Below are 60,948 nucleotides of genomic sequence, written 5' to 3'. Positions count from 1 at the left end.
TGAGGTCATTTTATTCTCTTCTAGATCTCAGATTTACACCAGGAAAAGATAAATATTGATAAATGAGACCAATACCCGCACCCGTTACCAAGTTCACCCGTGGAAGTGGAGGGCTGACGTAAAGAACAGGAAGCCACACGCTGTGGGAGGGACTGTGACTGATGTGGGTTTATCCTAATCATCCACATAAACCCATAATAGATTTCCATTTAAAAAAAAGCCTGACAGCTGGTTTGTGTAAAATGAATATAAAAGAATCACCCCAGATTAGACCCTTACACTTCCTGTCATAAAGCACAAGAGTTAAAAATATGACCCAACTTGAACTGCGTCACTTCATTGGAGTGGAAAGCCAAAATAAAATATCAGTTAATTTAGAGGAGACATAGAGTACGGAGACTTATGACAAAAGTTTGAAACAAGCACTCGTGTGAACTTTCCCAGTCACAAGGGGGCAGTGAAGTCTTTAGAAGCTGCAGCTGGTCACTTGGCACTGACCCGAAGAGTTAAAATTACATCTGAAGTGTTGTTTCATTATCGCAGAGTGATACTTACATTTTTTTCTCTTTTAATCACTTCTTTCCGTCCGTATGCCCTCCATCCGCTCGCTCCCAAATATAGAGCTGAGCATCAAGCGTGACAAGTGTGATAATATTAGTCAGTGAAGAGAATAACTGGAGTGAAGCCACTGTGATTGGCTGGTAGATGCTCTGAAACGTCCAAACACTATAAATAGAGCAGCCACAGAGGTGCCGTGTTCAAGATAACTCTATTTTTTATGGCATATTGACAATTATTTGCTCATTTAGTCATAACATCACATGAAAAACAACTGTACTTGTTCTACAACTTCACTAGTAATTGATTAACATAGTGTAGATGTGCTGTAGGCGTTCCAGGATGCTCCTAAGCCCCTCGCTGTTACCTGCTGCCCCTGGAGGTCCCCACCAGAGAACCTCAGGCTCAGGTCTAGGGGTGGAACAGAGATGAGAAAATTAGCCGGAAAAAGCAGGGACAGTTGGAAATGCTTGTGGATCAAAACGAGGGAATACGAGAAGATAGGAAAATATGGAGAAAAACAGAGGAGATGGTCTCGTCTACTTGATTTTTAATTAAAAGATATCAGTACAGAATTTGATGGAGGAAAGAGGCACAACATATCTTAAATGTAGCAGTTCAGAGAGTGTGTTGTTTTTAAATCTTTCTTTCTTTAAACCTTTTGACATACATGATGTAATGGACTTAAAAGTCACATGCAGTAGTAAAGTCCTCACCCTTGTGTCCTTTAAGCTCTTAATGGAGGCAGAACATTGATTTCAGTCATTTGGTTTCCTTGCGTTGTTTTCCCAGTGTGGCCGCACTGACGTCCTCCGAGTCCGCAGAAGTGATTAAGGCCTAAACAAACAAAGCACACTTGACCCGCGAAGAAATTAAATGTCACAATTTGAGACCTGGGTGCCGTCGGACCTCGCCGAAGGATTCTGAGCTCTCTCATCTGGAGAAGCCTGCATTTGTTTTGAATAGATAAGCGCTAAAGGATTGATATGAAATTCCCCCAAGAAACAGAGGGCTAAGAAGATTAATGGCAGTTTCACGGTATTTAGATTTGTACATTTTGACATTAACCAAACTTTGGAAAGTGACAAACACAGCTATTTGTAGTCGAAGTCTTGGTGGTTTGGAAGAAGCGTCTCTGCACACTGGTCGTCTTTACAATATATGTAATGTTAATGTCTCTTGGTTAGATTATAGGACAGGGATGGTTCTAGATGTACACAATGTTGTGACTTCAATTCAACATGATATGGACAAATCTGTGAGATCAGAACAGAACGGATGATTTGTACAGAGCGATGTTTGTATTTACTGTGTTTCCATATCAGGGTGAGTCAGTGCAATGGCGAATAATGCCAAAAAAAACAGCATACTTAGACTAAGAGTTTCTTTATTTATACGTGTTGCTTGTGTGTAATTGCAAATAAATGTGTCTGGGCCTAATTTATAACTGTGATACCTCGAGTTGTCACTTTCAATAGAAACCCCAACAAAAACGACTTGAGCTATAAAAGTCGTGACAATATTTGTCTGTGGGAGAGGCGGGGAGAGATTTATGACAGGAAAGTCAATTTGCAGCAAGAAAGCAGCAAAATAAAAGTTCATCCTTCGCTGCGGAGAGACAATTTGTGAGCAACATAAATGGTGAAGTCTTTGTTAGCCTTGAGTGCAACTGGGCAGCTTGATCATAACAGTGACGCAATGAATAGTGCCTTTGAAATTTTATCACACAGAGGCTCCAAAACATCTGAACACCAACTGACCAGCGACACAGGAAAGGAAAGGAAAGGACGCACATTGTTCTTGTAACCTTGTCCCCCTTATGTACTTATGTTGTCATGTACTGTTCCCCCCATTGTATGTACTTCGTACCCCCTTATTGTGTAATTATTATCTACTTGCATTCTTGCACTTTTCATTATTGCACTAATTGGGTGATTTCTGATTTCTGGTTCTTGTTTTTTTCATGCTGTACTGTAATTGTTGCACAATAATTTCCCTTGGGATAATAAAATTTCATCTTATCTTATCTTATCTTTTCTTATCTCATCTTATCTTTTCGAAAAAGCACCGGAAAACATTGAGCAAATTTACAGTGTAAGTGTGAAAAGTTACAGATGAGCTCCCAGAACGGAGGACTACTTACTAAAATAATTACTAAACTAATGTAAATATTACTCGCTTTTACCCATTTAATTGTGACTAATTTGCCACAGGAACAGAATTTTGGGGCATCAGGAAGAAGCTCCAAATAGAAATACATGATGCACAGGGAGACTGACACACACACACACACACACACACACACACACACACACACACACACACACACACACACACACACACACACACACACACACACACACACACACACACACACACACACACAAACGCTCATTGTGACTTAATGTAACTCTCTCCAAATGGATTTGTCCCCACATAAAGGCTCAGGTGATGGCGAGGCAGACTTTCCCTCAAAGGTCAAATTTAGCCCCAATTTGATTTGAGCGGGCCTGCCAAGTGTCTGCTCTGTGTGTGTGTGTGTGTGTGTGTGTGTGTGTACTCCTGCCAAATTCTCCCAGAGTGCATGTTAGGGAGATCAGTTTTGCTCCAGTAAAATGTGTGGGCCTAAAATAGGGCTGATCGAAGAATAGTGCTTCATATTACACGGCACAGGAGAGCCGAGCCTCAGTGTGCAGCTGAAGCACTCGCTGGCTCAGAGTTTGTCTAAATAACACACAGGACACCGCTCAAGGTGACATTATCAACACACACTTTGTAATGGGACAGACAAACGTCCTAAAACTAGAAAAAGGACTCCGTATTATCTAGTACATTATCACATACACCTATACAACCTTATCTAGACAAAGCTAAGATCCTGTGATGCATGGTGGTGGATCAAGAGAGGAATAGGAAAGATGGTAAAAGAATGAATATGATACAGATATGACAATACAAGTAGATGGATGAAAGATGATGAAAACATATCTGTAAAATTACGATGGAAAACAAAGAAAAAAGTTGGAGAAAGCAGACAACATCAAGAAGACTCAGCTGTTTCCCAGCAAATAAAGAACTCAACTCTGAGCTGGAAAACCTGAGGGTCCGGCGGGAAGGTGAGAGGAAAGCTGAGGGCGGGGTAGGGTCAGCAGGAAAAGATGGATGGATCAAGAAGGCAATACAAAGAGAGTGAACATGAGAAAAAGAGATGATGGAAACCAGAGAGAATGTGTCAAAGCTGGGAAAAAGCAAGAAGACAACAGACAAGCTTTGTCCCAGGAGCAGAAGGTGGAAAAGTCGAGAATTGACACACGAACACAAGAAAGAAGATGTAACTGTCTATAGGCTCAAGTTCAAAGGAAGTCACATCAGTGGTGTCAAAGTCAGATTACGTGATGTTAAAGTCGCTACAAGCAGAGTCGTCAGAAAGAAAACAAAAAGGAATGAAGCTTCATCATGGCACAAGCCCTCACTCCCAGAGGACTCGAGGTTTGGTTTACTCCTGTGAAGCTCGCAGAGTTTAAAGGGGAATTGAACCCTCATCCTGCTGTAATGATCCTGGAGTCCCGCCAGAGAAGCAGAGCAGCGAGTCAGCGCTGTTGCTCTGCAGCTCAGTGAGCCGGAGAGCAGAGACTCCGATAGAGTCCTAAGTGGACCATGATCGGTCTGCATGCTGCCTCACTGCATGGAATAGAAAGCAGAAAGAACTGAACATTCTGTGAGCTAAAATAAATCTATTAATGGGGCAGACAAATATGTTTTTAGAGTAGAATAACTACTAATAATAGTAACTTAAGTGTTTGACTCACTCATGGTCATCCTGGCTATTTTTTTTTTATTCTGTTGCTATGACAACACCTCACTGCACTCCTCTGTCCCTCGATTGTGTAGAAAACGAACAAGAAGACAGAGGGAAAATGTCAACGGCGGACACAAATGAACACTGGCTGACCCTCTGTGTCCACGGCGTCCAGGGGGTCACTGCCAGTTATCAGTCTGCTGTTTGTAGTCATGGAACAAAAATGAGTTGGCCCCATCTCGTCTCACACTCATGAAAGCAGTCAGAAGGAGAGGGTGGAAGTGATGGTTAAGGGTTGATTCATGCAGATCAGTGCAGGAAAGATGCTGCCTGACAACTTGTTCAAATCAATAACGGGAACACAAGTTGCTGAAGTGAAAATAGTTTCAACAAACCCAAACCCAAATGCTTTTACACATTTAATGAAGATCAGAAGAGGGAAAAATAGAGGTAAATAAGGTACTGTTAGTGTTTTCCCCCCACAATGTTACTAACAAAAGGCAACATTTCACTCCACACTGGATCATCATCAGGCTGACTGATCTGATCCTAATGTGACCCAAACATTACCCAACATTAGCAAACATTATTATTATTTTGAAAAGCAGTTGCACAGATAAATGGTCAAACAGTTTGGAGCAATTATATTTTTTGAATATCATTATTGTCTTTGAAAATATGCCGCCTCATTCCTGTTTTCCTGTCCGATAGAATCTGGAGATGAAACGAAACCACAGAGCTGAAAAACTCAAATCAGGGTTGGGTGGTTGTTTGTGCAGCACTTTGAAGCTGAGCTCTTCAAGCCGAGTCTGCACCGAGAACTGAAGCAGCTGTGAGCAGAGGTCGAAGCACCAAGGTCACATGACCGCAGAGCATCTGCATGACACACGCACACTTTGTACTTCTCAGCTTCTCCACACCAGAAACCCTGGAACCTTTTGACTGCTGTATGATGAACCTGCACTACCCAGCATGGATGAGGTCTAAACCTCTCATTAATTAATCAATCACATGAATTTATTGATTCAAATTTTAGTTTTACTTAGTTTTAATATAATTGTTTTATATTGTATCTATCTTTCATCTTATCTTTTATTTCTATGTATATTTTATTTTTATTTTGATATTTATAGATAATATTTTATCTTAGTTTTATTTTAATTTTATTTCATTTTAAATGTTTCAATATTTTATTTTATTTTTCTGACGTGGTCTTTTCATGTCTTTTGTTTTATCATTTCCTGTTTTTTGTGGCAATAAAATGCAATTAGACACATGGAAATTCATTTACTGATTGAAATTTAATTTTCCAGAAATGAAGGACAAAGCAATATTTCTTCTAAAATAAAAGTAGACAACATTCAATCCAACATGAAGCTAAAGTAGCTACATGCATCATACATGACCAAACCAATATAATATAACCAAGGAGCTCTTTGTCCTGAAGTGTCTGAAGCAACGATTACACATCAAGCACCAACACAAGCCTCTCTGCCAGCTGTTTAGCTCCCCATGGCAAACTGAATTAGATCCGTGAAAGTCATGTAGTTCCACTTTAAATTCCGCACTTGATTGTCGTGCCGTTCATTTTACAAGTCCTTCACACTGAAATGAGACCTTGAGAAAGGCTTTATGATGTTTATCCTGGACATTTCAGGCGGATAACACAATAAAGCCTTTACCTTCTCATGCGGCGAGTTGTTGGTAATCGTGGTCACACTACATTCTGCAGGTGGTGTACCGGTTGTTCTATGACATCTGCATGAGTGGAAGAGCAGAATGTCCTTCATGTTTGGGCCTGAACTAATTCATTTAACAATTGCATTACTCAAACATAAAAGAGAGGGCCTGTATTAAAATTCCACTCGGTGTGGTCATTTAATAAGACCGTCTCCCTGTCAGAGCAGAATATTAGGACTCTCGTCTGACCACCTGCTCCCACCCAGAGCTTGGCACACACCGAGAAACTCCAGAGCACCTGCAGTCATACACAGGTGCCCCACAGCAGCACACACACCAGTGAAGTGAAACATGTTTGATTACAAGAGCAAGATTCCTCTTTTTAACACTATTAACACCCAATCAGAGTGAGTGAAGCACTGGCCAGATGCTTCTATGCCAGGCTTAGAACTAATCAATCAAGCCTTAAATACATGTTAGACTTCAGTTAGCTTCAATTTGTCCTTTAGCAACAAGAAAGTATTTGTTCCTGTTCACATGGCAGTTGGTTCTTGACGCATGATGTAAATAAGAGGATCTCTTTATAAGGATAGTTATATATATATATATATATATATATATATATATATATATATATATATATATATATATTAACTCAAAATGCATTTCCTGAATAAAATGTGCTGTGATTGAAGTGTTTAGCCGAATGCTGAAGAGCCTGAAAGATCTTTCAATGGATTCTGTACCTGAATGATTAAGTCAGTCTGAAAAGATGGCTGAATACCACATGTGGAACAACTGGCTCTCCCACAAACACTGTAACTGTATTCTGAAAACTAGTTGAACTGTGAGAAGCAGGAGAACTTGCTAAACATAGGAATGTATTATGGTCCAATAAGGTCAGAAAATAAAGAAGAACCAGGGAGTTGAAAAGGTCAAATTACATATTCTGAAAGAGGACAACGATTCCTTTGTTTCTATGTAGACGTTGTTTGCGAGGTATCAGATTTGTGGACGTTATTAAGAGTTGAACAGGTTTTGGAAGTTGTCATTTCCAGCAGCTGATTTCAGAGTACGAGGCCCTCAGCCAATCAGCTTCAACTCGCCTCCACTCTAACAACTCTAAGAATACACAATACATTGGATTGATTGCTGGGAGCAAGCAACAGCAATAAAGCAGCAGTGTTTCACTTGAAATAAACGTCCAAGTATTCTCCTTGGGGAGCGCAAACTATTCATAGGCAACTCTGAGCAAAAACTTTGACGACAGCCGTCATAAATAAAAGAGGCCTTCCATGGATGAGATGATCGTACATCAGAGAGTAAGAGTGAGATCTGGGAGGTGACAGATGGTCGGACCTCCATTCACTGATCATAATTTTAGATAAAAGGGTTTCTCTAAAAATAAACTGCCTAGTAGTTTTTTTTGGTAAACCCGCGCTTGTCAAGGTTCTTTCACTATCTTGTCTTGTGTAAATGACATTTAAACAAAAAGAAGGTGGCATTTACCTGCAGCTAAACACTGGAAATGTCCGAGTACTTGTTGCTACTTAGACGCAGGAATATTGATGATTCTAGTTTCTTCCATTTTTACGCTTCCATGCTGTATCTATGATTAGACTCGGATCCATCAGTCCATCTTTTTACAGCTTGTTCAGGCCTGCAGGTGACGGAGGCAGCGGGCTGAGCAAAGGAGCCCAGTATGAAAGTGGTCAGACAGAACACAGCTGGAATAAAAATGGCTCTAATCAAACAAACCCACAGCGTTTGAATGTAACGCTATACATTTTTTGATGTGCCTCACCAAAGTATACATAATGTTCATCATCAAACCAGTGTTCTTGTGTTTCTGGATTTGGGCAGCACAGAACTATGACATACAGCCATCACACTAACAGTCCAGGCAAAGTAACTCATTTTGGAGCCAAAAATAGAACTAATTGTAAAAGAATTTCTTTCAGCATAGATCATTCGAGATGTGTGCCAATAAGGCCAGGAAACAATACACCCCAGTGGGGCTATTTTTTTCCTTTACTCCTATCAAAATTAAACTTTACACAATGAAAGTACCCATGAAAAGTAACATTTTTTGTATTACAAGTTTCTTTGAAAATGAATTTTAATATGCACATGAGCTCCACGCTTACTGAATATGTCCTAATTTGCATAGGCAGAAACACCATTCGTATGTATGACAAATACATCGGCCCAGTCTTCATCCAATCATTGTACTGCCAATGGGTGATGGCAATGCTTGCTTTTAGACCAATAATGACCGATCAGCCTGCGGCACCACCAGAAATACTAGATGTAGTCCGCTGTAGTTGCAGGAAAGACTGCAGCACAAAGAGCTCACATGCAAAAAACATGGACTCCCTTGCACTGCCATTTGTGGAGAATGTCGTGGTACTAGCTGTACAAACTCACAGTTGCCTGATTTATCAGATGAGTATGACCCAGAGGGGAACAACTCAGCAAAGAACAAACCAGGAAGTGATATAGGGGGTGCCAGAACGAAGAGCCACAGAGAAGGGTTGAGGATCCAGGCTGGATTTGAAAAAAAGAAAACATTAGAAAAAACTTTAAAAAGAAAAAATAAAATAAAATAACAAACACAAAAAAAAAACCTCCCCTGTTGTTGCTACCTTGTCGTGGTGGGGAGGCTTGTGTGCCTCCATGACCCTGAAGACTATACCGGCGGGGGTTATACCCCTGGCAGGTACTACCAAGCCAGGCAGTTTTCAGGTTAGAGGCCAGTCTAAAAGCAAGCATTGCCATCACCCATTGGCAGTACAATGATTGGATGAAGACTGGGCCGATGTATTTGTCATACATACGAATGGCGTTTCTGCCTATGCAAATTAGGACATATTCAGTAAGTGTGGAGCTCATGTGCATATTCAAATTAATTTCAAAAGAAACTTGTAATACAAAAAAAGTTTATTTTCATGTATACTTTTACTATGTCAAGTTGTATTGTGGTAGGAGTAAAGGAAACAATTAGGCCTATTTGGGTGTATTTTGGGCATATTGGATTAGTGTATAGCTCATTTGCATATTAAAAATCATTTTCAAAGAAACTTGTAATACAAAAAATGTTACCTTTCATGGGTACTTTCATTGTGTAAAGTTTGATTTTGATAGGAGTAAAGGAAAAAAATAGCCCCATTGGGGTGTATTGTTGCCTGGCCTTATTGGCACACATCTCGGATTGATGAGAATTAAACATATTTCCTCAACTAGGATTTCTTAGGACTTTTACATTGTTGTTCTGGACACCTCAGAAATGATCCAAGCTGCAAAAAAATCTTTTACAATTAGTCTGTCGTAAAACGCTACTTTGCCTGGACTATAAAGCCTCACATAAAGGAAGCTGCAATGTTTTCAGAGCAAAATGTCATATTGCTATACTCTGAACTTCAACCAATTGTGAAAATCAAATAGTTGTTTTTCTCACAGGTGGCTGAAAAATGAAGAATATAAATGATTGAACTGCAGGCGAGCATTAGTCATGAAATTACATGGCAATCATTCCATCAGAGCCTAATGTGGATTGTGTATAAGTGGAAGATTCGGCTTAATAGTAGTGCAGCAAAATGATCGATGGTCCATCCTCTGAGGAGCAGAAAGGCTGAGTGCAAATCTGAGGGAAATCTGGAAAAGGATACATAAGATAGAAAACTGCCACATCTGCAACAGTTACTGATGAAGATATGACACAATATAATCCGGAACAAAATCCTAAAATCAAGCCATTCTGACATTTGATACAAAACGTGCTTAAAGCTTAAAAATACCAAACGTGACAGCTGGAGATGTATTTGTTACCTGGTGTGTGTCCGTTTTAGTGTAACTTCCTTTGATTGATTATTTGATAACGTGTATTTAATGACTAAGCATGAGATTACAACATGTGTTGTTCTGTTCTAATAAAGGTGTTATCTCTACCACTGGGTGCAAGCAGCTCTCTCTCTCTCTCTCTCGCTCTCTCTCCCTCCCCCCCCCCCCCCGACTCACTCCCTCACTCACCGGGGTCTGTGCCTGTCTGTGTGTGGGGAGGATCAGGAGCTGGAGGGTCTCAGAGCGCAGCCAGAGGCGTCACACTCCATCACAGTAACAGCCACCATAAGGAGAAAGTACCTCGCTGTCTTTGTTTGGGTGCTTTTTTTTTTGTCTAAACCAAGGAGGGCGTCGTAGAGGAGCGCTTTTACGCTGCTTTTACGCACGGATGTAGCGCCGACTGAAGGCACATTTACGCATGGCTGTGCGGCGTCTCTGTGGAAGATGCGTCTGGGCTTGTGAGCGCTTATCTGGACGGGATACAAAGTGAAGCGACGATGCGGGGCACGGAGCTGCTGCTCGGCTACTTTCTGGTCAAAGTTATGGTGTGTGACGCGGAAGGCGAGCCGGACGAGACCCTGGACGACTTCATGATAGTGACCGAGTCGAACGAGTCAAGGGACGGGGGGAACGGCGTCACGGAGAGCTCGCACACGGAGGACAGGTGCCTCGGCTACTTCGACGTGATGGGCCAGTGGGACCCGGCGTTCGTCTGCCGGACGGGCAGCTACATGTACTGCTGCGGCACCTGTGGCTTCCGGTTCTGCTGCTCGTTTAAGAGCGCCAGGCTGGATCAGACCACCTGTAACAACTACGAGACGCAGCCGTGGATGACGACAGGCAGACCCCCGCCGAAAGTGGACGTGACGCTGGACACCACCAAGGATAAGACCAACCTCATCGTGTATGTCATCTGCGGGGTCGTGGCCATCATGGCACTGGTGGGCATCTTCACCAAGCTGGGGCTGGAGAAGACGCACCGGCCACACAGAGAGAACATGTCCAGGTAAGGCGACATGGAGGGTGATGATGATGCGTTTGGGTGAAGCTGTGGTGGAGTTATTGGAGAAAATATACTATTTTTTATAAAATGCAACAAACAAACAAATAAAACACACACACACACACACACACACACACACACACACACACACACACACACACACACTATGTGCAAAATAGCCCCAGAAATACCTGGTTGGACCATATAACGGCCCTACAGCCACAGGTTGACACACATTTGCTCACTTCAGACTGATGTTGCTATATGGCTCAGTGAGGACCGTTACCCCACAGCTATAGGGTTCAAATCTGTCCTTTCTGTCTGAAATGGGCATGGACGTGGCCCAATGGCACATACCTGAAGTAGGCTGGACGTTTGAACGGTTGCTGTGATTGTTTGCACTTTCCTGCTTCATGGAAAACTGCAACTTTGCTCAGCATCGATGCATGCCAGCTACAAAGACTGTCAGCTATGACAAAGAATCAAAACATAGATCAAAACCTCTCAAAACGCCTCATGCAGCAAAATCCATTCCTCTGCTGTCCATTCATGTGTTCAGCACGTTACGAACACAAAAACAAGGCTCAATACGACACACTCTGATGCATCACGTGGTGTCATGTAATGAAGAATGGCCTCACTCAGTGTTACTTTGTCTTCTCAGGGCTCTCGCACACGTGATTCGCCATCCGGCCTCGGAACACACCGATGACATCGGAATGCAGGGGCAGCACTATGAGAACATACACACCAGAGTAACGGTCAACAGTCTCCGTAAGTGTTTGCCTTGATTTAACTTCAAGGTTTGTTGAGCTGAACGTGTTTGTTGCTTCGGTTTGTCGTTGTGCTGGAAGAGATGTGGAGGACAGGACGCTTTAGTAGATGACCCGACCAGCTGGAGAGGCCATTAGTAATGACATGAGACATACTAGCTTATTGGAGTCGTCACTTATGGTTTCTAATGGCCTCACACCTTATATTCATCTTTCTTACTCATTAATATGAGAGAGAGAGAGGGGGAGAGAGAGAGGGAGAGAGGGAGAGAGGGAGAGAGAGAGAGAGAGAGAGAGAGAGAGAGAGAGAGAGAGAGAGAGAGAGAGAGAGCTTTGCTTTGTATATAAATATGGACTGGCTGCAGGTTTTTGTTCCTACACACACTTTGAGGTCTTTCATTTTTCCCTAACTGTAATTCATCAAAAACCAATAGAACCACATAAAATAACATAACATTCACAGTAAAATGTGAGTTCGACGCCACAAAACCACCCAGCTGGAAACTCTGTTGCATATTGAGTTTTGGAAATGCAAAGCGAGAAAGTAATAGCGGTATTTTAGAGGGCGAGCTCGATTTTCCAAAGTGTGGTTTCAATGCAGGTAAAAATCTCCGCCGCTGCCTAATAAACGAGCTGAGGTGAGACGGCAGCACTGACACGGCGAGCCAACGATTCCCTTTCCTGTCTTATCTTCTCGCTGAATAATTACCACGTAATCATCTTAACGCCGCTCAGAGTACTTCACCTTTAATACAGGGAAACTGACACTTTGACTTATGAAACGCAGCCGAAGGGTTTTATTGACAGTTTTCCAGTTATTACAGAAAATAAGTAGGGTATTTCTCTAACAGTTAAAGGAAGACAATTGTAACCATGGGCTTCTGAATCGACTTGTTCACAAAAAACCCTCCACAGAATTTGATTGTTTTGGGAAATAACAGGTTTTTGAAAGTAGTCCACGTCCAAACTTATGTAACACTCCACCGAAAATGTGTCCTGATTAAATATCCCATTTCCCTGTGCCGTTATTCCCAGGAGGAAATGATTGAAATGTGAGTTAATGTAACATCATCATAAAACAAGTCCAGTCACTCCACTCACTCAAATGTTCTGTCACGTACGGAATAAAAATAACCTTTCATTTGAGCTTGATATTAATTTGGAAGTATTATCACGGGTAAGATGATGAATTTGGTTCCATTTGCCCCGAATAAGTTATTGTACCTACGATCAATCATATTTAATGGTCAGAGGGGAATGATATTGCATCACACCTTTCTCATCCGTGTAGCTATTCTGGACTCCTATTAGACTCTCTGAGGTGTGTATCGGCGGACACGAAGGGAGCCACGGGGCAGGAGGTTTTACTTTAGAATGACGGATTTCTCCCAGGTGATGGGTGGACTGGCTATGTCCTTCAAGGTCAGGTCCATAACACACACACACACACACACACACACACATGCATGCGCACTGCAGATGGATATGTCACCTTACCCAGCACGGTTGCTATGAGACATCTTGGCTTAAGCCCTCTGTCGAATGTGACCAATATGAGTTCTACTTCTGGTCTACTTGGTTGACCTTGAACGCCACATTAGCAGCTCAAGAAAACGCCACTTTAGGGATGCATTAGAGGGATTCTGCAGGTGTTTGCCATGTTGCTCAGTCATGAACTCCTCCCATGTGCTTCCTTGTGGTGGCGAGGAGAGTTTGGTTCCGATCTGTTGCAGGTTAAAGAAAAATGGGCTCCAACCTCCCCGTTCCCTCCCAAGTTGTACAGACTTTGTGCGCCGAGTTACTTTGGCTACTCGGGCTATCATGTCCGTGTCCTGCTGGTCATGCGCCCGCACATGGGGCCACTGTGGACTGTGCGGCCTCCTTCTGCTCCAGGCAGTGAGCCAGAGAGGAGAGTGCCACGTCTCCGCTCACTGCCAACACTCCAATGGTGCATGACAGTCCATTTCCTCACTGCACTGCCGTATAGAAATGTTTCTCAGCTGCATTACCTGTGACAGCAGCTGAGAAATAACGACCAAAAGTAGAGTGTGTGCATGCTTCTATTTTTCACCTGCCATGTGCCCAGGCTTCATATCTTTAAGCAGCTAATTAGGCCGTCAGCTCCAATGTTAGCACGGAGATTTGGTTTGGTTGACTGCACCCTTAATAATGTATGAAAGGACACAAGGTGTATGGCACAGACGGTTTGAGTTAAAGTTGTTTTCATCCATTCATAGCAGGGAAATAATGTTAACAAGTAGAACGCAAAGGAAACTTCTCACCTCACTTCTCTACTGGTGCATTTCCCCCCCCCCCTTCACAGTTTCAGGTAATACATCACCTCAGTTTAAAGTTGGACTCGTGTGAGGATAATTAAATATGTGTCAAATCTCATTATCTCTTCTTATTCAGGGCTTCCTCGCGAACAAATAGGTTCCTACCTCTGAAATGCACCATCTGTTTGAGGAGCCGGTTAATGTCACAAACCGAAGGTCAAGAGAGAAAATTATCTGGAGAGCAATGGCTCACATTTACCTGGAATCAGTCATTTTCACCTCTTTAATTAACATGGAGAATAACAGTAAATCTGGCACTTGACTTGACAAGGAAGGCGAAAAAAGTTGAAGCTACACTATGGCCTCATTTCTTTCTTGCCATGGAACGCTCTCAGTATGCAGACGCATCCCCCAAATAAGGACAAATGCAAGACTAGAAACGCATGCAGCAGGTGGCGAATGCTGAACAAGTGCCTGGTTTCTCTCTGCTCTCTCTCTCTCCTACTAATCGTTTTGGAAAACAAAAACCTTTGAGCTTCTGTAATATGACAATTCACAACAAGGGGGAACCAATGTGTCAACTGTCATCATCAGGTGTCATCAGATTTCACAATTGTTCTACCAATAACTCATATTTTTATTCTTTGATTGATCAGCGTATTGTTTTTTATTTGCATGTTATTGAACCGGGTAAGAAATAATTCCCATGTAGCCTTAAATTAACATCATTAATTAGTGATAATATCCTCACAATCCTATAATATAATGTTGAATGTCAATAGTTTAAGGAAACTGAAGTGGAGACTAAAGAATATTTTCATTGTTAAGTTGAAAGTAGGCTGCCTGTAGATAAGAGCGCCCTTCTCCTTGTACCATTTATTTCTGGGCATTCAGCTCCCAGAATACTCTCTTAAATCTTTGATGAGCTCCAAGGAGGCGTCTGTGTCTGGAGTGTTCACTCACTTATTTCCCGAAACAATCCGTCGAGTGTTTAACCTCACACGTTGACAGAAACAGCCCGCTTTTCTCCGAGCAGCTGACAGAACAGCCACAAACACAAAGGAGCGCTTTTAGACACACACACGGGCACACAATCAACCACTAAAGCCTCCAATTGTTTCACTATTTCAGCCTTGTGTCCAAGTTGGTGGTCTGACCGTGAGATGACACATCACATCCTTCCTTTTGCTGTCACAGCTTTAATGTTTACTTCATTCACTCCACATTGCTATCTCTGGTTGTTTTCCCGGGCGCTGCAAACCTGCAGGTATTTTCAGCTGCTCTGGATGACGAAGACCTTGAGTTTGATGTTGGTCTGAGCTACGGGGGGAGTGTAGGAGGTTCACCAAAACACTACAATAGCTGCAACAACAACATGGGGAAAAGTCAGGGAGATGTCCTTCAAGCATGTCAGGTCTGTGTGTTTACTGTGTGTACTGTAGTGCAGAACCCTGAAGAGGCCTGAGGAGCCAGTGTCTGTGAAATCACCTGTGTGGGCGTCCCTGTGGGTGTGCAGGGCTTTAAAGAAGTGTCTCATAAGTATGTGACCTACAAAGGCTCAGAAATGAACGCATACAATCTTAAAAATAGTTTAATGGGCTACGACAGCTCCGCCGTATTGTCCGTATCGTCGGTCTGTGTAATAATCTGATCACAAGTGCTCACTCACAACACAATGGAGTCGTCCTAATAGTGCCGATGCACCTGGATCCAGATTCAAGTGCACGCCTAGAAACATGATGCATATAGAAAAGAAACCCATGAATGAACATTACATTTGACCTCAATCAAACCCAACAGTAGTAGTAGTTTGATTAAAAGGAGCCTGTATGTTGATATTTATTTGATTTTAAGTATTCAATCCATTTGATTTTGATCTTAAATGTGGACTAATATATTCAGGGCTTTGCATACATGACCTAGTTAACAATAGGTTTCTAGGGTGAATTGGAAGCAGGTCGACAAGTTTAGCAAAGGAGGTGAAAAGACAATGCAGATGGATCCGATGCAGATACTTTAAGTAAGACGGCGACGGGCCAGCAGCCCCCGCAGCCCCAGCAGCCCCCGCAGCCCCAGCAGCCCCCGCAGCCCCAGCAGCCCCAGTAGCCCCAGCAGCCCCAGCACCATCAAGTAGGACGCTCAGACAAACGGGGGGGAAACTGGTCCCGTTAACTCATTAGAAATATTCAATCCTCTAACATTTGTCAAGAGATCCTAGCTGAGTTACACATTTACTCACCGCAGCTCTGTGACTCATTCTCTGCGGTGGAGTCGATAGATGGATCGCTCCATGTGCATCATGAGACAGCATCGATCATTTTGGTCCTTACCAAATTAATTAGCACAGCGATGATGTTTCTTGCTGACCTATTGGGAATAAGGGCCCAATTAACCCATTTCCTGTATTAATGGTCTGTTTTAATCCTAGGCGTTGTAGAGCAAAGGACTAGATCTTTCCCCAAAATGAAAAGTTTATAAACTATAACCATGAATTATTATTACAGTGACAATACTTTTTGTAATTAAATGCTGGTTGAGACTTTTCTGATTTCATTCATCAAATCATCCTCATCATCCTGAAGTGTCACACAGCTTCCACAACATTGTTTTATTCAACTAAAGGCCCTAAAGGCGCCACGATTCTTCATCAATGAGACACACTAGCAGCAGAAGTGAATTTACTATTGACAGAGGAGGCTTTGACTCACACGAAGGTTTTCTGAATAGAGCTCACACACACACACACGCACGCACGCACTATTGGCAATCACAGTGGTGTTAGCTTGGGCGAAACACACATTTCTCTCCATAAGAGGTCATATAGTGTTGGCATAACAACAAAGAGATACTATACTGGGGCGCCAAGTTGGTCAGCTGCAAGGATCTCAGACAAATGTAAGTATACTCACAGGGAGAGAAAGAGAGAGAGAGAGATCTGACTTACAATCCATAGGTTCTACACTAAGTAGGTTCTACTCTAATACTGGCAACTCCTTTGTTGAGCCACATCTACGATTAACTTGAGTGTACCATTTGCATCGTGACAAATAGCAGAGAACGGCTTCTGACTCACGACCTTGTGACATCTGAAGTGTGACAGGTCAAGATTATCCACAGAAGGAAGCAGCAATGAGCAATTAATGAGCCACCAAGTACGCACATCCAGCATTGAACCATCCTTGCGGTCCGTTAATACCTATGGAAATACAACTAAACACACACACACACGACTGTACATACGAAGGTGCCTGCTCATGTTCCGGGGGCCTGTGACTTGGTACGTTCCACTTACAACCTCCAGTTTAAACAGAAGACGCTCGGAACATCTGTTTGCCCTGTCGTGCCAGCAGGCGGGGGGCCAGTCTATTTGCTGTGCACCCTTTAATTTACCAGATGTCTCCTATAGGATTATAGTGCCCTCTCACAAAGAGCAGTCATGACTCTCCAGCTGGGTCGCCCAGAAAGGCCAGAAAAAAGTGACGTTATCATTCTATATTCAACCAGCAAGTGGATTTATATGGAGTATGTACGGATGCTTTTGGTTTTTCACACTTCAGATCCCTAAGAGGACATCAGGGCCGAAAACAATCATCTGATGGAGGATCTGTGCTCCGTCTCAGTTGAACCAACGTGATCAAACATCGCTGGTTGACAGAGAGCTTTGGCTAATAAGCTCTTTAAGTGGGACCTTCATGCTTTCACTCTTTCTTATGCCACTAATTGGCGATTTGTGTCAACGATCCTATTTGTTCTCCTCCACTCTGTGTGTGTGTGTGTGTGTGTGTGTGTGTGTAGCATTAGCTCCGGCAAACTGTTGCACACGCCAGAGACCAGGCTTGCTTAGTTGTCATACTTGTTGTTTTCTTGGCATTTTGAAGACGAAATGAAGGCTAAATGTATTGGTGACGTATGTTTTGATCCTTTTGAATGCCCTGATTTGATTTTGTCACGTTTAAACAGAACGTCATATTTGTAGTGTATTCCACAAATCAGCTGTGTGTAGTTGTTTCACTTCATGCTGCCTGCGGTCAAACACACTTATAGCATTTACCAAATTTCGCACCCTTTTCTTCCCCCTTTCTTCTTCTTCTCCTCTTTTAGACGGCAGCCAAATGAACAACGCGGCTCAAGGATCCCCGCTGATAACGCAGCCGTATCCCGACGTGGGCCGCACCAGTCCCTACGATCAACAGAAGCCCGTCAAGGACCTCAACAAGTACGCCACCCTCAAGGCCGTGGGTAAGAAAGCCTCTGCATGAGCGGAGTGTATTACCCATCAATAAGTGTTGCACAATGTCAGCGTGTCATATAAGGAAGACGTTGGACATATGAATGAGAAAAGGAAATAAACAAGAAGAGAAAATACGTCAGGAAGTAATAAGTCTGGTGGATGGCAGACAAATTGCATGTTTCACTCGTCTTAATAGAATATTGTGTCAGCTGCAGTTATTAGGCGTTACTTCTTCTGTTTACATAACGGTATAACAATCAAAGGATGACAGAAAGCAAACATGTCTGTGGGACTTTTTCCTTTCATCTCTACCAATTTCTTGACAGCAGGATCCTTGTTTGTTCTACTCAGGCGCTGTAATTAAACAGGTCGTCTTAACACTACCGTTTACTCTCCGTTTTCCTTTTAAGCACGATCCTGCTCGTTTCTACATCAAAACCAGGGGCCGACACAAATTCTTGTCAGTTCAAGTCGTCCATCAGTGTCCACAGAGAGACGGTGAAAAGTTTATTTATAGGAATGCGTTTCCTGCTTCTCTCGTGCTGCTATTTTGGCAGACGAGCAACGAGACGAGCAGCATGCGAGACTGATCTAAACCGTTTTTGTGATAATAGAAACGATGATATCAGAAAATCTAACTGTTTCTTATCTCTGAATGTTATTAAAATACCAAAATCTGGCAGTGATTTATTTTCTCGAATGTCTAACACGAGTGGAGAACAAATAAGCACAATTGGCAGCAAAGATTGGAGTAAAGACAGTCATGGATCTGGACTGGGGTTTGTGAAATGTGACTTTTCATAGTTACCGGTTGTCCGGTCGCTTGAAACCTTCTGTGTTTTTGTGATCCACGGGAGCATCTGAAGCTTCACCGCCACTAATCCACCGAGTGCCATCAAACAAACCGATCATCAGGGAAAATTAAAAAATAGAGCATATCTTAGCTAATGAGACAGGGGACAAGAGATAACCAGGGAGACGATCACAACACAAATGAGTCGGAGCGGGATGCGACCAAACTGTGCACGATGAAGCCTCCATGGTGTTACTGTGTGTGTGCGTGCGCGCGTGCGCGCGTGTGCGCATGTGTGTGTGTGTGTGTGTGTGTGTGTGTACTGAAGCAGCTGATGATCCTCCAGGCTGCATGACTTTGTTTCCACCTTAACGTCAGAGCAGAGACACTTTCAAAGAGTAAAGAAGAGAAGAAATGTGAAATACTGAGAAGAAGAATTGTCCTGTTTTTGATTTCATAAAATCAAAACTACTCACTTTTGCGGTCACAAACTATGAATGTGAAATCTATGGTTATTTAAAGCTTTTAATGTGAGAATTATTTGTGCAGAGGGCGTTGATTAAAGAAAAGTCCAGGAATATTCTTGGTTTATTTTTGAAAAGTATGTTTTTTTCACTTTGATAAAGATGATGAGGTCGTTACTGTTAACTTCAGTCAAACACTTTCTGCTCAGGACACACAACTTTTTGCATCTTGTTGCATGTGGATGATACTTAAATGTTAAACAATTGTGATTAAAGAATGAAATACTTCCCTTTTTCCCTCCAACAGAATGAGCCGTTTCTATATTGGCATGAGGTTGTATGAGGTTAAGGGTCTCTTTCTCATGTGTGTGTTTTCTAGCTGAGAAAGCCAACGACAGCTTCTACATCAACCGGCAGCAGGTGATGGAGATGACGGCCAAAGGCAGCCTCCCCATGGAGCCCGTGGACTTTGAGCCGGAGCCCAGTAACCCTTACAGCCCGCCCAGACAGCACTCCAACCACGAACACAAGCACAAAAACCCCAAGGGCCTCAGCGGCTCCCAGTCTGTGGTGTACGGCTCCAGCTCCAGCCCCGGGGTGCTGAGAGTCTGGGAGGCCAAGGACACGGCGGGGCTGCGGCAGAGCTACGGCCCAAAGAAACTTTGCGTGGTAGACAAGGGGCCGCACGCCGCTCGCTACATGCCTCCGCAGCCCTACTTTGTCACCAACAGTAAGACAGAAGTGACAGTATGAGGGTTTTGTCTCGGCATCACGCTTGGAAAACGAGGGTGGAGTGAAGTCCGGGGGAGTCTGCGTCGGAGAAAACAATACCTGCTGTGTTGTTGACTGTGATATGTGCAGTGAGGTGCGACAGACTCGGTGCTGAGGACGTCCAGGGACACGCAGACTGATGATGAGTGTGTCACAAATAATACTCACATTACCCAACTCCTAAAACAAGAACAAAGCTAGACAGTATAAGTTGTCAGTGCTGAGATCATATCACATTAAAATGGCGTACGAAGTATTATATGGACTAAAACTCCACCCTCTAAAGGAGGAAACAACTCTTTTGGGTCAATTGATGAAATGCGCCGATGTCCTTGTACAGCTTACACGCCGAAGAGGGAAAATTAAGCACAAATGGAGGAAAGTCAAACGTCCCAAAATGACTTTTGTGTCTCACCTGCATCACCTGAACAGTTTTTAGCCTCCAAACCAATGAGTCAAGTCGCATGTTTCCCGTTTGGTTCATTCTGTGAGAATCAGGCCGGTGAAATAAAGAGGGTTAGGAAAATTGGGGCCAGCAGGGAAAAAATGTTTGTGATTAATCTAAGAGTTGTGAGGTCAGTATGATGACAGCGGAGTAATAATAGCAACGATAATAATGACTAATGACTCAGAATTGTGACATTAAACTCAACATTTCTGGGTGGGTTTTTCCCTCCGTTAGTGCGTTCAAATAGAAAACACAGTGACGGCCGGTGACAAATGAGTTTTTTGGGATCTGGTTGTGTAATTTTAGACGTTGTTAAATTGGATCGCGAGCCACGATTGAACTAGTCCATGGTGACGTGCGTATGATCATTCAAAACAAATCTCAGAAGCTCTAAATTGAAGCTAAATCACGTCACATCACAATTAGTCTGTCGGACGGAACTGAGACACAAACTTATTCGTGGTCGTTTCCAGGACGCACACCTCCATTCATTCATTCATTCATTCAAACAGCCATTACAAAAGAATATTAAAAGTTTGTGAAGCAACTTTAAAGTGGCAGAAATCCAAACAATAGACGTCCTATGACATATACTTCTATGACGGATAGGATAAGTGTAGCAGCAGAGTATTGATCCAGTGTTGTATTGGTGTCATATTGCCTCTCGTCAGTACCAGCATGTGCGTGATTATGCTATAAATATCGTAGAAGCCCCAGTATTACAACCATGATGCAGAAAATCACCAACTAAAACCCAGAGCTTGTATCATAGATGGAATTCCTGATTTATGTGGACATCTAAGTTTGGTAGAAGTGTGTTTAACTCCAGGAAGGACCATCGGTGAAATCTGTAAGGAACCTGCTGTGACTCTGATTGATCCTCACAAAATACATCACAATAATACTGACCTGGTTTTTGGTTCAAACCTGCTTTGAGGAATATTTTTGATATTAACATCGAGTTCAAATGTCCCTGTAGCGCTAAAGCAACAAAATATCAGATCATCGTTTTGGTTTTGTGACATTATACTGGATAGTTGACTCTACATAGTTCTTTAGCAATCTTGGATAACATGACTGAATGATACCGAAAAGAGTAAACAAGTGGTTGATGATGAAATTCAAACGTCTCACTTTTAAATAAAGAAAACCAAGATACACTAAAAGACTGAAAAATGGAAAATAAGGGAAACAATGGTGCCTGTAGGCGAAGCTGGAGCAGGGTGCCACGAGCGCGTCTCAGGCTAACAAGGTTTACAATACAAGACTGAGGCCACCTGTTCTACAAAACCAACATGGATGAAAAGAAAATGTGTCCTCCAGATTGACAGAGTCACGAGTTTTTAAGACTTCAAGACGGCTGCGAGACGCCAACTGGTTCACACTAAATGATATTCCTGAATGAATGGATGCAGTCGGGGCAGAAGACTCCTGTTCATTTATGCAAACTATTGGCCAAACATCTATTATTGCCACGACTAGATGACTTTCAAGTATTGCCACACACACACACACACACACACACACACACACAGTCCAGCCAGACGTGGTAAACGATGCCACATGGCGCTAAATGTTTATCATAAACAGAAGTCCCGTCGGTGCAGTTGGTCACTTGTTAGTTATTGCCAACGCAAACGATGCCCACACCTCCCCGCAGGTCTTAGTCATGCCGCCGCCTATTTCAAGCGGCGGAGAACGAGTTTGCACGTATAGCTGATATACAAGTGGGAAGTGGGAAACTGCTAGTGAAGAGCATTGTATTTATGTCTCCTCAAGTCGCCACAAACAATACAAGAGATGAGACGCACGCTGTCGGGTAGTTGTTGGGTTGTCGGGGGACTCCAAAATAACTGTGGGACCTGTTCAGTGTTTCCATAGAAGTGTATGAAATGTGGCATAGTCACCCAATCCAGACTCAACTGTGACATGGATTTGGCACTGAAAGCAGATGTTCCTGATTACGAAGCTACATTTCCACATGATGATCAAACTGTTGTACTGCAAGTTCAAACCGTAACGTCTATAGTGTTTGTTTGAGCTGCAAAGGAACTGAAATCACATTTTAAAAACACAAAAAATGACTCTGGGAGTAACCAGGTTTGCTTCCTACTACAACAACAATGTAACATCTGGCCGGAGTGAAACTTCCACATACGCCGATGGCCGTTAAATCTCTGCATCACTCTTTCCTCAGCACCGGAAAATATGCATCTGAATTGCTATAGTAGATGTTGTTCTATGTCTCTACGTGCAATACAGTCTCAGACGTCTGGTAATACTATATTCATAACCTCTGTGTTAAGACTGTTTCACATTCTGCAGGAAAATTACCGAGCACTTACAAGTTTTCCATGTGCAGTATAAATATAATCCAAAATGTCGCCAACGTCCCGCAGGAAACCACGCATCTCCCAATGTGTGCCCATATCTCATTAAATGGAATTAATGTCAAACCGCTGATTCTGTTTGTTTTAGGTGTTTTCCAAGGTCCGAGGTTTATGAAACATTTTATAAATGTGGAAAACCTCGGCAGCTGTAATTTGATGGAGATACGCGGTTTCTGCAAGATGCTGGACGCTGATGATGTCACCGTATGTTCACGTATTACAGCACTTCTTTTCTTTTGTAAACAAGACAGTCATCGACTAGTAATTTATCAGTGGACTCTATTTAACATTCCAAATAATGGATAAACAGATAATAAAGGCTTTTATTTCACTTATCAATGAAGATAATGGAGCTTTTTGCATTTTGTACTTTGTTGTGTTTTACCTAATTTCTCAGAAAAAATGCTCATGGTTCATTTACAAAGCTAAAGGTCTTATGGACTCACAGTCAAATGAAACATGAACAGCAGAAATACTTGTGGTATAAACTCAACAAGTTAGTTATATGTTATTGTAGCATTTTTGGTGCTTAATAAAACTTGATTTCACTTTTTTTCTGTTTGTGGTTATAGATGTTGCGTTGGCTGCCTCTCCTCAAACTCTCTCTCACACACACACACACACACACACACACACACACACACACACACACACACACACACACACACACACACACACACACACACACACACACACACACACACACACACACACACACACACACACACACACACACACACAAAAGCTCCTTTGGCTGCAAGTGCTCTTCCATGTATTTTATAACGGCATGATCCTGTGTGTGTGTGTGTGTGTGTCACTAGTCATCATATAGTCCACATTAAGACCATTTTGTAATAACTTTCACACATTTTTAACGTCTATATTTGGGTTCAGACGGGCCCGGAGCTCCGCCCTGTCATTTTTAAAGAATGTCCTTGCCTTTTGTACACACAGTATAAACCCTGGATGACACAACTTTGTACACATCATACTGACAATTAACAGTTTCACTTACAAATCTATTTTAAATTCACAGGAAACAAGCTAAAACCACTTAATATAAAGACAAGTATTCTTCACACATACGACACATTAACACAACAACAATATAACCCCCAATTTACACGGATTCTCTGCTATCAGTGGGAGTTTCACACATTGATTTCCTCATTGTTGCCTGCAGATGGATCTGGATCCCCAAAGGGGGGGAGTGGGGGGACTGCCACTCCACTCTCAAGTGAAACGTTCAATGCAAGCTTATCTGCCAAGGTCTGGATAAATAAAGGAGTGGAATCGACCCATCTAATGCGGTGGATTTAGTTTAAAACTCCATGGAGCATCTGATCTTTGGCTCGGGTGGTTGAGTGAACTGCAGGCTTAGAAAGAAATGGAAGAAGGCCAAGAAGAGCAGAAGAAAGAACAGATGGATGAAGGGCTGATTTAAACACACACTGCTCTTACTGCTGGCAGACAAAACCTCGCTTGGTTTGTGTTTGACTCAGAGAGAGACATCGCTCGTCCGTTTGCTAGAAAATCCTAAACATCACCACCAACAAAGGAGAGTAATGGATACCACTTGAATTTGCACTTGAATTGGAACAATTGGAAACAGACACACACACACAGCTAAAGTACTTAATAGTATAACAGCCAGCTCAAACAATCATGAACACACAGTCAGAATACGACCAATGCTCATCAAAATGATGCCCAAACCAAAGCGATGGTTCTGTGTGGCCCAGATCCTGCTGAGCCTCTACAACAAGCCTCCCCATGGCTTTCATTAGACACTCACACTTGCTAAAACATCCAAAGCATTTCTCTCTTGTTACTGCAGATTATTCCTGTTTACAGCCGAGCTTTCTATCAGAACTTGAGTTTTAACAAGCCACTGGGAGCACTTGTCATTTTCTTGAAAATGCCAAGAGACACTCATGTTAATTAGCAAATGATGCTTCCTACTGCCGGGGTGGTTCCCTCTGGAAATTAAATCAGCACAATAACCTGATTCAGTCAGACGGAGGGGGCACGTCTTTGTCCTGGTGTGTGACAAATCTCAATCCCGAAGCGATGACGTGCCGGAATGCTGCATGTTTGTTTGTTGAACGCAAATATTTGAAAGATTTGAACTGCTAGACGGCCAATCTGGAGAAATGAGTCAAGAATTGAGACGAGGTTATTTTGAAGATACAAACTGACAAATGCGCTGGAGTAAAACATTTAAAGTGTGACACAAGTTTTCATTTCAATCCTCATCTTCGTTTCTTGTGCACGCATTCATCATGTTTATGTGAAAGTTTTACTACTGTGGATGAAGTTAATAAAGAACTAATAGTTTTACAGTGATGTGGATTAGTCAGGAAATCCAGTAACTCCGAACACACACGAGAGAAAGAGAGAGACGCAGGCAGACAGAGAGACGGACAGGTGAGCAGAGACGAGTGTCTGGCCCCCTCGTGTCTTCCGCCCTCACGCTGTCCTCGCCGTGGTGGTGTTGGTGGGGAAGTACTCATGCAGTGGTTGCATCTGATGAACGTTCTGCTCCATTTACTCTAGACTCACAGCCGTATGTTTGGCACCGTGTGGCTCCTTGTCATTCTGCTGCTCCTGCTCACTTTCTCAAAGAATTGTAATGTATGTGTACTGTCAACATACATTTCATTTGATCTAAATCAAAGCAACAGCCTGTGTGTGTCTGACAGGAAGCTAGAACTGCAATCCAGCTTCCAGGAACGCAGCACAAACATCATTGTGGTCGATCCAGACGTAGTTTAAACAGGATGAACCAACAAGAAGTTTACTAGCCTTCTAAATGAACTCCTGCTGTAGCTTTCATCGCTGTGTCCTCAAAAGACACTTGTAGTGTTGCACAGAGATAATCAGATAAATGAGCTGTCTAAACATCCACAACCAGTGTGACTGCTGTCAATCACCTGCAACACCACAATGACCATGTGACACAGCAGTGACTAATGAAACTAGATTATGTGGGAAACCTATTGTGGACGTTGGATGTAACCAATATAATCAATTGTTTTGTAACTCCAGGATTAAATAACCAACCTAATCATGTTTTTATGCAAGATCGGTACAGATTGTGCCACCAAATTCAGAGCTGTAAATAAGGAAAAGCCGGAGAATTTAATGGGGTCAAATTGAAGGTAAACAACAAGATGGTTTGCAACAGGAGGGAAATCTGAGTGCTTCTCCATTTTTTATGTAATTTGTTCACTACTGAATTAAAAGCCTATATCTTGGACGAGGAGCTACAAAGGAGCTACAAATTTGCCCCAAAAAAATTTGGGGCAAATCTGAGAATATTGACAAAATTCTGAAAAGGTTGACCCCGCAATCATCGTTTTGTAAAACTAGAGAAAACCTAAAATCTAACAAACCTGTTCAGCAATTTCATGATGCAACTTCCAAAAAATCTTTCGCTCGTACACACACAAGAAACGAGTACGCGGCAACATGTTCTCACAAAAACAAGCCTGGCGGGAAGCTTGGAACGACAAGCTGTGGCCATTTTGGCGTCCCTGACATAAGAAGGAGGATTGTGACAGGTGGTTTGTGCGACGGAGGCATCCTTCCATGCTGCTGCTTAATAAAGGAAGACTAATAACCTGCCTGCTGTGTCGCAGCAGAGGAAAAGAGGACTTTGCAACACACTGGTTAAAAGGACTGTTGTTGCGTTTTGGGATTAAGGCTGCCTGGGAGCAACGGAGACAACTGTGAGTCAAGATGTTGCTCTTTTAGATTGACCCACAGCGCTTCAAACTGTTAAATATCTCATTTTAATTCAGGAGTGATATGGCTCCACATAAAGTACAGTCTCCCTCCATCCTTATACTACAGCACCACTGTCAGACCGGAATTTAAAGATGGTTAAACAGTGAAGTCAAATAGGAAAAGCAATTAGAAAATATTTACGCTGAAGTACAAAAGACAAAGATGATCCCACGTTTATTCAAGTCTGGATTCCAGTCGAGTTACAGTCACGTTCAAAGACTGAGCTTTACGTTTGCTTCTCGTTAAACATCCCTCCAGCCGGGCCGAACAGAAGGTTCGTGGCCCGTAAGAACCATATGTCCAGAATCATTGTGCCAGTACAAAAAGCAAGCTGAAAGGAGGCACACAGAGATAAGGAACATGGAGATCCTCTGCAGACAAGAGACTTCCTCTTACCCGAGGGGGGAACAAGGTCACCGTGTGCTATCTGGGGACAGAACCGCTGTCTGGGGTTAAAAGTCTGTGACCGGCTTACCTGCAAAATCACTGGACTGTCTTAATTTTACAGGGTTTGATCTATAATGGTGGGGAGAGGATCTTACAAACAGCCTTATTAAATAACTCAGTCTGGTATGTCATCACCTTACAACGACCATTCCATTTCCCAAACCTCTTCTGCTATGGGCCTCTGGATCAGACCATCAGACGTGATTAAGCTTCCAATTAAACCAACTGTAGGACTTCATGCTAAGGTTGTGCTGCAGGTCTCTTTCACAGAGTCCCTCGGCGGCTACAAGCTAGGAAATGTAAAGACCTGTGGCGAGCCGGAGCGACCGTGATAGGGCTCCATTAAACATCACTCAGGGCTACTCAGCAGCTGAGGCTGGAGACAGGACAATGAGTCGAATACAAGCGGCAGACAGGTTTGTTCGGCACTTAATGAAGAAACGAGAGAGAGAGAGAGAGAGGGAGAGAGAGAGTGGTATTATGAAGTGTTACGGCTTAATCAGGGGTTGGGAACATTTCAGGTCACAAGAAAACTAAATTGGGTCCAAAAATAATTGTGTAAACCTTCAGGACTTCAAACAAAGTTTTGAGGAGGTGATTTTAACTCCTTAGACAGCACCATGTTGGTGTTTAGCCTTATAAACAGATTGTAGATGGAAATAGAGATTTGAGTGTGATAATAGTAAACAAATGATCCCCATAAACCATCCAGACTGTCTGGGGGAAAAAAAAAATTCTGATTCACATATATTCCTTTTTACTGTGCACAATGAGTGAAAACAGGTTATTTTTTGTACCGTCCCTTTAAGAGCCAAACCTGTAAAGCATTATCTGCTCTGATTGGCCGGTTGCATTAGGCCTGAGTCAATGCATTAGCCCCCCCCCCCCCCCCCCCCCCCCACACACACAACATTACACATCCTAAAATGTGGAAAAAGTTCAATATAAGATTCTTACTCCACATTTCTGCTGTTTTCAAATGTCAAGCCGCCTCTGCTAAATGCTACGTGTCTCTGGAAATAACATTTATTCATAATGATGTCATGCTTCCTTTTAAATGTGATATTTAGACTGAAACCTCATTAAAAGGTGATGAATCTGAGCTCTGAGGCACAATAACACGGCGGCTCAATCTGTTCCTTGTTCAGAGTCAAACCCTTCCAGTCAGGATTCAACCGCTGACGAGTCTGAAACTGGATTGGTTTTGTTCTTAGACATCTACCTGTGCTTTGTTACCTTCTGTTATTGAAAAGCTCCAGTTGCAGTTTTGGCAATTTCAAATCATTATATCAAAAGAAACAGTTAAGCAAAAGTTAAGCATTTAGCAGAATGGCGTATTGCTGTAGGTTAACAAGCCATTTGGGGACATTGGCACTACCACCAAAGTGCAGCTACAACTATGCTCAGCTGTAAGAAAACCGTATTTTCGTTGCCACGGTTACAGACATAGAAGAAACTGAAACCCAGGATGCCACCAAACAATGAACCTGCACGATCAGTCCTTTGACAAATGTGATCAGAGGGTAATGAGAGTCTTCAGCTTGTCGTTGACTTCAACATGTGCTGAGTTGGCTCAGAGGAGGAGATGCTAAAGGGCAAGCAGGGGGAATAACACACACAAAGTTTATAAAGTAGCTGTGAGAAATGACGACTCCGACTTTCGAGACAAAATTAGACGTGTGCTACAATATGTGTCAGAGAAAGGAGAACCATTAACAAAGTATTCCCCTCCTCCCACAGGCACAGTGATCGTTTTTATTGTTGACCTACACTGTTAGCTACATTTATTCACTCCGATAGCCTAAATTTGGAGCAGGAGCCCCGGGCCGCAAATTGATAACACAAAACCACTTCTATGGCCCCGCAAAGACACACAATTTACCTGGAACAAACACTATTAGCAATAAATAACTTCAATCCAATGGTGTGTCCAAGTTATGGAGCCGGACAGAAAACTCCACCCCCACTCCTTCTGAGGATGGAAAACCAGAAATGTATGTCTGCTGCTGTCAAATTCTCCTAAAAATCCTTCTGATGGCATAAAAGATCACCTTTTATTTGGACACAGAGGAAACCAGGGCTTCCAATAAGGCTGATGGCTCCGCTGAGGGATAAAAACATTGCTGCCAAAATGTCTGAAAATCAGACTGCAGGGCGCTTAGCCACTTTGCAAAACTAAAACTCCAAGCTGTTGCCCTAGATAGTCGATGTCCTTCTCCATCAGAAGGAGAGCTCAGTGTTTAGGGTAGATGGGATGGATAGAGGGCAGAGCTGACCTGGATAAAGTTAAGCAGCAAACTGACAGACCAGAATCAGAGTCCTGTGAAGATACGCGTCACGTGTTATATAGTGATGCCTTTTATTCCACCATAGCCTACAACGGCATGTTCAAAGGAAAGAACCACATAATCATATCTATTTTGTCGCTACAGTCATATGTAAACTAAAAACGGATACATGTGCAAACAGGTGCAGCAAACCTATCAGAAGAGTCATGGAGCTGTCAATCAAAGCCAGCCTGAAGCCACCACGGACCTGAGAAAAGGTCTGATCAGCCAATAACACATTGTGTGTGTGTGTGTGAGTGTTGCGTGTGGCTTTAAGATAAATGGGGTCTACGGAACACAGTGGCATCTGATCCACACATAAACAAAATTAGATCAGCCACACAAGACAGCAGGCGTACCTGCAGGATATGAAAAGTGGGCCAAGGCAGTGTTTTGTGTGCGAGTGTGTGTGTGTGTTTGTGTGTGCGTGTGTGTGTGACAGACGGGCCACATTTTTTTATAAAGCCAACATGTAATTAAAAAACTTTCAGATTTAATTTCCTTTGAAGATGCTGATTACATTGTTTGTGTTTATAACTGTTAACTGCTGTTTGTTCCATTTTAATGAATTCTCACCTGCTGCTGCTGCTGGTGTTTGGGAAATGATTGTAGTCATGGTACATAAATGCAGGTGTGGTACTAAAACACTTAGTTCAGCCTAAAGATTGTTCAGCTGTAGTTTGGTGCATCAGATCTGATCACGGGCGGTTTGAGAGCTACATGCTAAATGCTAAGCTAGTCAGCACAGAGTGACACAGCTGCTTACACACTGAAGCACAAAACAAATGGCGCTCTCTGCCTCCAACCTCCAGCGACCAACCGTATGAGTCGACCACAAGAAGCAGGGCTCCATAGTATGGAAAAGTGACTCACCTTTCACCAGCTCCTCTCTGCTTCGTCGGCCATGTTCCTTACAGACTGCTCCAAGCTCCGCCCTCTTCTACCTTCCAGACCGCTCCAAGCTCCGCCCTCTTCTACCTTGCTCAACCAAACACAGACTAAGCTGATTGGCCGATAGAGCTACTACCACCTACCTTCATAAAGATCTTTTTTCTGACCATTATTGTTGTGGACGGCTCTGACACACGGGACATATTACGCTAAATCAGGTGTAGTCTATGTCCACGAGGGCCGAGAGGCATTCTTCATTCGTACTTACATTCCATCTTGAGCTTAAATTATGTCTGCACTGGCTGCATCCTTGCAAATGGACACTTGGGCCTTATGAAAATGAATCATCCAAGTATGAACCATTCATACCGCACCAACTCAACACTCTTATCTGCGTCCATTACATTTACAGCAAGGCCAAGCAGAGGAGCCAACACACATTCACAGTTTACCCAAACAGCCAGGTAAAAAAAAGGCTTCATTCTAACACATTTTAGCCTTGCAGTCAAAAATTGGGCAGCGAAACATCCTGTTTGCCACCCAAACATATTCATGGAAAGAGACTAAAAAGGATTCACCTTCTTCTTTTTGTGGCATTGTGGATGCAGGCTCTTCCCTCGCTCTCACTGCTCTGATAGTAAGTCCAACTTCGATTACGTGCACCTTTTCCAAATTGCTTGGGGGGCTAAAAGTGTGCAAAGAGAGAACAATGCATAACTAAACCATGTGTGCTTAAACTGAAATGTTTGGGTCATATGATGTCGATCTAAAATAAATGTAGAACTCAAATAGGCTGTGGCGTTTCTTCAGGGACACGTCAGCACATCAGCTGCTCTCTCTCCTCTGACTGGGACCTTTTGTCTCCATCATTCAAAGCCTGGCAGCTTGGCCAGACAGACTGTTACTCTGTCTGTCCTCTTTCTGATTACTTAAAGTCAAAAGACTCAGCCAGGGCCGAGGGCGTGCATGAATGTGTGTGTGTGAATCATCAGTCTGCAAAGCTCACGATAATTAAAGTAACAAACACATAAACAAAACGCGCTGTCCCATTGCAATGGCTTTCTGAACTTCTTCATTCTGAATGGAAAACATAAGGTGTAATAATATCGTAAAAATGTAATGTAACAGAATTAAACGTAGCAGTAACAAAACAATGTAAGCATCATTCAGTCAGTGGATGGTAGGAAATCCCGCCATAAAATCTCTGATTGAAAAGCAAATGTGCAGAATACTGAGTGACTAATAGCCAATGTGTCAGTGTTATTGAGTGAGTAAGATGGAAATTAAATATGCGATGCCATGGTGAGACAGCTCGACGGGCTGTCATTCAAGAAGACGTTTTAAAAAATGTAATCAGACTTTCATTTGTCTTTTGCATGCAAACATTCAGTCCGTATGACAAAAAACCTAGAAACTGGTATTTGTATGTTAATGTATGGACATTTAAGAATATAAAATGCATGACTTGGCCCCATTGATGCCTGGATTAAATCTCTACAATGTCTGTTAGGAGCTGAAGAGGATTTGACAGCAGTGCAGCCCCCTCAGCTAACTGGCAGAGCCGCAGGACTTAATTGGGTCATCAGCTGCATTGATTTGCTCTGGTCGGAATGATCACAATCACTAAAGACACAGTGGCTGAGTACCGGCACCTTCCAGATGTCAAGACAAAGCCGCCGCTTTCTCTCCCCTCCTGGAAAGCCGCGAGTTGACTGTGAGCTCAGTGTGGTTATTAATAGCGTCTGCAGGGGTGTAGAGGGTCTTTGGCTGTCAAAGGACTGAGGTGGGGTTCACAGCGGCACAGAAGCGACATCACCTCAGCGGTAGAAAGGACAATCACTGCAAGCATCTGCTGGGATCTGAGCGGCCCTGTCAGAAATCTGGCTCTGTCAAAGATGACACGACCCTCTTAGTTTGCTTTGAAATAACAGAAGAGATCCCAGTCCAGCAGTCAGCCAGTGGATGGCAGTGTTGACCATAAATGACCGAGGTGAATCTACAAACATTAAGTACATGATTGAGCCTTTATGTCCTTATAAATAAAAGTGAAGCTCAGTGAATTCAGATATGAAGAGATTCAAACGCACTTCAGTTCCTACATTGTCTTCACCTTACGCCAGCACAGGCATAAAGATAGTAATTTGGTTCAGATAAGCTCCTACATTGAATAGACAATGGGAGGTGAAGTTCATCCTCTCACCTTCCCCCTGTATTGTGAGTGAGTGCCCACTTAAAGCTACAAAGCAGGGAAAAGAAAGTCATTCTGTTGGCTCTTACAGCTGTGCAACAGAGGAGAGCAACAGGACGATCAGGCATTGTGAATATGCAAAAGCCCTGCAGCAACGTTTCAAGGAATCACTACATTTTTCTGAAGATTATAAAACTTCTCACCTGTACAACGTTTCATCCTGAGCTTTACTTTAATGCGTTCAGTCTCTTGTGTCGCCTTGTGTGTTTATACTACTCGATAGTGCACTGTTTCTCCTCTGTCTTTGTTTGGAAATGTTACAGGGGATACCTTAGTGTGTTTATATGTGCGTGTTTGAGTGTTTGACTGGAAAGTTGCTGTCATGGTCTCAGAGGTAAAGCTAAATAATGTCAGTGTATAAAGGTTCTTTGGCTCACAAACAGCTAATGTCTCACACACATCCCTATTTCTATAAATAGGCCAGCTCAGGAATTTCCTGCATCTTTATTAAAGCAACAATCTTTAAAGTACTTTTTTTTTTTAATAGAGCAACCACATGTCAGAAGAACAGGAGCAAAGTAACACTAATTTGATCTCTACAGGAAACTTCTGTTTTTGCTGATTATGATTTTAAGTAGGTAAACTTGAATCTTGTTGCACATCTTACTTCCTCCATATGACTATAACTGCATATCAACACAATAATTAGAGTAATATAGTATTGCTTTCAGACAGGTATGATGGCTTTTGATTGTATCTGCCTCCTTTGGAAAATCCATCCACATTTTACTCAAAAATACAGCATGGCCTCCACAAAAGTAAAAAAAAAAATCGGATGGATTATTGATCCGAGTAGAGGCTTCTATTTTTGCTTCCCGCATCCCAAAGGGAGGTCAAAGCATCAAAGCATGGACTTGGACACAGATCAGTGCTCCTGTGTTGGTGGAGGATTGTCATGTTAAAGGTTCCTTCAGCCAGTTTGAGAAACTCCAGCTCTATGATGCGGAGCTCCAGTCAAACCCTTGTCTCACTGTTACTACACAGGCAGGAAGAAAGACGGTGTAATGTGTTCTTATTGCTGTGCTCTTGCTCAGTGATCTAAATTATCAGCAATGTTCAGCTTCAGCGTAGAGGGAGATGTGCTGCAACAAGTGACCTCACAGAGAAGCAATGACATAAACACCAGGGCTGCTAACTTGTTCAGATGATGCAGAAATTCTAAAATGTACAATTTATATTTTAAAGGATAGAAATGCATGGTGAGCTTTCTAAAATGTCAAGAGCTCCTCCATACTTTCAGTTTTTTCACAACAGCAGGGATGATAAGCATGCATCTGCCCGGTTTAGAATGACATCTCTTTCTAGCCTGTGCTTCACCGACAAATGTATCCGTCACTTGACAAACTGGAGCTGAGTCAAACACAGCAGCATGCAGGGTCTGCTGCTCAGTATCAACACTCCTCCTGAAGTGTGTATCACTGAGTGCTTGCGAATGGGATAATAAAGGTTTTTGTTTCTGTAAAAAGAATGAAATCGGAATACTGTTTTTCATATTTATATTCTATCAAAGCAACAATAACAAACAAAACAAAAAACAAACTAACATACGTCCCTTTGTGAGTGTACTGTGTGTGATATGGCGTTTTTATGCACTGGACTCGAACGGAGAGAGATGATAGTGAAGTTATCTGCAGTGTAACCTGACCAGATGGAAGGCATGATGTAAGTTCACTCTTGAAAATACAGTATATCAGATCAACCATTCAAATACATCTTCATCCATTTGCAGTAGAAGATTCCCAAGAAGACCAAGGATATATAACAGAGCAACAGCGCTCTCTACTGGCAAGATAACTACTGTACTGTGGTGAGAGAGTGCCCGCCTGAATTACAAAGGTCAAAGTTTTACAGATATAAAACAACCAGTCAATGTAATGAACCTCGACCTAGTAAAAACATTTAAAAGCTGATAAAAGTTGTGAAACAGAACATTTTAAATCAGTAAAATGTTGAATGAAATTCAAAAAACAATCGATGACATTAATGTGCAAGGACACGTTATCTGGATTTGGTTTTGTCCTTTAGACTACATCCAGTTCACAGTTGGCTGAATGAACCCAGATACTGAGAAAAAAGAGTCAACAGAACGTTAGGTTAGTCATTAGGAAATGAACCTCTGGAACTGAAACTATCTCACAAAGGCAAATACACAAATCAAACAGACAAGATGCCGCTGTCATTACAGTTTGCATCAAATCTTTTATAAATACACCTCAGCATGTCTTCGATTTCACTCAAATATACCAAAGAGCATTACGGGCAGTGGGTGCATGATGATTACGCTGAATAAACGTATGAATTGTTTCAAAAAATATGATGTATATACTTCAGAGTTTGTGTTTATGAGTATGATAGACTCCTTAATCATTTAAAAACACAAGTAGAAAGAATAAAGAACAAAATTCAGTCAAGAGTCCAGTGCAATGGGTTCATCTTATCTCTCTGTTACTGAATATCAGTTAAAATCTACAGTAAGTGCACTCAGTGACAGGACCCTGACTTTAGTAAACACCAAAGGCCACTGCAATATAATCAATTACTAGCTTGACAATACACAATATGTAACCTTCATTACATAAGTATAAGTATATACATCCAATTCAACTTATCCAAAGAGCTTACAGGGGCAAAGAGCTGTTCGTTCTCATATTTAATGACCTTGCAACAGTACAATCATGACAGAGATCATGTTATGGACAATTAAAACTTTAAATACCCTAACAACCACTGCCTACTATAACACCACATTTAGAAAGCATTGTCTTTTTGAAAAATAAAGTCATTAAACCTAAATGTAACACAAGCCGTATGGAAATTAATGGGTTAATTGTACGTATCCAGTGTGCCTGACTGGGGGCTTGGCCAGCTGTTCATTCAGCATACAAACAATTGCACAAGGGACAGCATTCAGCACTTCACAGCCTGTCCACCTTAAATGAAGACCTCTCAAATCTAAAGGTAAGCCACATTTTTCTAGACCCTGAAATATCAAAGCATTTGTGACGATTGAAGATGAACAAAAAGCAAGTTGTGTTTTTGTGTTCCAGCTTCACACTTTATCCACAGCTGGGATGAGATCCGTTGTGCTGTTGCTGTGGTGGGTACTGGGGACATCGTTGGTGTTGCCAGACACTGAGACGAGTGGAGAGGGGGTCACTGAGGAGCCCATTCCCTGCTCCAGGGGATGCACATGTCTGCACGATGACTACAGCCTGGAGCTCAACATGTACTGCAGTGCCCGTAACCTCACACAAGTCCCACCCGACATGCCACCATCCACGCATTCCCTTTGGCTGGATGGCAACTTGTTCACCTCGCTCCCAGCAGGCTCTTTTAAGGATCTTACCAGCTTGGACTTTTTGAATTTGCAAAGCGGCCAGTTGTTGCTTCTCGATCCTCATGTATTCAGAGGGCTGCGGGCACTTGCTCACATTCATCTTGAGAGAAACCGACTACGGACATTACCGGGTACGATCTTCCAGAGCACGCCAAACCTCGCCTCACTTAGTCTGCATAACAACCAGCTGGCTCGTATTGAGGAAAGGCTGTTTGCTGGCCTCTCGCACATGTGGCTTCTCAACCTCGGGTGGAACTCAATAGCAGTCTTACCTGAGACAGCTTTCCATGACCTGCATGGTCTGCGGGAGCTGGTGCTGGCAGGGAACAGACTGGCATACCTGCAGCCGCAGCTCTTCCAAAGTCTCACTGAACTAAAAGAGTTGGATCTAACTGGAAATCACATCAAGGTGATCAAAGCTAATGTGTTTATGAAACTTGTAAAACTGCAAAAGCTTTACCTGGCCCAAAACCAGATTGCGATAGTGGTGCCCAGAGCTTTTGTAGGCATGAAATCTCTTAGATGGTTGGATCTCACAAACAACAGGCTCACAACTCTGCATGATGACACCTTCTTGGGTCTCCACAGTCTTCATGTGTTGCGTCTTTCCAACAACTCTATTTCAGGAATCAGGCTAAGGACTTTCCGTGACTTGCATTATTTAGAAGAGCTACGTCTCAGTTATAACAGAATCCGTGCCCTTGGAGAAAGGATCTTTGATGGGCTGGGTCATCTGGAGGTGCTTGAACTGGAACACAACCAGGTGCAGGAGGCACAGGTCGGTAGTTTCACTGGGCTCGCTCATGTGGCTGTCATCAATCTATCAGGAAGTTGCTTTCAAAGTCTGCCAGACCAGGTCTTCAAAGGCCTGCCAAAGCTCCACAGCCTTCACCTTGACAAAGGCTGTCTAACAAGGATCACATCCCAAGCTTTCACTGGGCTCTCTGGTCTGCGGCGTCTTTTCTTGCAGCACAACAACATCTCAGCGGTGGAAGGTCAGAGCTTTGTGGACCTGGTTGGCCTGTTGGGCCTTGACTTAAGTTCCAACAAGTTGGAGGTTCTCACAGCCGACACATTCTCTGGCCTCAAGAATTTAGAGTACTTGCTACTGTCTAACAATGAATGTCGGCAGTTTTTGCAAAATGGCACAAAGCAAATACTTCCGAAACTGCGCTATGTGGACCTCAGAACTAATGCTTTGACGAGCATTGTCACCGATTTCCCAGACAGTCTGGAAAAACTTTTGCTATCTGGAAACCAGTGGAAATGTGACTGCAGTGCTCTTCCACTCAGAAACTACAGTTTGAGGAATCCATCCGTGATTCCTCGGCGTGTTGAGACCCACGCAGAGGGCGAAGAGCCTGACACCACCATCACCATCTATAACAACATTACATGCATCAGCCCACCACGCCTAGCTGGTCATGATCTACGGGACACTGACATTGAAAGCTTTCAAAGCTGCTGAGTGGACACATACAGTATATGGTCAGAGAAATGGGTGATGCATGCAAATGAATGCATTTGAATGATTCAATACTGAATTGTAGTTTAGCATTGTTACTCTGACGTGTCATGTGAAGTTTACGAATGCCAATTACCCTGTATACATTATCTAAATGCTTGCAAAAGGATTTAGGGTGTAATTTCACATTGGCTTTTAACATTTCACACTTTTCTCTGTTTAACAATAAGATGTTTTGGGATGCTAAGAAATATCTTTCTTTGAAGAGACATATTAAGTTGAATATGTAATTATGGAAAGCATGACCCATATCAATGACCATTGCTAATGTTTAACTTCTTGCAGAAAAGACAGTCAACTTAAACAAGAGATACTTCATAAAAAAAACTTTCTCATTGAATGGGTTTTCAGGCGACTAAAGATGATATTGATATTTAATATATTACTTAAATATTCTAATGAAAGAGCTAAATGCAATAGGGAGGAAAATGCAAAATTTTTGAATAGGCTCCTACTTGATAAGGCTTGAATAGGCTCTTGATCATTAAATATAGCATATACTGTATTTGACATGACAACTTGACAACACTGTCATTACTGGGTTCTTGAGAATTGAGAAGTGGGTTACAGGGCAGAAACTCTGTAATATCTAGGGGGCAGATCAGTACAGTAATTACGTAACCCATATGTAACAACATGACAGCTGAAAATAATTGTCACATTTCGGTCTTAAATTGAATTATTGAAAGCTATGTGAATGTGCTGTTTGGACAAAAAGAGGGAAACACAGACAGGAGGACATATTTAGAACGCTTTGACAGTGAAACGATATTGTCAGCATCATTCTGGATGTTTGTATTTTTTTGGTGAAGATCCGAGTTGACTTTAATTTGCTTTGTTGATGAATCACCATAAGAGTGCAATAAATGTATTGAAAAACATGTGCCTTCACTTTCTTAAACATTGTTATGAAGCCACAAAGTTAGTATATATAGTGATTAATAGCAGATCAATGACACTGCTGATGGCTGTTTGACATATTATAGTTAAATAAAATGCGTAGTATCACTTCTAGACGAATAAAAATACTTCAAGGTATAATTTCACTTTGATTTACCAGTTAATATATTCTATAGCTATGGTCTGCATGCACGATCAATCGCGTATTTCCTACGGCCCCTAAAGGCAGCACAAACAGACGCTTTGCTGTTACCAACGGAGCCAAACACCTGAACTCAACTGAACTGCTGCATTGTGACACAAGTGTCCGTCCCTTTGAAATACGTGAACAAACTCCACTCTGCAACTAACAAACGAGCTTCTTAGAGTTCTAACTTGACTTTCAGCAAATAATTCATCTTATCCGCTGACTGGAAATGGACTTAAATCCCTCGTCGTCTTGCAATTCAATTCTGGAAAACCTGAAACTACATTTACCGTCTTTAGACACCGATTCATCAGTACGCTAAGTTTTCCTTTATTCCCATTCCATTTTGAATTTACGGTCCATTTTAGCAAAACGTGAACGCATTTCATTAATTGAAGCTAAACAAGTGAATGTGTGTCCTTACAGTCTGAGAGTGAAGAAGACATCATCTCAGACAGACAAGCTGGTGTTTCCTCGGAGAAGCTGCGTTATGGTTTAATGGAGGAGAGCGATCTGGAGGTCAGTATGAGTGTTGACTCCTTCGCAGACCTTCCTGTGTTAACTCACACTGCATGAAAGCGCGGCTGTGATGAGTATCATCAATAATGGCTGGGTTGCGTTCAGTGTCAGGGACTTGTTATTGTGTTTATGTTTATTGGTTATTGTTATTGTCACTAATAACTTACACCTGTGCTTTTTCCTGTGATGCCCAGTCAGAATGTCCCCTGTGTTTCTGAAACTGAGCTCACAGTATCACCTATGGTAAGCACAATTATGCAGCATAGAGGCAGATGCAAGAATGGCGCCTGAGCATTCAATACATGAAAATACAGCAGTAAAGTACACTAGAACTATGATTTACTAAATATTCAGCTTTTTCCTTTGCTGTCCTGTGCAGCCTGGCACTCGTGAGAACCACATCAAGAAGTTACAAGGAGCCAAACTGAATGTAAAAACACAGGAGGACAACACATATTCCCACCAGCGCTTCCCTGGTCTTTCATTTGCAGTGAGTTCTCAGTTTGGAAACGCAATATGGAAACACAACTTCTAAACACTTAAACCAATGAAGCAGTTGAATGAGGGAAAACCTGTTGTTGTTGTTGTTGTTGTTGTTGTTGTGTCACATATACATTCAGAAGCTCGACCAGGTGGATTTGGATCAAATCCTCCAAACCCTCAGAGAGGATGGGCGGCATGTGCCAGCTGATCCTCTCAAAAACACAAATGGAACGGAACGGTAAACAACTCATGCATTAGGAAAATCCCTCATGACTCGGCTCTGTACATTTGAATCCAGTTGTCTGATTTTTCTGCTTATAGGGAAATAACCTGTCAGAGTGTGTTCAAAGTAACAAAGATGAACAGAAATGGGAATGGATGTGCCAAGAAACATACAGATCCTCAAGATTCAGCGCAGGGAAGAGAAATAGAGGAGTGGAGACATCACTTCTTCCCTGTGAAGTCTGGAAAATGTGAGCAAACAACCCCGACACACATAGAAGCAAAGCAGGAGAGGTAGGAATCAGCTTTCAGTATTGAATCAGCAATGCACATGTAAGCAACTGTCCCTATTGATGTCAATGTGTATTGCTAGTGACCAACACAGAGAGAAAGTCCAGCTGCAATCAAAACTCAAACAACACAAGAAAATATATCAGGAGTTGGCGAAACATCGTCCAACCAAATCTGTGTGTGGGAATCAACCAGCTGCAGAGGAAACTGCTGTGCTCTACGGTGGCGTGAGTACCTCAAGACCACAAGATGAAACCATTTCAAAGACTCCACCTGTACCCAACCTGTACAGTATTATGGTTTGTCCTTCAGGAAGTATCTCATCGACAGCCCATTCACGCACTACCAGCAGATGTTGACAGTAAAGAGTGTGTGTTGCTGACTGTCAGCCTCCGCAGCCCCGGTGTGGTTGCAGGCAGTAGTCATGGGAGAGGACAAGACTGGAATTTGGACGTGTACAACACTTTAGTGGCCTGGCTTCTGTCGTTGGTTAGTTGCTTTTGTTTCGCCTAATGTTCGCCGATTTCGCCATTACTTGAGTGTTCTGCCTGTGCCAGGTGGACCCAGGCGGACCGTGTGACGAAGATGAGGCAGGTGTAGCAGCGCCTTTCAGGGTTGAAGGGCTTCAGCAGGTGTGGAGGAAAGATGGATTTGGTTTGCAGGTACTTGTGAGCCCCCAGCAGCACTGTGATACATCAGAGGTAAAGAGTAAAAACAACAGTAAATACTCTGTGGCTGTCAACTCGGTTACTGGCGCACGGTGATGCTGTACTTGTTATTTATTTGCAGAGAGGTAACAGGGAGAAAAGCCCTCCATCTTTTTACCAGCGCGTCTGCCAGTTCCTCTCTCAGACCCCCCTGAGTGTCATTGCCCACTGGCTACCTGAGCTCAAAAGCCTCCTGGACCAGCAGGCCTGCGACTCGACCATCCACCTGCCTTCTCTCTGCTTGAGTAGCTTCATCTCTGCCGCCCCCAAAACAAAGGTTGGGCGCCTGTGCTTTTATGTTTTTCTAAGTACTGAGGCAATTTCCAATCCTGTTAATTTTGCGTTTCAGGCAGTAGATATGACATTGGGTCTCAGTCCAGGGTTTTACTGGCAGACCTTGGGAACTCAGGAGTGTGTTTGCCAAAGCAGAGAGACCATGGTCACGCCAGAGCTGCACACAGAGGTGAGGACTTTGTTCATCAGCAGTCCACTTTGTTTCTGTTCAGTGGTGGTAAGTGAACTGAGGTCTGGCCCTGGTTTGGTTGCAGGTCGCGCTCGCTCTGGGGTCCACCGCATTCTTCCTTCATCCTCTGGTATCTCACTACACTCTGCAGTGCCTCCTCGACTTAGGACTTGACGTGTGTGGTTTGCGGCTCCTTTATCCGCCACGGTGGTTCCTGAGTAGCGCACCTGGTAGCACGTTACTAACTTCTTTAGTTTACCTGTCACCTTAAACCCATACCTGACCTAGGACCTTCCATTACCTTTCCTCTGCCTTTGTTTCCTTCTTTTGAAACTGTTACGTGAGACCAAAACACAGTGATTAAACACAGGCAGACCCAAATGACTCCCTCTGATTTGTAGATGGTAAGGTGTTCAACCTAAGTGATGATGAGGGCTGCCAACCTGTCGTCGCCCTGGCTGTTCGGGGTCCTCATGCCCACTCAGCTTTGCAGAATTTAACCCGTTCCTCAGATGCTCTGCTGGACAGAAAACAACACCTTCGGGTCGTCTACTCCTATCATCAAGCCAGCCGAGTGCACAGGGAACTCTGCGTCTGGTTTGCAGGAAGACTTCCAGGAGAATGTGCTCAGAATCAAAACCAACCTTTGAACAGGTTTGTTGTTAAAGTCTAAAAACCAAACGGTTATCTTTGTTTTGTGAAATTATCAAACTATCTTGGTCAATCTTTCCAACAACCTATCATCAGTCAACAGAAGCATATCCTCCTTCTATGCAGAGTTGCACCCTCAGAGGACAGAATCAGCAGCAGTGCCAATGATTTAAGTTCATCATCTGCTTTTCTCTGCGCTACAACTCAAGGTACTGCAACACAGAAATGCGCTTAAACAATTGGGAAGAATACAAGTTTGTGTCCAGGCGTCATTTTCACAGGACTAAAGCAGCTAAACCTTCTTCCTCCTCGTATATATAGCCGACATACTGCTTGTAGTGTCCCCTGTGGTGGCGCCACGTTGTTACGGTCGAGTGCTGGCCGTGTGTGAGCGCAGAGGCTTCAGTCTGAGAGGCCTGCAGAGGCTGCAGATCCACAGCCAAGAAGCCAAAGTGCTCAGACTCACCAAGCAGCAGGTGGAACAGAGAATATGTTACTCCTATTTTAGGGAATTTAACTTTATTTTATATTTTGCTTAGATGTGGAGAGTGAAATGTGTCTACCTGTGCGTTCCCTCCGTAGGCACGCGTCTTCTGCAGTCCGCCTGCTGCACAGCTGAATCAGCAGGAGCTGCACTCTAGCTGTCTGGTCTTATTACTGAGGAGAGAGAACATCCTGCGCCACAGCGTTCGTCTGCCAGCAGGTGACTAATCTGATGTGGAATCGGAAGTTGTTTTCCATCTTTCCTGTTTGAGAAGTAAGAATGTAACCAAGCTTCTCATCTTCTTTTCATCCTTAAAATAACTTTTACCGATTGTTGTGTCAGCACTGATCAGAGAGTTGGAGACACAGGGGCGGTTGGGTTGCATCGGCTCCATGTCCCATGATGTTCCATCAATGGAGCCAAGCTGCTGCTTCCACACGGTTCCTTACAGCAGTGACATGTTCTCCACCTTTGGTGAGCCCCGTGATTTCAATGTCAGCACAGATTCTGCTGGACCCTCCTTCACCCCTCGGCCCTGTCATGTTTGCAGTGTACTTTTGTGTTTTAGTCAGGGGGATGTGGGAAGTGCCAGATCCTTCCCGTGTTGTCCTGTTGCGTCTAACTTGTGAAGCTGAAGCGCAGCAGGTGGTGATTTTGACCCTGTGTGGGACGAACATGAGCCGACGACTGAGCCTCCTGCACAGAGCGCTGACAGGGGGGTCAGACGGTGGGTGAAGTTTGTTCTCTCATCATGACTCTGCCATCCTGTCTAACAGCCACTATGGTGCTGATGGATTGTCCACAATAGTTTAAAAAGAAAAAATGCACCGAAGATGTCTTCACACCTGTTTTTCGATGATTTCAAAGGTGCTGGATTTGAGCTGCTGAGCCTGAAGTGGCTGCCAGCTCTGACTCAGGTGCAGGCCCAAGAACTGAGTCCATACGAGGTGGGAGAGCCGCTCTGGCGTGGCAGCCTGCACACTCTGATGTCACATCCTGTCCTAGCGTGCCAGCTTCGGAAGGTGGATGCCTTCGCTTCAGTACGGCAGCTCCGACCACAACACGACCCCGGGGACCTGAGTGTTCTGGTGTCGCCCACACCTGAAGCAGCCTTCAGACAAGCCTCAGTCCTCTTTGTCCAGCCGAGATGAATGTAGCTTTGGATGTGACCAACTCTGCATAGATTTGAATGCAAGCCTCCAGTCTCTTTTATCTTTCATTTAGTTTTCATAGTTCAGCCCAATTCAGTCCAAATTGGTTTGATATGGTGGCAAAATGGCTGAAGATCATTTAATTTGTTCATTTATTGTGACATTGGTGAGTGGTTTTCTGGAATAGATGTTGAAATTTTGACTTGATTCCACACGACCTTTGTATGTTGTGCTAAAAAACAAAGTTTTGCTTGCTCATTGGCACTGGGGTGCACTCTCTGCCTTGTAAACACTCCACCCTCACAGCTGGAGCTGTTGGAACAGCTGATGAAGTCTGGCTGCCATCTAGTGGCAGGGAGGAAGAGCGGACACCTAGCAGAGGCAGGTCATGCAGAGACTGATGTCAAGTGGAAATGGAAGCTCTTTAAAACGTTCCGTACTTCCTTGATGTTTGTTAAGTCCATCTTCGCGACTGCTTGCGACAAAGGGACAAAATACTATACTGCAGGCTGACATGTTTACCTGACAGATTATTGTTCGAATTACATTCACTAAATTAAGTTTCTATTTATTTCCCTCTGGTGTCTGTTTGACTTCTTTAGGTTGTACGACACAAAAAGTATTCACACACTTCAGATGAAAAATTATTTTAATTTTCAAGATGATAAAAATAATTTTGTGAACTTTGTAAACCATTGCATAACTGTAGTGTAACAATTTAACAAATGTTAACAAACTAGTAATACACTACAGAAAATATATGGTACACAAAAAGAAAGAAATCTGCCTTTCTAAGTTTTGCACCTAGTTGTGTTCACAACACAAACATGTCAATTATACCAACAGAATCATTCTAAGATTATCCTACATATCCATACAATGTGTCACATAATGGACCTGTGTTTCACTCTAAAATGTCTTAAACCCATTGACATGAATTAATGTGTGAAATGCAGCTTCCTCAGATTAAACACATGAAACCACCGAATCACCCTGAGAAAAACACTTCTCATTCTGCTGACACATAAAAACTTGAAAACTTGAATTGGTTTTAGTTCTAATAAATTTTATTGAATAGCAGTTCACAACTAGATGCTACATCATAATGAATTAACTGCGCTCCATAATATTCCAGTGACCTATTCATTGAATATCTAATTTAGAACAATACATTCAATATTTCAGGGCTTCAATGTTAAAATAACATTTCTACTGAAATTGTATAGTATATGGAACGACCGGTTCCACATTCAGATTATTTACTTTTGACAACACTTGTTGTGCTAGTATTTTTACTTAATTTGAACAGCTCCATACACCATAGTCATATACAAGATTGCATAAATCTTCAGGCTCCATTTTCATAATATTAAAAACAAAAAGACAACACAACAACTAACAATAATGCAAAATAGATTAAACTATTCCAATGCAGAGCATAATGATACATCAATGATACAGATCATTTACAAGAGTCCTCCTATTTGGTGCTTTTGTCTTGCTCATAATTGAGTGTTTGGTGCCAAATGACTAATTGTGATGGGACTGATGGGACTGTAGGTATTGCTGCTTCCTTCTGTGGCATGGCAAATACAGACGCATGGACATCATCAATACTAACCACTGTTTGATCCTGTGACTGTCACTTGATTAGCCTGAATAGACAAAATATTAACCATCACATTTGAATAACACTTTAATGGTCCACAGACACATCTTAAGGCACTGGAATTTTGATTCTAATTAAGCACGTTACATTGAGACGTTTACTCGTGTGTCATAGCAATAATTCTCTTCATACCAATCAATAGTTTATAATTATAAAAAGGCACAGGTGTAGTTGGAAGTTTAATTGGTCCTTTCTCAAGATAAATTTAACAAATCTAACAAAACTCGGATCGGGGAAAAGAGAGAGGGCCGACAACAAATTATCATATGCGGGTATTTGAATTCTGTCTGTATCTGCCATTGGTGCTCGTCACAATCATTGATTCGCGTCATGTTACAAGAAAGAAAACAAATATGGACCACGGCTTTAAGAGATAGAAAACTCAACGCGTCAAATAGAAAGAAAGCACCTTACAGTCACCGAAGGCCGACCAGAACAGCACTTAATGCTTCACCATCCACTTCTACACGGACTGAGATTATGTAGTTAAGCAAAACTTAACAAGAAAATACATGAACAAACATCAGAACACCACTAGAGTAAGTTTATAGTTTATATGGCCGCTTCAGAAGCACAAATGTCATTCAGCTCTGACGTTCCTTCACTGCAGACAAACTGACACTGAATCCTGCCCTAAGATCAGCGTGTGCCAGCCAGTATTGCACAAATCTGCCATAAACGCGAATGTATGTATACTTTTTTGGGAAAATTAACCTAAATACACATTCCCTAAGGAGTTAACCCATGTATTTTTGATCATCTCTGTATCAAACCACTAGAGCTGACTTAAGAACCAACGCAAAAGAAGAGGATGTAATTACTGTTAATGAACACGTCTCTATTTAAGGTACTAGGTGATTTAGTTTCTAATGAAATCAAATGGATGATGAAATGTAATAAGAAACAACAACAGTACAGGTCTTTGGTAAAATTGCAAAAAATGGGCTCATGTCCATTAATGTTGTAAGCTAAAGCCATTGGCATAGTTGTGTCATCGACTCACTAAGAGAACAGATTCATGCAAGAAAAAAAGAAATCCACCCCAAAAACAGAATTCCTGTCGTTCACATTGCTGGATTTCTCGACATTGACAAGATTGCGAAGGTTTGACAGAACGTTTAGAAATGGCGACTGAACAGTACGAAGCTAACGGCCAGTGCAGTAACTCCCGACGCGTCTCTGCTCGTCTGTCCGCTTATCTTTGTGTTCTTCATGAAAAATTCTGTTCGAAGCAAATTTTCCCTTTAGAATACAGATTTGGACAGCGACTACAACACCACTTTGGTTCATTTTTTAGAATTTCACACCAGACATCATTAATCCAGTTGGCTTCACAGGCAAAACAAGACTGAAAGTATAAAAATCGACCAAAAAGACCCTGTGATACAATGAAAACTAACCATTTAGCTGCACCATACACTGCCACCCAGTGGACAGGAGGGGGAAAACAACAACAAGCGCCAAAAAAAATCAAAAAACAAAAACACAGCTTACCTTCAATTGATTTTTTTGAAAAAAGGGGACGTTCTACAGCATTACAGGTCTGTGACATCATCCTAAGTGATTTACAAAAGTACTGAAAAATTTACCTCAAAATGGATTTTACAAACGGACCACTCCATCAAATAAGCGCTTTGTGCCGTTAAGATTCAGAAGACGGACTCGTTTTTCTTCCAAATTCCTCAAATCGGAGCTGTGGATGCACGACGACATTCAAACATCTAAAATGTGTTACGTGGAAAACTACATTAATACCTTTTTTTTCCAGTAGCAGCGAAGCTCACAGAAGTTAAGAAGCCTTTTTAACTACACTCAAAAGTAATCAATACAAATATCCTGGCAGTGTGACAAAGAACATTTCTCTTTTTTTGTAGCTGGTTAATATATCGCATAACATGCAATACCAAAAAGGATTCAGCCTGCCGTTTATACCATAGAAGAGAACCATGAAGACGCTAAAATACCATAACCCTTTCATGTAAGATAGTTGTCCCTCTGAGTTGTTAAATTGCAGTTTATGTGAATGTAAACAATGCATTTTACCATATGTATAAGTAGCAAAAAGGTGTACCTGGAGATACATGACTTTCTATTGAATTCAAAGCGAGAATAATACGATTTTTTCTTTCCAACACAGTAGAAGGTCATTTCAATTTGAGTAAGCTAAGCACAAAATCCTACTGAAAACTCCCACCGAAGAGTCAAACTACGGAATTCTACTGTAGAATCATTTCAATACGATCAACTGAAGTAACTCGACGGTTTAAAAAAAAAAAAGAAAGAAGCATTTTTTCAGACGTTGCTGTACAAATTCTTGTGTCCTATGTTTGCATACTCCCAAATGTTTGAATTGAAAAGAGTGAAGCTGCACCGAAAGAGCACCACGGCCGAGGAATGAGCAGGGGGGAGGGGGGTTGGGGGTCATGTGGGGTCAGGGGAGGGGAGGGGGCGCGGCTCACTTGTTAAGGTTGAAGTCAGGACACAGGCACTGACAATCCGTGTCTCCACATAATTATCTTCCCGCAGAAATACTTAATGGGATTGGGCCAAAGTACACTGGTGTACATACAGAACATATTTACACATCCAAAGAGACCCACCACTTGTGTGTGTGTGTGTGTGTGTGTGTGTGTGTGTGTGTGTGTGTGTGTGTGCTCTGAAGATCTCTACATAAACCTTTTCATCTACGGCAAGGCACTTTAGAGTTAGAGGCCGATATGTTCTAGATCCCTACAAAAACTCACCATGATCCGGCTTTTAGCAAATACGATACATGCTTGTCTAAACGGCTAGGCTATAGAAATCTCTAAAAGACAAAGACTAAGTGATTGAGTAACAGCCTTAACATGGAGCATGTGCCTTACTGATATTACAGCTGCTGGTTATGCCTAAGATGCAGTTTAAATTTGCACTTATTTGATTGAAATTTTATAAATCTAACTATGAAAGTAGAAACTATTAAGTACTTTTTCTATGAAAGCTAACTAATATGTAGAACCATTTAACAATAGGAAATATGAAATATTCAAATGATGCTTCACAGTACACACAAAAGCTTCAGACATTAGCTTATATAGAAAACAAAAGTATAAATCTAAAAAAAAAAAAAAAAAAAAATGCAAAAATGACCTACAAAGCAGCTTAAAGCAGATTTCTATTTACCCTTAACAAAGTCCCATGTCAACAAAGTGCTTTAATAAAAACTCAAACTTCTGAAAGTTGGTCATAATAATGATGCTTGACTGCTTGAATGATCGATCCGATTCCGGGGCGGGAATAAAAACAAATGGGGCTTTAATTAAAGAGGAAACGCGTGTGAGAGTGTGTGAGATTGTTGCGGCGTTACACATCGGATCGCTGGATTCGATTCCGTCGCTGCGTTCATTAATGTTACACCCAGTTACCCACCGCCCCCACAGCCTGGAATGTGTGTGAGTGTGTACAGACACGGAGCCTCCAAATGTTGGGAGCACTTTCTAACAACGCGCTTGGAAGCTCTGCCGCTAATGGGAACACACACACACACACACACAGATATATCTGTCTGGAATTGATAAGGTTAGCTCCAGCATTCCTGCGCTGACTGAGACGTTGCTTTTATTTCGCCGTGTTCCTCTTTAACCAAAGAGCAGATCACCGCTGAGGTTTGCCGTCTTATGATTCATATCACAGGATAAACGGTATTTGTGACTGAACTTACCATTTACTGGTAGTAACTTGTGCATATTAACTGTTTTCAATGATCAATAATGGTTGCTTTGTCTCAACAATCCCACTTCGAAAGATACAAAGAAACACTTTTCAATCACTGTGTGTTCATTTCTCAAATTGACTAAATGGACACAGATGTACATCGGACACAGATGAATCCCACGGGAGTTAAAATTAGATCAATGTTTGTATTTTCAGATCAGATAAAATATTTAAGTTAGTTTTCCCATCCCCAAATCTAAGAATCTGGTGGAACAGATTTGGTTGAGCACCTGGTTAACTGGCTTCACCGTGTGTGTGTTCACAGGATTCCTTGAAACATATGGGTTGAAATGTCCCGTGTGCGCGCTCTGAGGCTGCGTTTAAGTAAGTGCAAGTAGTAAGGGACGCCACCTCAGGAGATTAAGAAACGCATTTAACCACACAAGCGTAGTGGGAAGTCGTTCCGATGTGTCTGTGTTCTGTGTTTGAAACAGGAAGTGCTTACAAAACCTCGATGATTCATATCTAAAGACAAGACGGCTGTCCTAGATATTGGAAAATCTGAAAAATGAAGACCTCTGTGCGTCCAAAGGGCATCACAGGTCATATTACTGACCATATTTTGAGTGCATAGCTCCGCCTACAGAAAGCCTGGGCTCGATCAGACTCAGCTACACATAAGAACGAGCAAAGCCTCAGCGGTGAAATCCCCCTGTGCTCCGTCTGAGTCGGGACGCCGCGTATTTGATCAGTCAAACATCATTTAAATTCTCTAAATTCACTTTTATGAAACACACACATTGCTATTTAGAATAGAAAATGTAATATGCATTAGTAGTTTTTCAAAGGGCTAAATCTTTAAATAGTACCTCGAGTAATTGTACATCACCACTTCAATATTTTTGTTCTACAGTAGGGACATTCTGTTTTACTAGGTGCACAGTTCTCACATAGTACATAATGTTGGCAAGGCTGCAGAACAATGCAACGATCATGCTTTTGGCAAACTATACATTTCTTTGACTGAAGCTGATATATTACCTGTTGGGGGAAGAAAAGAGTGAATATCAGCTCAGCGGCTCAGCAAAACATGGCTCATGCAGACTTTTGAAATGAGCATGCGTGAAGAGAAACGTGGCTCTGCGACGAGTGAAGTGCAGTGTGTGATCTGGTCTGTCTTACCCCGTCTATAAGGTCTAGGTCATTACGCAGCTGACTCTGGAGAGAGTGAAGCTTTGACAGGGGGAGCTGCGCCAGCTCCCCGTAGCTGCGTAGAAGAGGCGTCCCAGGGGTGCGACAGAGCATGTCAAAGTCAGCCTGGAGCTCCTTGAGCTTGCGCTCCGCCTCCTCCCATTTCTGCTCGGCCAGCTGCCGCTCTGCCTCGGTCGTTTTCGCTTGTTCCTTTGCTTCCAGAGCGTCTTTCTGGCAGGCTTCACACGCCTGGAACAGAGCCCCACGTTTTACTCAACTCGCAATATACACAAATTGGGTTTTCAAATGATTGATCAAGCAGAGAGATGTAGGTAAATGTGTGTAAATGTGTAAATGACTTCTAACACTGACTTGTTTGACTTGATGCCAGGCCTCCTCCCACTGTTTGATCTTCCTCTTGGCCTCGTCCAGCTCTCGAAACAGACGAGCCAGATCGGCACTGCTGGTTGCCGCGGTCAGGCTGCTGAACACTGGAGACGGGCTGGGTGAAAAGCTGCCACTTACAAAGTCCCATATGCTGCCAGCGCCTCCATTCAAGCCTGTGAAGTGTCAATCCAGCGTCCACAAGAGGAAGCACAACAGAAACGTGTTAGCTGACCGTTAACTTCAACACAAAACCAAAATATCATATATCAAACCAAGACGGCCGTACATATGTCTAATGTAAACGAGCCTCATGCTTTTATCAGGCGAGCAGATCAAATGAATAGGAGGCTGACGTGCTCAATACTTCAGGAAGAATCTGTCCTCTTGTTGATCAAATGAGGCCCAGAGATTAAACTATCAATTCAAATCTGCTCACTCAGACACTCGAGGTTAGCTTGAGGCCATCTTACCCAGAGAGTTCTGGGAGGAGGAGGTGGGCGTGCCCAGGAGTCCGTGCTCTTGCTTGGCCATCATGGCGGATGATGGGTTTTGCTGCGAGAGCAGCGACTGGGACAGGGACTGGGAGAGGGAGCTGAGCGGCGAGGTGGACAGGGACGACAGAGAGTTAAAAGAGGACGACCGCGCCAGGGAGCCGGGAATGTTAACTGGGGCGGAGCCACCCAACACCCTTTGACCTGGGGAGAACAAAACAAATGCTGCCGTTACTTTGAGATGTACTTAACTTTATTTAATGGATTTATAGATATTTAACCCACGGCAAGACTTTCACACGGAAGGCGTCCTTACTTGCCAGTCCGACGCTCCTGTCTTGCTCCTCTAACTCCCTCTCAAGAGACGCAACATTAATGTCGCTGAAGTTGAGGTCCAGCGCAGAACCTGAGAAAAAGCAAAACACACCCGACTTCAATTTAAGGGAGGAAGGGAAAGGAGGAGGAGGAGGGTGGAGGGATTCTGCTGGTGTAAACCCGGAGGCTTCGCCCCTTCTAACGCACCTATGACCGACTCCACCGTGTTGCTCCCCGGGTAGAATGGCGTGGCTTTTGCATTCATGGTTGATAAGGTGGTGGGTGAAGAACTGTCCGAGCCGATACTGGAGGCCAAGCTGGATGTGATACTGGAGGTAATGCTGGATGCCAAAGGGTTCACCGCTGAGAATACACTATTTTGTGTCTAGAAAGGGAAGCAGGAGCATGGGTGTGTCATTGTTCTGCCAGCGTGTACACCTTCACATGTTCAGCAACCGTATCATACTGCTGTGTCGTCACAAACCTGCTTGTCTTGGTCCATCAATTTGTGATCCATGTGTCCCTTGTTTTTACTCTGCAAATGTTCGAATAAGAGAAAAGACAATGTTATGGAGCCTATTTGAAGCATTTCCAGCCCTTTACAAGCTACACGTCTACAGGGATAAGTAGGACTCAAGTGTCATCAGTGTCATCTTAGAGAGGCACGTACAATGGGTTTGGAACAATGCAAATGATAAGCCAATAACTGAGATGAAGACAAAATAAGACGTGGTAAATTATGAATGACAAACAAATGAGACAAATGTGAAGAATGATGTGTTAGGTGCTGAGGCCTGTGTTGCCTTAAAGCTAAAGAGGGTCGTGTCTGTGTACCTGATCCTCGCGTTCAAAGCCCGGAGCTTTAGGATAGTTACACGTCAGAGACGACACACTGGACGTGGCCGACTCTGAACATAAACTACCGTTAGTTAAGCATTTGGGTCTGCTGAAGGATCCCACTGGGGATATCAAACTGTCGCTTCCTGAGCCTGCCGTTACAGTGGAACTATTAGAACATGAGACCTGGGAAAGAGAAGTGGACAGAATCTCAATGAAGTAATGAAGCAAGCAAACAAAACGCATCATTCTGAACCGGAGCATGAAACTGTGACGACGGCCGAGAGAGGGAAACATCTTCAATCTGAGCCACAACGTAGCGACACACCGAGCTGCTTCCTGTTCATTTATCCCCTTTAACTTACACAGTATCTTCTTCTCTTAAAACAATGTGGGAATGGAATTTAAAGCATTGAAAAAGAAGAGTAATCAGAATAGTACAGGATGAGCACTGGGGCCAATTGAGACATTTCTATTGGATAGGGAGGAGGAGCTAAATGGCGCCCGGTCCGCTGCAGACCCGGGTTCATGTCCTTATGCGATGTGTGAAAACCAAGCGGGACATAAATGTGGTCAAATGCAAAGCAACACGAAGATGAATAAAACTTCAAAAAGCAAATCCTCAGTTAGGTGGTTACTCTACTGAAGCAGACATGTCCACAATATATAAACTGTACATCTATACCATCTCTGGAAATGGATACAATAACTTAACGAATGTGACGACAACAAAAGGAGACGGTGAGATCAAGTGGCTCTGAGAGGAGCCGCAGAGGCGAGGGAACATACGTGTCCTACTTGGCCGTTGCTACTGGTTGCGCTGGTGTTGGAGTTTCCCCCGCTGTTCCACTCGCTGACAGGACACTCTGAATACTGCTGAGAGCCCAGCTGGGACTGGGAGCTGGACTGGATCGCTGTCAGCAAGGAGCTCATGGTCTCTTCTGTAGAGGGAATCCCTGGAGAGGTTAAAGTTCATATTAAAATGCACCGCTGTGGTTGTTGTTGTCGTTGTTGTTATTGTTGTTGTTGTCGCCTGTTATGCTGAACATTTCAATGAGCAAATGAGTCAACGCATAACAGCCTCAACCACACGCTGCCATTCTTAAACAAATGGATTAGTCACAGTCCCCTTGTTGGGCCGTTCCGTTATATAACAGCCGCCTCTACGAGCATGACACTGACACACACTCTCACTTACTTTCTACGTGTGCGAACGCACAAAACGGCCCTCTGGGACAGTATCCAGTCTGCCGCATGTCGTTGCATTTGGTTGACTTGTAGATCTGGGAAGAAGGGAGAAACACGAGCCAGTGAATCTGAACAAGTCAATTCATTCTGTAGCATTAGTCCGACCCTCCTAATTGATGCCCTCACTCACCTCTGGGTGAAACTGCTGCTCGGTGCGAGAGTGACAATACTGGCAGCCGTCGCCGCTGTCGCACTTGGATGGCTCGCCCCACTCGTCGCCGTGCTTGACGTTGGGACACGGGGTGGACCTGCGGCGTCACGCACGGTCAGAGCGGCTTCTTAACACACCACTTAAGACAACAAATGTCACTTTTAAAAGAGTCGCGCCTCACCTGTACTTGAACTTTCGGGGGTTCCGCCTTCGATCTCTACTGTTGTGGTAATGGGGGCAAGCGTAGCCCTGCCTGCATAGTCTTGGGGGTTTGGTACACTGATCTGTTTTGTAGTTGGCTAAAACAAAGTTGGTATCTGGAACAAGGACAAAACAAACAAGACATTGAGACAAAAGCTTCACCTGGGCTGCAGCATCAGTGTGTGTTTGTGGGAGCGGGTGTGGGGGGGGGGGGTCACTGACCTTGCCATCGGGGGTCCTCGGTCAGGGTTTTCTCTATCATGGCCTGGCTGGCTAGTACACCGGGCTGCAGATCAGGAATACCTTCCCCAGATCCCAGCTGTCCATTCTGGAGGGCCTCTTGTGCTTGGATCTCCCTGTACACAGAAGGTCCAAGGGTTTATTCCCCCAAACACAACAAACTACAGCCAGATCGCCTGAAAGCACCAGACTAGTTTAAGCCCTTAAAGTGTGTACGTTTAAGTCATTTAAGCGAGGTGTCGAGCCAGTTTATATGCTTGTCTAACTCACGGTAAAATTTAATTTGAGGATTTATTACAGGAGAGTGTGTAAGAGCCACACACACACTCTGAAACAGTATCTTAATCTACAGAGTGTTAAACAGAAGGGCTAACAGCTTTGCTTTGTGTTGTTTTGGCTCGGGGCCTTTCAGCGTTGCTCAATAAAACATGTTTATCTAGTCTCAGGTGCTTTTTCCTTTTTGAAGAGAGAAACGCATTGAAGCAAATCCTTAAAAAGAAAATGAATAAAAAAGCTACAAACTGCGGCGAATTGTGAGTTTGCTGCTCTATGACACGCTCTGTAGGGAATCGGGTTTACTGTTTCCGCTACGGCTACGTCAGGGCTGAATTGTTCACACTGTCGGGAGGTTTGTGAGTGAAGCGTTTGGCAGGCGGGAGAGGCGAGCAGGTCGCCCGTTTGCTCTGTGTGTCACCTGATATCGTAGACGGGAGGTCGGAGATCATGTGGCCCGTGAGCGAAAGCACAGTGGAGGCCGTTCTTCACACAATGGCCCCGAGCGTCCGTCTCATGGATACAAGTGCCTGTCTTGTAATAGCGTAGGTGGTACTTGCGCTCGGTGTCGCCAGTGGTTCGGTGCAAATAAGGACAGCTAGAAGGGACAAAACATTTAAAGACATTAGAAGCCTACCTGGATAAGAATGTGGATGTGTGCTGTGGTACAATGAACACGCTGTCTGCTCGCTTTAAACTGTGTGAGCCTGGAGACAAAATCAAGATATAACGAGCAGCATCTGTGTGTGCATTCAAAGAATATCATACTAGATGGTCCGTGTCCCGTTATTACCACTCATGCTTGTGCGCGCCGTCTACACACTGTATATACGTCAGCAAAAAGAGGAACACCATGGAGTGACTTTGCCAATTACACAGGAAACGTTCATTCCTCTTAAAGCTGGAGGTGGACGGTATAATTACATGTGTAGGACTGGGAAATGATGACAAAAACAATTATTAAACCCCTGACACAGGGGAGCACTGCAGAGGTACGTTAACAACCATCACAACAATTAATTACCAGCAGACGTCTCTCAGCGCATTAGGGAGAAATCTGGATGGATGCAGACGTTTGAATCAGGACTCAAACTGCACTGGTGACTGCCGTGCTGACGCCGCAGCAGAGCCACAAATGTATAGCCAATAAGCCTCTTCAATAAAGCCAATTTTTCTTTTCTTGAGTAGCAACAGTTGCTATAGCAACACATAAGGTCATACAAAAATAGCTGCTATTGGCAGAGGAGGGACAGGGAGGATTGCGGCGCTCGTTCTGCATAAGTTCTTCTCCTCGTGGTGCTTTATTAAGCTTTGCACCAGTCAGATCCAATAATCAGGCTGAGAGAAGCAGCTGAAAGGGAACTCAGTCTTTATTGACTACCTGGTGAAACATAAAAGGGGCTTGTCAGTGCTGCCTATTCAGACAATATCATATTTCTGTGACACGGATAATAATACTGAGAAAAACACACCACTCTCCTTAAGCCAGGAATAGAAGCTTTTCACAGGATGTTTGCATTGCCTGCGTTCCTTTATGCTACAAGAGAACCACAGTTGCCTCAAAACAATGAAAGCCATCTGTTCATACTATATAAAAGGACAAACACAAACAACATTAATAAGCTGGCAGCTTGTGACAGCACACTGGAAATCTACATTTGAAACATGAAGTCTTTGAGACCAGAGTTCCTACAAGCAAAGGGAACATATCTTAATGTATATATAAATATATAAACATATAAATATATATCACAGCACATTTGGAGAGACAAAACCAATACTCAAGATCCAGTTTTCACAATTCAATACAAGGTGTGTGAGTCAGAGATCATTTGAAAAAATTTCATTCATAACCAAAATGCACAACACATTTAAACTAATGACTAGAGATCCATTTCAATTTGTTGTGTATAAATGATTGTGAACTTTCTAAACTCATACAATAACAAATGTTTAAAGTCAGACACACCGGGACAAGATGCAAACTGTGTTGTAGAATTGACTTTTTGCAGCATTGCATCAATCCTCTGTCTTAACCACAGCACAATGACTGAGCTTCAATACTGTGTGTGTGTGCATGACTGAGAGGAAGCAACAACTCAACTCTATGGAGGCTTACCGGTCACAAAATATCTCACAAGACAAAGGGAAACGCTCGCACCGTTCAGAGCCGATGCAATAAGACACCTTACACCTATAACATACATACCTGAGGAACCCACACAATACTATGTGCAAACAACTTCGCGGTTTTGCAAAGCAAACCGTGTAATCTAAATAAGTCACGTGACAGCACCTTCAGGCGCAAACACATCAGTCACCTCAGGCTGGAGCCCCTAATGAAAGATAGTGCTGAGCAAACAAAAAGCAATCTACAGGCATGTTCCCGTGTCAACAAGGGGACACATATGGAATACTAAGCAACTGGAGTCTTTGTTTTTACATTTAAGAGTTGCTCAAATAAATCATTTTAACTATTTAAGGAGACTTGTAGTGTAATTTTATAGCGTAGTCAGAGAAAACCTCTCAAATAACACAAAATCTACCCAAATTTCCCACAGAATGCACAGGTAGAACACTGCTTGGAGGGTGTTTGAAGGACTTTACACCTCCAGCTGCGGTCATAGGTTCAAATTCAAGTCTAAGCAGTCAGTAAATACATTATTGGACCTAGTTTATCCATCTTGCACAACTCTGAGCCGTGAAACGTTATCTATATTTAGTTCACAAGTATGTAGACCAATATGCAAATCACCTGAGGGAGTGTTACTGCATCCACACAGAGCGCACAGCCTCCACCTGTCCGTCAAGCTCAGGACTTGTCAATCAAGCTACTTATTTACCATTCTGTGTTACCTCTGTTTTAAAAGCAACATTACTAAGCCAAAAACTGACACGAACATTCATCATTAATAAACAATCAGTGAATTAATCGTTAATAATACAGGCAGCACAACATCCGGGTACCTTCAACGGCTGCATCCCGAAGTTTGACATTAGGAGGAATCTGAGTAACGGAAGTGGCTGAAAAGCGGGACTTACTCATCTCCGTCGGGGCAAATGCCTGTGGTTTCATCGTATTTCGTGCAGTACACGTCGGGGCTGTAGTTAAAGGTTCCGTCCCGTCTTCTTATGGGTCGCCTCCTCCGCTGGTTGAGAAAATGCCAGTGAAAGCACGTAAAGGGTCTGTGCTGCGTACACTTGTGCTGCAGGAACAACGGGCACTGCTCTGTCCTGAACTCCTTCAAGTAACTGAAACAAGAAGGAGGAGAGGCAAAAAGGCTTGAATCGGGCACTTTTTCGGTTTCCGATTTAACGCGAATAACGTTATTATCTCACAGAAAAAAGTCGCGGGAGAGGACGAACGGATTCGGGGTTGCCGTGTTTATGTAGCTTGTTGGTCTAGCCTACAAAAATGCCTTTGGGTCACGAGCGTTGACTTGGCATTCACAGATAAAACTACGCGCCTATTTTGACGTAGCGCCGGCTGGAGTTCCATAAGCGTACGTCGATAAATGTGCGTAGCGAGAAGGAACTCAAAATAAGGCCGAGCTATTTACAAGCAGACTGGTTAGCGAGTTCCTGGCTAACCGTTTAGCGGGGCAAGTTGACGGTGTATTACCCACGAAATCACCCAAAACAAGATCACAACTCCATTAAACACTTGCTAATGGCTCCGATAACGACTCGCGTGTCAATTCAACGGTTTAATTCGTCCGTGTTGCAAACATTGTGAGTGCTGTCGTTAGCGTGTAGTCACAAAGCCAGGAAAAGCACCATGTTTTTAACGCAGACAAGCGAGTTAAGGAATGCAAGAAATGCAAATGCACATCGCTGCACATGCACGTAAAACTTTCGGTAACGGAGGAATTCATAGTTTGTTTGCGTTCGCGTTACTTACGTATAGTGGGTTGGTTTCTCGGTTTGAGGAGAAGCATTGGCCGCCGTTTTCGAAACCGACGGCATTTTCAGTCAAAACAATGAAATGCGCATGCGCGGGGGATCTGTTGCTTGCATGCATGCACGTCCTGCTGCACGCCGTGGCTGCAGCTGCGCCTGGGTTCCTGCAGGGGGCGCAACACACAGGCGACTCGTTTGTTTACATTTCCTCTGGCTAGTTATGGTTCACAAGAGGCCATTCTCTTACCTCCACTGCCTCCTCAACCTCATTCTACTATTGCTGAAATGTATTTATTTGCATTCTTCATATATTTAACATAAAATACAAATTACCTGTTTAAGTAAATTAGCAATATTTGCACAACTAATTGTATTTTCTGCCTCAAACAGCAGGATGTGTGTGTTAAGGCCACTCAAAATTTCACAACACGTTCCCATGTTCTTAAAAAGGTTAAGAAGGTTCTTAAAAAGTGGGATGTGTGATCTCGGATTAAATTGTGACTCTGGATGTTATAATGGTTTGAATGATGTATTTATTTGTTATATTTGTTTATGCACCTGCCTCTGGTGCTCACAGTGTTTGTCCTTGATCAGCTTGTTACCTGTGTTTCACCTCACTTTGGATAAAAGTGGCTGCAAAATGAACAATTGTGGTCTCGTTTAAAATGACCACAGAGCTCAATCTGACATATTCTCATAACAAAAGGCTGCAGGGCCGTTATACAGGGTCGCAAATAGTTGTAAAGCTGATACTATTTTCTGGTATTTATGTGCATATGCTGATAGAGACTTAGGGTTTGTATTAACTTTTCCTGAACCCATTAAAATGTTGGCCTCTTCTGGTTTACAGGCCATTGTTTGTATATAATATGCAGCAGGATGTGCAATGCTTTTTACTGGTTTTTTATTGCTGCAAATGTAGCTGACACCACAGATGTTATTTCCACATGATGGTAACATGTGCCCTGGGAGAGAGTGACACTTAGATAAGCTATGAAAACACAGTAGACAAACACAGATATGAAAACAAGCCCAGTTTGGATTACTCTAAAATAAAACTCCACCTAGATTGATTTTTTATTTATTTTCTTTGAACTTTTTTCTATTTGTAACCTTCACTTGATATAAACTACATATTGGCGAGTTACACAGAGGTCCGTCCTGCCTGTTTGTCTTTGCAGCGTGTGTTTCTCTCCCCCTTCTGTATCTGGTGAGCTAATCTCGTCTCTTCAGTCTTTTTTTCCTGTAGGGAATTTTAATTTGCAAATGCAATTATATATCAGATTCATTATTCAGTTTCTAAGGTCCACCAAGTGCACTACCTTGCAATTATGCATAAGCCCTGGACTACCCAGTTATAATTACTTTGACATGCCAACCCCCGCTCTGTTTACACCTTTCATATGTAAGACCTTTTAAGGGTGTTTATCATTTTCACACATAATACCGGATCAGAGTTTGCTCACCTTGTTCAGTGTAGATGTTTGTGAAATTCTGTGAATCCTTCTGAAATTACAACAACAAACTTTATGACCTTTGTAAGAGGAGCAGCTTCTGCAGCGAGAAGCCAGACAATGTAAACACACGTCTACAAGACTTGGACCTGATCCTGATGATTCAGAGGATGGATCTAAGGTATTTTTGTCCTTTGATGTCCTGAACAACAACAGGTACAAGCCCGCAAAGTGCCTCATGTCTGTAAAGCCACCCTGTGTTTTATAATTTTGCAAGCAAAGTTTGTTTAAGGCTTTGACTCTTGATCACAACATACAGTCTGTTTGGCTGCAGGTTTGGGCTGGAAAACGCTTTAGATCATGTGGGAATAACACAAATACCCAGTGTGTAGTGTTATCAGATGAAACACTTTCACATACGGATTTTCAATATAGCATCACCCAGAGGAAGTATGGTGAATGTAAGCTGGGGGGGGGGGGAGTCACACCCTTTTTCCTCTCTGTGACGTAAGCCACCACAAACCTTTAACCTTGCTCAGTAGTCTCAGCTGTGCACACAGTCCACTGTCAACCTCTTCTCACAGTGCCTTCCATCTGTGTGTGTATGTGTGACTGGGCGGGCATGCGTGATGCATGTCTGACCTGGACACCCCCTCCCCCCACGCATTGAACTTGGAACTTCTCGGCTCCAAGCGTCTAGGTGATGCTTGTTTACGACAGTGAACCTGACAGTGCTCATTGCATTATCACCGGCCTGTCTTCCCTCTCTGCGGCCACGTTTATGCAATGTTTACACAATACTGAATCCACACACAAAATTCCAAATCAATAAGCTTTAACCAACTGGGTCGTTTGAGGTGAACTGTGTGGAAGATTGAAAGTGAGAATATGGAATACAAAACTACGTAATGGAAACATCACGCGAAAGATTCTTCAGTAGCATGGACAAGAACCAGTTTGACATTTTGCAGACATCCAATAAACAATTGCTCAACAAAAAAAATCCCTCTGAGCTTCTTTCCCAGGCTGCTGGGACCGTGACAGCTGGAATAACATTTTGTGGTCAGGACTTCTGTTTTTCCCAGTCAGACCATTATCTCTGGCTGCCTCATCTGTAAACAAAGCTCAGTACCACCACAGGGTGGCAATAGACAGATTTGATATACTGACGGAGAGTCTAGGGAGTCTTTATTCAATGCTGCTCTTCCACGGAACCTGCTGTTCATAATGTGGTGTTTGCTGTTATAAAC

General features: G+C 43.0%; 4 protein-coding genes and 1 long non-coding RNA gene across 10 annotated transcripts; 3 read left to right on the top strand and 2 right to left on the bottom strand.

Annotated features, from left to right (window-relative positions):
* Positions 1 to 716: 716 nt before the first annotated feature.
* LOC143016562 (uncharacterized) lies at positions 717 to 30,518 on the bottom strand. Its single transcript, XR_012965538.1, has 3 exons — positions 30,463 to 30,518; positions 16,169 to 16,296; positions 717 to 1,395 (listed from the first exon to the last, which is right to left on the bottom strand). It is a non-coding gene; the product is annotated as an uncharacterized LOC143016562 (long non-coding RNA).
* shisa9b (shisa family member 9b) lies at positions 10,375 to 20,170 on the top strand. Its single transcript, XM_076170949.1, has 4 exons — positions 10,375 to 10,883; positions 11,545 to 11,654; positions 18,031 to 18,168; positions 19,797 to 20,170. The coding sequence occupies exons 1-4, from the start codon at positions 10,375 to 10,377 to the stop codon at positions 20,168 to 20,170; spliced, it is 1,131 nt and encodes a 376-aa protein (XP_076027064.1).
* A 5,067-nt stretch (positions 30,519 to 35,585) lies between the features above and the next one.
* On the top strand, positions 35,586 to 37,865 carry igfals (insulin-like growth factor binding protein, acid labile subunit). The gene is made up of 2 exons (XM_076170935.1): positions 35,586 to 35,686; positions 35,776 to 37,865. Exon 2 carries the CDS (start codon positions 35,800 to 35,802, stop codon positions 37,531 to 37,533), a length of 1,734 nt encoding a protein of 577 aa, XP_076027050.1. The 5' UTR covers positions 35,586 to 35,686; positions 35,776 to 35,799; the 3' UTR covers positions 37,534 to 37,865.
* Positions 37,866 to 37,932: 67 nt separating this feature from the next.
* On the top strand, positions 37,933 to 44,224 carry LOC143016542 (dynein axonemal assembly factor 8). Of its 2 annotated transcripts, XM_076170925.1 has the most exons (18): positions 37,933 to 38,990; positions 39,104 to 39,196; positions 39,576 to 39,686; positions 39,817 to 39,917; positions 40,001 to 40,195; positions 40,275 to 40,419; positions 40,505 to 40,681; positions 40,750 to 40,893; positions 40,982 to 41,176; positions 41,249 to 41,362; positions 41,448 to 41,592; positions 41,764 to 42,016; positions 42,140 to 42,222; positions 42,335 to 42,489; positions 42,596 to 42,716; positions 42,840 to 42,971; positions 43,066 to 43,224; positions 43,365 to 44,224. In XM_076170925.1, exons 1-18 carry the CDS (start codon positions 38,907 to 38,909, stop codon positions 43,646 to 43,648), a joined length of 2,691 nt encoding a protein of 896 aa, XP_076027040.1. In that variant the 5' UTR covers positions 37,933 to 38,906; the 3' UTR covers positions 43,649 to 44,224. The 2 variants fall into 2 exon arrangements, with proteins under 2 accessions (XP_076027040.1, XP_076027041.1); XM_076170926.1 differs by lacking the exons at positions 37,933 to 38,990; positions 39,104 to 39,196 and adding an exon at positions 39,257 to 39,439.
* Positions 44,225 to 44,693: 469 nt separating this feature from the next.
* Positions 44,694 to 58,323, bottom strand: unkl (unk like zinc finger). 5 transcript variants are annotated; one of them, XM_076170920.1, is made up of 16 exons: positions 58,246 to 58,323; positions 57,387 to 57,596; positions 54,766 to 54,942; positions 54,054 to 54,187; positions 53,812 to 53,947; positions 53,610 to 53,727; positions 53,430 to 53,514; positions 53,021 to 53,187; positions 52,229 to 52,417; positions 51,879 to 51,929; positions 51,602 to 51,779; positions 51,396 to 51,485; positions 51,059 to 51,283; positions 50,574 to 50,761; positions 50,193 to 50,450; positions 44,694 to 50,051 (listed from the first exon to the last, which is right to left on the bottom strand). In XM_076170920.1, exons 1-16 carry the CDS (start codon positions 58,308 to 58,310, stop codon positions 49,896 to 49,898), a joined length of 2,427 nt encoding a protein of 808 aa, XP_076027035.1. In that variant the 5' UTR covers positions 58,311 to 58,323; the 3' UTR covers positions 44,694 to 49,895. The 5 variants fall into 5 exon arrangements, with proteins under 5 accessions (XP_076027035.1, XP_076027036.1, XP_076027037.1 ...); XM_076170921.1 differs by having other exon boundaries at positions 53,030 to 53,187; XM_076170922.1 differs by having other exon boundaries at positions 53,021 to 53,172.
* Between the last annotated feature and the right edge of the window lie 2,625 nt (positions 58,324 to 60,948).

Source organism: Genypterus blacodes, unplaced genomic scaffold, assembly GCF_046128005.1.
Source record: "Genypterus blacodes isolate CSIRO-AG114 ecotype Tasmania unplaced genomic scaffold, CSIRO-AGI_Gbla_v1 ptg000234l_1, whole genome shotgun sequence".
Lineage (NCBI taxonomy): Eukaryota > Metazoa > Chordata > Actinopteri > Ophidiiformes > Ophidiidae > Genypterus > Genypterus blacodes.
The sequence above is the reverse complement of the archived record's forward strand: the minus strand, read 5'-3'. Positions and strand labels throughout refer to the sequence as shown.

Bases quoted from the DNA above. Each gene is read 5' to 3' on its own strand.
- igfals (XM_076170935.1), top strand. From the start codon at position 35,800: ATGAGATCCGTTGTGCTGTTGCTGTGGTGGGTACTGGGGACATCGTTG.
- shisa9b (XM_076170949.1), top strand. From the start codon at position 10,375: ATGCGGGGCACGGAGCTGCTGCTCGGCTACTTTCTGGTCAAAGTTATG. The intron at 11,655-18,030 runs GTAAGTGTTTGC...CTCCTCTTTTAG, and splicing joins AGTAACGGTCAACAGTCTCC to ACGGCAGCCAAATGAACAAC. The intron at 18,169-19,796 runs GTAAGAAAGCCT...TGTGTTTTCTAG, and splicing joins CGCCACCCTCAAGGCCGTGG to CTGAGAAAGCCAACGACAGC.
- unkl (XM_076170920.1), bottom strand. From the start codon at position 58,310: ATGCCGTCGGTTTCGAAAACGGCGGCCAATGCTTCTCCTCAAACCGAG. The intron at 53,728-53,811 runs GTGAGGCGCGAC...GTGACGCCGCAG, and splicing joins CCCCGAAAGTTCAAGTACAG to GTCCACCCCGTGTCCCAACG. The intron at 51,780-51,878 runs GTTTGTGACGAC...TTCCCTTTCTAG, and splicing joins TGATGGACCAAGACAAGCAG to ACACAAAATAGTGTATTCTC.
- LOC143016542 (XM_076170925.1), top strand. From the start codon at position 38,907: ATGGACTTAAATCCCTCGTCGTCTTGCAATTCAATTCTGGAAAACCTG. The intron at 39,197-39,575 runs GTCAGTATGAGT...TGTCCTGTGCAG, and splicing joins TGGAGGAGAGCGATCTGGAG to CCTGGCACTCGTGAGAACCA. The intron at 41,363-41,447 runs GTGAGGACTTTG...GTTTGGTTGCAG, and splicing joins CGCCAGAGCTGCACACAGAG to GTCGCGCTCGCTCTGGGGTC.